Source organism: Leptodactylus fuscus, chromosome 4 (genome assembly GCF_031893055.1).
Source record: "Leptodactylus fuscus isolate aLepFus1 chromosome 4, aLepFus1.hap2, whole genome shotgun sequence".
NCBI lineage: Eukaryota > Metazoa > Chordata > Amphibia > Anura > Leptodactylidae > Leptodactylus > Leptodactylus fuscus.
Genome location: NC_134268.1, coordinates 152550165 through 152622253, shown reverse-complemented (window position 1 = coordinate 152622253; position 72089 = coordinate 152550165). Strand labels below are relative to the sequence as shown.

Genomic DNA, 72089 nt, shown 5'->3' with positions numbered 1-72089 from the left:
TAACCCCAATATATTCTTGGAATTCCCAGTCAGACAATGGCACTCTATGGCAGTGGCAGGACTTGAAGGTATTTGTAACCCCAATATATTCTTGGAATTCCCAGTCGGAAACTGGCACTATATGTCAGTGGCAGGACTTGAAGGTATTTGTAACCCCAATATATTCTTGGAATTCCCAGTCAGACAATGGCACTATATGGCAGTAGCAAGAAATGAGGGTATTTGTAACCCCAATATATTCTTGGAATTCCTAGTCAGACAATGGCACTATATGGCAGAGGCAGGACTTGAAGGTATTTGTAACCCCAATATATTCTTGGAATTCCCAGTCAGACAATGGCACTATATGGCAGTGGCAGGACTTGAAGGTATTTGTAACCCCAATATATTATTGGAATTCCCATTCAGACAATGGCACTATATGGCAGTAGCAAGAAATGAGGGTATTTGTAACCCCAATATATTATTGGAATTCCCAGTCAGACAATGGCACTATATGGCAGTAGCAAGAAATGAGGGTATTTGTAACCCCAATGTATTCTTGGAATTCCCAGTCAGAAACTGGCACTATATGGCGGTAGCAAGAAATGAGGGTATTTGTAACCGCAATATATTCTTTGAATTCCCAGTCAGAAACTGGCACTATATGTCAGTGGCAGAACTTGAAGGTATTTGTAACGCCAATATATTATTGGAATTCCCAGTCAGACAATGGCACTATATGGCAGTAGCAAGAAATGAGGGTATTTGTAACCCCAATATATTCTTGGAATTCCTAGTCAGACAATGGCACTATATGGCAGTGGCAGGACTTGAAGGTTTTTGTAACCCCAATATATTCTTGGAATTCCCAGTCAGAAACTGGCACTATATGTCAGTCTTAGAAAAATAAACACAAATGTGTCAGCTCACTCACGTGTTCTCTGATGAAAAAATCTGCGGGTGCCATGACATGCAATATCCGTGGGAAATCCTGATAAAGAAGGAAGGTGCACGGAGATTCAGCCTCCCAGCCCGAGGCACAAATGCAAAACCTCCGAATAGAATACTCCAGCATCCGAATTCCTCTCGATTAAAACTTAACCTTTATTGTGAAAGTTATTCATGAACATGGAATGTTCAAATAAAATTGTATATCTCAACAAATATCCATAATGGCAGAGTTGAATGAGCAAAACGTCCGACTGACGCGTTTCGGGGCACCTATATTCGCCCCTTTCTCATAGTCTGACGCCATAGAAAGACTGACCATCTTATATAGCTCTAAATGTCATTACTGCACCTGAGGTGCTAAGGTCAGAGACTCTACGTAATAACCAAAGGTCACAATGAAAAACATAACAAACACACAAAATAAACAAAGTAAACTAATACACCTATACAATGGATTAATACAAACACTGTCACTTGTTACATAATACAAAACAAACAGGGATAAAAAATAATTAAAAACTTACAAATTAACTTGTAAAAAGAGATAGAAACGAGATGAACCATCTACCGCGTAACATGGGCTCCCGTTCTGCCCATAATGAAGATGTCCGACTTCTAACCTATGCGCATGCGTGTTCAATCCTCCCAGTCACATGGGTGGATAGACCAATCAAGGTAAGTATATGCCGCTATGCCAATGTATGGGGTAAGACGTTGTGAACTCCGTTACTACACTGATACATTGTTCCTGAAATAAATGTATTGTGAAAACTATTGTAATTTAGCAAGTATAAACACTGCAAAACCACCCTAACTTATATTACTCTCTGGAATACAAATGACTATGAATATAACAGTTGTTGACAATCCCATGAATGCCGCTGTGTATATCTATATCCTTCAGTATCCCAACCACTATTATATAACGTTATTGATGTGTCGTGCTGTAACCTGATAATATATACTCGTGACCTATATGAATCATAAACATAAGCCTAAATAAATGTAATTGACTACAAAAATGTCAACTATGGTTATGTGGTTCTCAGTATTTATATATGTAAGAAAGATCATTTTTATAATTCATTCCTTTCGGCACTCTTGTGTCCAATTTGAGCACCCAAAATGCTTCTCTAATTCTGACCATATGCTCCCAGTTACCTCCCCTAACTGGTTTGGCAATCCGTTCGATAGCCTTGAAACTTAGGGATGATATATCCCCTCCATGTTTTTCCCGGAAGTGTCTAGTTACTCCTGTAATTTTCAAAGAATTTTTGTTAACAATACTCTGTACATGTTCCGAAACTCTAAGTTTGAGAGACCTGATGGTACTTCCTATGTATTGTAAATTGCATGTTTTACACGTAACCATATAGACCACGTGATCCGTGGTACAATTCATGAATCCATTGATGTTATAGGTTGAAGTATAAGTAGAATTTTGAAATACAGATGTTTTCTCTACATATTTACATGTTTGGCATCTGCTGTGACCACATTTGTAGAAACCCTTAATATGTAACCAGGTCTCTGATTTGATTCTATTTTCCTCCAAAAAAAGACTAGGGGATAAATAATTTGCCAATGTTTTCCCTCTTCTGGAGACAAATTTCACTCCATCAGTAAGTATGGTACACAACGTCTCATCCTGATATAATATACCCATATTTCTGCGTATTATATTCATTACTTCCTTGTAGTCTGTGCTGAATCTAGTAGAGAAATAAAGGTTAAAACCTTTTTGTGTGGTAGTTTTCGGTTTGTTTTTGTTCTTATTAGAGGATAGCAGCATTGCCCTATCAGTCCCCTCTACTATTTTCCTCGCTCTGTTTAATGACCAGCTGGAATATCCTCTTTCCTTCAAACGTTTAAAAATCTGCTCAGACTGTGACTTGTATATATCATCCCTGCTGCAAGCTCTTTTGAGTCTCATCATCTCCCCCACTGGTAATGCTCGAATAGTATGGGCTGGGTGAGAACTATCTGCATGCAACAATGTGTTACCTGATTGACTTTTGCGAAAAAGGCTAGTGTGAACTACACCCTCTTCAGCATTTCCCGAAAGGGTAACATCTAGAAAATCAATAGTGATTCTGTCAAATCTATATGTGAATTTGAGGTTAAATTGGTTCACATTTATATAATCCACGAAATCAATAATTTCTTTATCCTCCCCCTTCCAAACAAGCAATAAATCATCAATGTATCTTCCATACCAGCTAATATTGTCCCGAAAGGGATTGCTGGCATGGAAGATACATTTGCTTTCCCACCATGCCATGACAAGATTAGCCAGTGAGGGCGAGAACCTCGCCCCCATTGGCACTCCGCAGACTTGGAGATAGTACCTGTTGTTGAACATAAAATAATTATGTTGCAGTAGATAATTCACAGTCTCAACTATAAATTCACACCTTTCATTAGTAAAATCCGAAAATCTTTTCAAATGGTCCATTAACGCTAAGAGTGCTATGTCATGTGGTATTGAGGGGTATAAAGAGGAAACATCACAAGTGACCCATGCATAATCCCCCCTCCACTCAAACCCACTGAAAATCCTAAGAATTTCTTTCGAGTCCCTGACATATCCCGGTATACGGGTGACCAACGGTTGTAATATTTGGTCAATCCAATCGCAAAGATTTTCATTCAGGGACCCTATCCCAGAAACAATGGGCCTGAGTGGAGGGGGGAACACATCTTTGTGCACCTTGGGCAAACCGTGCATTATTGGAGTCACCGGATGTGTAGGGATCAAAAATTTTTCATCTTTTTCACAAAAAATACCCAATCTAATACCCTCTATAACAAGCTTACGTAGGGATAATATACTATATGTCAGTGGCAGGACTTGAAGGTATTTGTAACCCCAATATATTCTTGGAATTCCCAGTCAGACAATGGCACTATATGGCAGTAGCAAGAAATGAGGGTATTTGTAACCCCAATATATTCTTGGAATTCCCAGTCAGACATTGGCACTATATGGCAGCGGCAGGACTTGAAGGTATTTGTAACCCCAATATATTCTTGGAATTCCCAGTCAGACAATGGCACTATATGGCAGTGGCAGGACTTGAAGGTATTTGTAACCCCAATATATTCTTGGAATTCCCAGTCAGACAATGGCACTATATGGCAGTGGCAGGACTTGAAGGTATTTGTAACCCCAATATATTATTGGAATTCCCAGTCAGAAACTGGCACTATATGTCAGTGGCAGGACTTGAAGGTATTTGTAACCCCAATATATTCTTGGAATTCCCAGTCAGACAATGGCACTATATGGCAGAGGCAGGACTTGAAGGTATTTGTAACCCCAATATATTCTTGGAATTCCCAGTCAGAAACTGGCACTATATGTCAGTGGCAGGACTTGAAGGTATTTGTAACCCCAATATATTCTTGGAATTCCCAGTCAGACAATGGCACTCTATGGCAGTGGCAGGACTTGAAGGTATTTGTAACCCCAATATATTCTTGGAATTCCCAGTCGGAAACTGGCACTATATGTCAGTGGCAGGACTTGAAGGTATTTGTAACCCCAATATATTCTTGGAATTCCCAGTCAGACAATGGCACTATATGGCAGTAGCAAGAAATGAGGGTATTTGTAACCCCAATATATTCTTGGAATTCCTAGTCAGACAATGGCACTATATGGCAGAGGCAGGACTTGAAGGTATTTGTAACCCCAATATATTCTTGGAATTCCCAGTCAGACAATGGCACTATATGGCAGTGGCAGGACTTGAAGGTATTTGTAACCCCAATATATTATTGGAATTCCCATTCAGACAATGGCACTATATGGCAGTAGCAAGAAATGAGGGTATTTGTAACCCCAATATATTATTGGAATTCCCAGTCAGACAATGGCACTATATGGCAGTAGCAAGAAATGAGGGTATTTGTAACCCCAATGTATTCTTGGAATTCCCAGTCAGAAACTGGCACTATATGGCAGTAGCAAGAAATGAGGGTATTTGTAACCGCAATATATTCTTTGAATTCCCAGTCAGAAACTGGCACTATATGTCAGTGGCAGAACTTGAAGGTATTTGTAACCCCAATATATTATTGGAATTCCCAGTCAGACAATGGCACTATATGGCAGTAGCAAGAAATGAGGGTATTTGTAACCCCAATATATTCTTGGAATTCCTAGTCAGACAATGGCACTATATGGCAGTGGCAGGACTTGAAGGTTTTTGTAACCCCAATATATTCTTGGAATTCCCAGTCAGAAACTGGCACTATATGTCAGTGGCAGAACTTGAAGGTATTTGTAACGCCAATATATTATTGGAATTCCCAGTCAGACAATGGCACTATATGGCAGTAGCAAGAAATGAGGGTATTTGTAACCCCAATATATTCTTGGAATTCCTAGTCAGACAATGGCACTATATGGCAGTGGCAGGACTTGAAGGTTTTTGTAACCCCAATATATTCTTGGAATTCCCAGTCAGAAACTGGCACTATATGTCAGTCTTAGAAAAATAAACACAAATGTGTCAGCTCACTCACGTGTTCTCTGATGAAAAAATCTGCGGGTGCCATGACATGCAATATCCGTGGGAAATCCTGATAAAGAAGGAAGGTGCACGGAGATTCAGCCTCCCAGCCCGAGGCACAAATGCAAAACCTCCGAATAGAATACTCCAGCATCCAAATTCCTCTCGATTAAAACTTAACCTTTATTGTGAAAGTTATTCATGAACATGGAATGTTCAAATAAAATTGTATATCTCAACAAATATCCATAATGGCAGAGTTGAATGAGCAAAACGTCCGACTGACGCGTTTCGGGGCACCTATATTCGCCCCTTTCTCATAGTCTGACGCCATAGAAAGACTGACCATCTTATATAGCTCTAAATGTCATTACTGCACCTGAGGTGCTAAGGTCAGAGACTCTACGTAATAACCAAAGGTCACAATGAAAAACATAACAAACACACAAAATAAACAAAGTAAACTAATACACCTATACAATGGATTAATACAAACACTGTCACTTGTTACATAATACAAAACAAACAGGGATAAAAAATAATTAAAAACTTACAAATTAACTTGTAAAAAGAGATAGAAACGAGATGAACCATCTACCGCGTAACATGGGCTCCCGTTCTGCCCATAATGAAGATGTCCGACTTCTAACCTATGCGCATGCGTGTTCAATCCTCCCAGTCACATGGGTGGATAGACCAATCAAGGTAAGTATATGCCGCTACGCCAATGTATGGGGTAAGACGTTGTGAACTCCGTTACTACACTGATACATTGTTCCTGAAATAAATGTATTGTGAAAACTATTGTAATTTAGCAAGTATAAACACTGCAAAACCACCCTAACTTATATTACTCTCTGGAATACAAATGACTATGAATATAACAGTTGTTGACAATCCCATGAATGCCGCTGTGTATATCTATATCCTTCAGTATCCCAACCACTATTATATAACGTTATTGATGTGTCGTGCTGTAACCTGATAATATATACTCGTGACCTATATGAATCATAAACATAAGCCTAAATAAATGTAATTGACTACAAAAATGTCAACTATGGTTATGTGGTTCTCAGTATTTATATATGTAAGAAAGATCATTTTTATAATTCATTCCTTTCGGCACTCTTGTGTCCAATTTGAGCACCCAAAATGCTTCTCTAATTCTGACCATATGCTCCCAGTTACCTCCCCTAACTGGTTTGGCAATCCGTTCGATAGCCTTGAAACTTAGGGATGATATATCCCCTCCATGTTTTTCCCGGAAGTGTCTAGTTACTCCTGTAATTTTCAAAGAATTTTTGTTAACAATACTCTGTACATGTTCCGAAACTCTAAGTTTGAGAGACCTGATGGTACTTCCTATGTATTGTAAATTGCATGTTTTACACGTAACCATATAGACCACGTGATCCGTGGTACAATTCATGAATCCATTGATGTTATAGGTTGAAGTATAAGTAGAATTTTGAAATACAGATGTTTTCTCTACATATTTACATGTTTGGCATCTGCTGTGACCACATTTGTAGAAACCCTTAATATGTAACCAGGTCTCTGATTTGATTCTATTTTCCTCCAAAAAAAGACTAGGGGATAAATAATTTGCCAATGTTTTCCCTCTTCTGGAGACAAATTTCACTCCATCAGTAAGTATGGTACACAACGTCTCATCCTGATATAATATACCCATATTTCTGCGTATTATATTCATTACTTCCTTGTAGTCTGTGCTGAATCTAGTAGAGAAATAAAGGTTAAAACCTTTTTGTGTGGTAGTTTTCGGTTTGTTTTTGTTCTTATTAGAGGATAGCAGCATTGCCCTATCAGTCCCCTCTACTATTTTCCTCGCTCTGTTTAATGACCAGCTGGAATATCCTCTTTCCTTCAAACGTTTAAAAATCTGCTCAGACTGTGACTTGTATATATCATCCCTGCTGCAAGCTCTTTGAGTCTCATCATCTCCCCCACTGGTAATGCTCGAATAGTATGGGCTGGGTGAGAACTATCTGCATGCAACAATGTGTTACCTGATTGACTTTTGCGAAAAAGGCTAGTGTGAACTACACCCTCTTCAGCATTTCCGAAAGGGTAACATCTAGAAAATCAATAGTGATTCTGTCAAATCTATATGTGAATTTGAGGTTAAATTGGTTCACATTTATATAATCCACGAAATCAATAATTTCTCTATCCTCCCCCTTCCAAACAAGCAATAAATCATCAATGTATCTTCCATACCAGCTAATATTGTCCCGAAAGGGATTGCTGGCATGGAAGATACATTTGCTTTCCCACCATGCCATGACAAGATTAGCCAGTGAGGGCGAGAACCTCGCCCCCATTGGCACTCCGCAGACTTGGAGATAGTACCTGTTGTTGAACATAAAATAATTATGTTGCAGTAGATAATTCACAGTCTCAACTATAAAGTCACACCTTTCATTAGTAAAATCCGAAAATCTTTTCAAATGGTCCATTAACGCTAAGAGTGCTATGTCATGTGGTATTGAGGGGTATAAAGAGGAAACATCACAAGTGACCCATGCATAATCCCCCTCCACTCAAACCCACTGAAAATCCTAAGAATTTCTTTCGAGTCCCTGACATATCCCGGTATACGGGTGACCAACGGTTGTAATATTTGGTCAATCCAATCGCAAAGATTTTCATTCAGGGACCCTATCCCAGAAACAAATGGGCCTGAGTGGAGGGGGGAACACATCTTTGTGCACCTTGGGCAAACCGTGCATTATTGGAGTCACCGGATGTGTAGGGATCAAAAATTTTTCATCTTTTTCACAAAAAATACCCAATCTAATACCCTCTATAACAAGCTTACGTAGGGATAATATACTATATGTCAGTGGCAGGACTTGAAGGTATTTGTAACCCCAATATATTCTTGGAATTCCCAGTCAGACAATGGCACTATATGGCAGTGGCAGGACTTGAAGGTATTTGTAACCCCAATATATTCTTGGAATTCCCAGTCAGACAATGGCACTATATGGCAGTAGCAAGAAATGAGGGTATTTGTAACCCCAATATATTCTTGGAATTCCCAGTCAGACAATGGCACTATATGGCAGTGGCAGGACTTGAAGGTATTTGTAACCCCAATATATTCTTGGAATTCCCAGTCAGACAATGGCACTATATGGCAGTGGCAGGACTTGAAGGTATTTGTAACCCCAATATATTCTTGGAATTCCCAGTCAGACAATGGCACTATATGGCAGTGGCAGGACTTGAAGGTATTTGTAACCCCAATATATTCTTGGAATTCCCAGTCAGACAATGGCACTATATGGCAGTGGCAGGACTTGAAGGTATTTGTAACCCCAATATATTATTGGAATTCCCAGTCAGACAATGGCACTGTATGGCAGTATCAAGAAATGAGGGTATTTGTAACCCCAATATATTCTTGGAATTCCTAGTCAGACAATGGCACTATATGGCAGTGGCAGGACTTGAAGGTATTTGTAACCCCAATATATTCTTGGAATTCCCAGTCAGAAACTGGCACTATATGTCAGTGGCAGGACTTGAAGGTATTTGTAACCCCAATATATTCTTGGAATTCCCAGTCAGACAATGGCACTATATGGCAGTGGCAGGACTTGAAGGTATTTGTAACCCCAATATATTCTTGGAATTCCCAGTCAGACAATGGCACTATATGTCAGTGGCAGGACTTGAAGGTATTTGTAACCCCAATATATTATTGGAATTCCCAGTCAGACAATGGCACTATATGGCAGTAGCAAGAAATGAGGGTATTTGTAACCCCAATATATTCTTGGAATTCCCAGTCAGACAATGGCACTATATGGCAGTGGCAGGACTTGAAGGTATTTGTAACCCCAATATATTCTTGGAATTCCCAGTCAGACAATGGCACTATATGGCAGTGGCAGGACTTGAAGGTATTTGTAACCCCAATATATTCTTGGAATTCCCAGTCAGACAATGGCACTATATGGCAGTAGCAAGAAATGAGGGTATTTGTAACCCCAATATATTCTTGGAATTCCCAGTCAGACAATGGCACTATATGGCAGTGGCAGGACTTGAAGGTATTTGTAACCCCAATATATTATTGGAATTCCCAGTCAGACAATGGCACTATATGGCAGTAGCAAGAAATGAGGGTATTTGTAACCCCAATATATTCTTTGAATTCCCAGTCAGAAACTGGCACTATATGTCAGTGGCAGAACTTGAAGGTATTTGTAACCCCAATATAATGTTGGAATTCCCAGTCAGACAATGGCACTATATGGCAGTGGCAGGACTTGAAGGTATTTGTAACCCCAATATATTCTTGGAATTCCCAGTCAGACAATGGCACTATATGTCAGTGGCAGGACTTGAAGGTATTTGTAACCCCAATATATTATTGGAATTCCCAGTCAGACAATGGCACTATATGGCAGGAGCAAGAAATGAGGGTATTTGTAACCCCAATATATTCTTGGAATTCCCAGTCAGAAACTGGCACTATATGGCAGTAGCAAGAAATGAGGGTATTTGTAACCCCAATATATTCTTTGAATTTCCAGTCAGAAACTGGCACTATATGTCAGTGGCAGAACTATTGCTAGGGGACTTGCAGGGTTTTTCTGGGGTGAAGGTGGGGGGGCACACCGTTGGAACGGGGATCGGGGGTGTATATATAGGGTATACAGGAATACACTGTCAGTGTATTCCATTCAGGATCCGGGGAAAGCTGGGTTGCGGCGATTGAGCCCGTCAGTGCCACATTACACTGATAAGCTTCTCCCTGGAATTTAGCTCTTACAAGAGCTGTTGGTTGTCTTCTCCTTCCTATCCTAGCCTGTCCCTTCCTACCCAGAATCTGATCCCTAGCTAAGTGGACTGAAGCCTCCGTTCTCGGTGAATTGCAAGCTCAGAATGACGCGAACCTGGGCAGCGCTGTTCTTTTAAATTAGAGGTCACATGTTTTCGGCAGCCAATGGGTTTTTCCTACTTTTTTCAACGTCACCGGTGTCGTAGTTCCTGTCCCACCTCCCCTGCGCTGTTATTGGAGCAAAAATGGCGCTAGGGAAGGTGAGAGGGGAATTGAGTAATGGCGCACTTTACCACGCGGTGTTCGATTTGAATCGAACATGCCGAACAGCCTAATATCCGATCGAACATGAGTTCGATAGAACACTGTTCGCTCATCTCTAGTAATGAGTAGAGATGAGCGAAAAGTGTTCTATCGAACACATGTTCGATCGGATATCAGGCTGTTCGAGATGTTCGATTCCATACGGACACCACGTGGCAAACTCCAAAAAAATTCGATTCCCCTCCCACCTTCCCTGGCGCTTTTTTTGCACCAATAACAGCGCAGGGGAGGTGGGACAGGAACTACGACAACGGGGGCATTGAAAAAAATCGGAAAAAGTCATTGGCTGCCGAAATCAGGTGACCTCCATTTTAGACGAATAGTGGATTTCAAATCCGGGTCATATGAGAATATGAACTTTGTGACTATGAGACAGGGATAGCTGTACAGGCAGAGATAGCTAGGGATAACCTTTATTTATGTGGGAGTGTTATTAAAAATAACTTTTTGGGGCTCTATCGGGTGTGTAATTGTGTTTTTTGTGAGATAAACGTTTTCCCATAGGAATGCATTGAGCAGCGTTGATTGGCCGAATGAGATATAGAAGACGTGCAGAGACTCAGCAGTGTTGAGCCAGTTCTGCTCAACTACACCGTGTGCCGGTCAGCACTGCTGTGCGAGCTCGGCACACACTCAGCTCTGCATCACCGCTGGCATTGGCCAGCGTTGATTGGCCAGTATACAGAATCAGTATACAGAATCAGCAGAGCTGAGTGTGTGCTGAGCTCGCACAGCAGAGCCGACCGGCACATGGTGTAGTTGAGCAGAACTGGCTCAACACAGTAGAGGTGAGTGTGTGCACTCGCTCAGCTTGTCTGCATCACCGCATACCCATAGGAATGCATTGGCCAGTCTCCAGCCAATCAGCGCTGGCTCTGCCGGAGGAGGCGGAGTCTAAGGTCGGACCTGAATGGAGACTGGTGTGGAGCGATCTTAGACTCCGCCTCCTCCGGCAGAGCCAGCGCTGATTGGCCGAATTCTGAAGACTGGCCAATGCATTCCTATGGGAAAAAGCTTGCAAAAATCGCAAGCTGACAGGGATTTCCATGTAATAAAGTGACTTTTATGCCCCCAGGCATGCTTCCCCTGCTGTCCCAGTGTCATTCCAGGGTGTTGGTATCATTTCCTGGGGTGTCATAGTGGACTTGGTGACCCTCCTGAGACAGATTTGGGTTTCCCCCTTAACGAGTATATGTTCCCCATAGACTATAATGGGGTTCGAAACCTGTTCGAACAGTGAGCGGCTGTTCGAATCAGATTTCGAACTTCGAACATTTGGGTGTTCGCTCATCTCTAGTAATGAGATTCATTTTTGAAGGTGTGTATTGGGGTGAGGGCTTGGACAATAAGACCATTTCGGGTGTCAATCAAATTTGCTTTTTCATCACTCTAGAAATTTGAGTTTCTACACCTGTCCAAAAGGGTCGGAGCAAGTCACATGACCACCAGATGTGTAACATGCTACCCGTCTGTGTCCTACACCTCCAACGCAATTTGGACTCTGCTAGTCCATGGGCATGCAACCATTCAGGGGTTTTGTACCACCTTGCTAGGACCTTAAAGTGAGTCTCTTGCAATCTTACACACCTAGAGAAGCCATGAGAATTTTTCAGAATTAGGTCAGTCTCTGCACTTGTGAATTTTGTGTTTAATTCCTTTTCCCATGAGGAGAGATAAGTGGGTATTAGAGATGAGCGAACAGTAAAATATTCGATGTTCATTATTCGTTACGAATGGCATCTCAATATTCGACTATTCGAACGAATATCGAACCCCATTATAGTCTATGGGAGAAAATTCTTAGTTTCAGGGGATCCTACCATTCGACTCAGGAGGGTCACCAAGTCCACTATTACACCTCAGCAAATGCAAGTGCTTTTGGCTGTTGGACTGAGTAGAGCCTTTCAAATACAGTGCTTTTGGCCCTTGGCGTGAGCAGAGCCTTTAAAAACCAGTGTTTTTGGCCCTTGGAGTGAGTAGAGCCTTGCACCAGCAGTGTTTTTGGCTGTAGGAGTGAGTAGAGCCTTTCAAATACAGTGCTTTTGGCCCTTTGAGTGAGTGGAGCCTTTAAAATACAGTGCTTTTGGCTGTTGGAGTGAGTAGAGCCTTTCAAATACAGTACTTTCGGCCCTTGGCCTGAGCTTAACCTTTAAAAAGCAGTGTTTTTGGCCCTTGGAGTGAGTAGAGCCTTGCACCAGCAGTGTTTTTGGCTGTAGGAGTGAGTAGAGCCTTTCAAATACAGTGCTTTTGGCCCTTTGAGTGAGTGGAGCCTTTAAAATACAGTGCTTTTGGCTGTTGGAGTGAGTAGAGCCTTTAAAATACAGTGCTTTTGGCCCTTGGCGTGAGTAGAGCCTTTAAAAAGCAGTGCTTTTGGCTGTTGGAGTGAGTAGAGCCTTTAAAATACAGTGCTTTTGGCCCTTTGAGTGAGTGGAGCCTTTAAAATACAGTGCTTTTGGCTGTTGGAGTGAGTAGAGCCTTTCAAATACAGTGCTTTCGGCCCTTGGCCTGAGCTTAGCCTTTAAAAAGCAGTGTTTTTGGCCCTTGGAGTGCGTAGAGCCTTGCACCAGCAGTGTTTTTGGCTGTTAGAGTAAGTAGAGCCTTTAAAATACAGTGCTTTTGGCTGTTGGAGTGAGTAGAGCCTTTAAAATACAGTGCTTTTGGCTGTTGGAGTGAGTAGAGCCTTTAAAATACAGTGCTTTTGGCTGTTGGAGTGAGTAGAGCCTTTAAAATACAGTGCTTTTGGCCCTTGGCGTGAGCAAAGCCTTTAAAAAGCAGTGTTTTTGGCCATTGGAGTTAGTACAGCCTTGCACCAACAGTGCTTTTCGCCCTTGGGGTGAGCAGACCCTTTAAAAAGCAGTGATTTTGGCCCTTTGAGTGAGTGGAGCCTTTAAAATACAGTGCTTTTGGGTGTTGGAGTGAGTAGAGCTTTTAAAATACAGTGCAGTTGGGTGTTGGAGTGAGTAGAGCCTTTAAAATACAGTGCTTTTGGCCCTTGGCGTGAGCAAAGCCTATAAAAAGCAGTATTTTGGGCCCTTGGAGTTAGTAGAGCCTTGAAACAGCCGTGTTTTTGGCTGTCGGAGTGAGTAGAGCCTTTAAAGTACAATGTTTTTGGCCCTTGGAGTGAGTGGAGCCTTTAAAATACAGTGATTTTGGTTGTTGGCATGAGTAGAGCCTTTAAAGTACAGTGGTTTTGGCTGTTGGAGTGAGTAGAGCCTTTAAAATACAGTGCTTTTGGCTGTTGGAATGAGTGGAGCCTTTAAAAAGCAGTGCTTTTGGCCCTTGGAGTGAGTGGAGCCTTTAAAATACAGTGCTTTTGGCTGTTGGAGTGAGAAGAGCCTTTAAAATGCAGTGCTTTTGGCTGTTGGAGTGAGAAGAGCCTTTAAAATGCAGTGCTTTTGGCTGTTGGAGTGAGTGGAGCCATTAAAATTCAGTGCTTTTGGCTGTTGGAGTGAGTAGAGCCTTTAAAATACAGTGCTTTTGGCCCTTGGCTTGAGTAGAGCTTTTAAAAAGCAGTGATTTTGGCCCTTGGAGTGAGTGGAGCCTTTAAAATACAGTGCTTTTGGTTGTTGGAGTGAGTAGAGCCTTTAAAGTACAGTGGTTTTGGCCCTTGGAGTGAGTGGAGCCTTTAAAATACAGTGCTTTTGGCTGTTGGAGTGAGAAGAGCCTTTAAAATGCAGTGCTTTTGGCTGTTGGAGTGAGAAGAGCCATTAAAATTCAGTGCTTTTGGCTGTTGGAGTGAGTAGAGCCTTTAAAATACAGTGCTTTTGGCCCTTGGAGTGAGTAGAGCCTTTAAACTTCAGTGCTTTTGGCTGTTGGAGTGAGTAGAGCCTTTAGAATGCAGTGCTTCAGGGTGTTGGAGTGAGTGAGCCTTTAAAAAGCAGTGCTTTTTGCTGTTTGAGTGAGTAGAGCCTTTAAAATACAGTGCTTTCGGCTGTTGGAGTGAGTGGAGCCTTTAAAATACAGTGCTTTTGGTTGTTGGAGTGAGTGGAGCCTTTAAAATACAGTGCTTTTGGTTGTTGGAGTGAGTGGAGCCTTTAAAATACAGTGCTTTCGGCTGTTGGAGTGAGTGGAGCCTTTAAAATACAGTGCTTTTGGTTGTTGGAGTGAGTGGAGCCTTTAAAGTACAGTGGTTTTGGCTGTTGGAGTGAGTAGAGCCTTTAAACTTCAGTGCTTTTGGCTGTTTGAGTGAGTAGAGCCTTTAGAATGCAGTGCTTCTGGGTGTTGGAGTGAGTGAGCCTTTAAAAAGCAGTGTTTTTGGCACTTAGAGTGAGTAGAGCCTTGCAAAAGCAGTGATTTTGGCTATTGGAGTAGGTAGATCCTTAAAAATACAGTGCTGTTTGAGTGAGTAGAGCCTTTAAAATACAGTGCTTTTGGCTGTTGGAGTGAGTGGAGCCTTTAAAATGCAGTGCTTTTGGCTGTTGGAGTGAGTGGAGCCATTAAAATGCAGTGCTTTTGGCCCTTGGAGTGAGTGGAGCCTTTAAAATACAGTGCTTTTGGTTGTTGGAGTGAGTAGAGCCTTTTAAGTACAGTGGTTTTGGCTGTTGGAGTGAGTAGAGCCTTTATAATACAGTGCTTTTGGCCATTGGCGTGAGCAGAGCCTTAAAAATGCAGTGTTTTTGTCTGTTGGAGTGAGTAGAGCCTTTATAATACTGTGCTTTTGGCTGTTGGAGTGAGTAGACCCTTTAAAATACAGTGCTTTTGGTCCTTGGCTTGAGTAGAGATTTTAAAAAGCAGTGATTTTGGCCCTTGGAGTGAGTGGAGCCTTTAAAATACAGTGCTTTGGGTTGTTGGAGTGAGTGGAGCCTTTCATATGCAGTGCTTTTTGCTGTTTGAGTGAGTAGAGCCTTTAAAATAGAGTGCTTTAGGCTGTTGGATTGAGTGGAGCCATTAAACTTCAGTGCTTTTGGCTGTTGGAGTGAGTGGAGCCTTTAAAATGCAGTGCTTTTGGCTGTTGGAGTGATTGAGCCTTTAAAAAGCAGTGTTTTTGGCACTGAGAGTGAGTAGAGCCTTGCAAAAGCAGTGTTTTTGGCTGTTGGAGTCGGTAGATCCTTAAAAATACAGTGCTTTTTGCTGTTTGAGTGACTAGAGCCTTTAAAATACAGTGCATTTGGCTGTTGGAGTGAGTAGAGCCTTTAAAATGCAGTGCTGTTGGAGTGAGTAGAGCCTTTCAAATGCAGTGCTTTTTGCTGTTTGAGTGAATGAGCCTTTAAAAAGCAGTGTTTTTGGCACTTAGAGTGAGTAGAGCCTTGCAAAAGCAGTGTTTTTGGCTGTTGAAGTAGGTAGATCCTTAAAAATACAATGCTTTTTGCTGTTTGAGTGAGTAGAGCCTTTAAAATACAGTGCTTTTGGCTGTTGGAATGAGTGGAGCCTTTATAATACAATGCTTTTGGCCCTTGTCATGAGTAGAGCCTTTACAAAGCAGTGCTTTTGGCCCTTGGAGTGAGTGGAGCCATTAAAATTCAGTGCGTTTGGCCCTTGGACTGAGTGGAGCCTTTAAAACACATTGCTTTTGGTTGTTGGAGTGAGTAGAGCCTTCAAAATGCAGTGCTTTTGGCTGTTGGAGTGAGTAGAGCCTTTAAAATACAGTGCTTTTGGCTGTTGGAGTGAGTAGAGCCTTTAAAATACAGTGCTTTTGGCCCTTGGAGTGAGTAGAGCCTTTAAACTTCCGTGCTTTTGGCTGTTGGAGTGAGTAGAGCCTTTAGAATGCAGTGCTTCTGGGTGTTGGAGTGAGTGAGCCTTTAAAAAGCAGTGCTTTTTGCTGTTTGAGTGAGTAGAGCCTTTAAAATACAGTGCTTTCGGCTGTTGGAGTGAGTGGAGCCTTTAAAATACAGTGCTTTTGGTTGTTGGAGTGAGTGGAGCCATTAAAATTCAGTGCTTTTGGCTGTTGGAGTGAGTAGAGCCTTTAAAATACAGTGCTTTTGGCTGTTGGAGTGAGTAGAGCCTTTAAACTTCAGTGCTTTTGGCTGTTGTAGTGAGTAGAGCCTTTAAAATACAGTGCTTTCGGCTGTTGGAGTGAGTGGAGCCTATAAAATACAGTGCTTTTGGTTGTTGGAGTGAGTGGAGCCTTTAAAGTACAGTGGTTTTGGCTGTTGGAGTGAGTAGAGCCTTTAGAATGCAGTGCTTCTGGGTGTTGGAGTGAGTGAGCCTTTAAAAAGCAGTGTTTTTGGCACTGAGAGTGAGTAGAGCCTTGCAAAAGCAGTGATTTTGGCTGTTGGAGTTGGTAGATCCTTAAAAATACAGTGCTGTTTGAGTGAGTAGAGCCTTTAAAATACAGTGCTTTTGGCTGTTGGAGTGAGTGGAGCCTTTAAAATGCAGTGCTTTTGGCTGTTGGAGCGAGTGGAGCCATTAAAATGCAGTGCTTTTGGCCCTTGGAGTGAGTGGAACCTTTAAAATACAGTGCTTTTAGTTGTTGGAGTGAGTAGAGCCTTTTAAGTACAGTGGTTTTGGCTGTTGGAGTGAGTAGAGCCTTTATAATACAGTGCTTTTGGCCATTGGCGTGTGCAGAGCCTTTAAAATACAGTGCTTTTGGCTGTTGGAGTGAGTAGAGCCATTAAAATTCAGTGTTTTGGCTGTTGGAGTGAGTATACCCTTTCAAATGCAGTGCTTTTGGCTGTTTGATTGAGTAGAGCCTTTAGAATGCAGTGCTTCTGGGTGTTGGAGTGAGTAGAGCCTTTAAAATACAGTGCTTTTGGCTGTTGGAGTGAGAAGAGCCTTTAAAATGCAGTGCTTTTGGCTGTTGGAGTGAGAAGAGCCTTTAAAATGCAGTGCTTTTGGCTGTTGGAGTGAGTAGAGCCTTTAAAATACAGTGCTTTTGGCCCTTGGCTTGAGTAGAGCTTTTAAAAAGCAGTGATTTTGGCCCTTGGAGTGAGTGAAGCCTTTAAAATACAGTGCTTTTGGTTGTTGGAGTGAGTAGAGCCTTTAAAGTACAGTGGTTTTGGCCCTCGGAGTGAGTGGAGCCTTTAAAATACAGTGATTTTGGTTGTTGGCGTGAGTAGAGCCTTTAAAGTACTGTGGTTTTGGCTGTTGGAGTGAGTAGAGCCTTTAAAATACAGTGCTTTTGGCTGTTGGAATGAGTGGAGCCTTTAAAAAGCAGTGCTTTTGGCCCTTGGAGTGAGTGGAGCCTTTAAAAAGCAGTGCTTTTGGCCCTTGGAGTGAGTGGAGCCTTTAAAATACAGTGCTTTTGGCTGTTGGAGTGAGAAGAGCCTGTAAAATGCAGTGCTTTTGGCTGTTGGAGTGAGTGGAGCCATTAAAATTCAGTGCTTTTGGCTGTTGGAGTGAGTAGAGCCTTTAAAATACAGTGCTTTTGGCCCTTGGAGTGAGTAGAGCCTTTAGAATGCAGTGCTTCTGAGTGTTGGAGTGCGTGAGCCTTTAAAAAGCAGTGCTTTTTGCTGTTTGAGTGAGTAGAGCCTTTAAAATACAGTGCTTTCGGCTGTTGGAGTGAGTGGAGCCTACAGTGCTTTTGGTTGTTGGAGTGAGTAGAGCCTTTTAAGTACAGTGGTTGTGGCTGTTGGAGTGAGTAGAGCCTTTAAAATACAGTGCTTTTGGCCATTGGCGTGAGCAGAGCCTTAAAAATGCAGTGTTTTTGGCCGTTGGAGTGAGTAGAGCCTTTATAATACTGTGCTTTTGGCTGTTGGAGTGAGTAGACCCTTTAAAATACAGTGCTTTTGGCCCTTGGCTTGAGTAGAGCTTTTAAAAAGCAGTGCTTTTGGCCCTTGGAGTGAGTGGAGCCTTTAAAATAGAAGTGCTTTGGGCTGTTGGAGTGAGTAGACCCTTTAAAATTCAGTGCTTTTGGCTGTTGGAGTGAGTAGAGCCTTTAAAATACAGTGCTTTTGGCCCTTGGCATGAGCAAAGCCTATAAAAAGCTGTGTTTTTGGCTGTTGGAGTGAGTAGAGCCTTTAAAATACAGTGCTTTTGGCTGTTGGAGTGAGTAGACCCTTTAAAATTCAGTGCTTTTGGCTGTTGGAGTGAGTAGAGCCTTTAAAATACAGTGCTTTTGGCCAATGGCGTGAGCAGAGACTTAAAAATGCAGTGTTTTTGGCCGTTGGAGTGAGTAGAGCCTTTAAAATACAGTGCTTTTGGCTGTTGGAATGAGTAGAGCCTTTATAATACAGTGCTTTTGGCTGTTGGAGTGAGTAGACCCTTTAAAATACAGTGCTTTTGGCCCTTGGCTTGAGTAGAGCTTTTAAAAAGCAGTGCTTTTGGCCCTTGGAGTGAGTGGAGCCTTTAAAATACAGTGCTTTGGGTTGTTGGAGTGAGTAGAGCCTTTAAAGTACAGTGGTTTTGGCCCTTGGAGTGAGTGGAGCCTTTAAAATACAGTGATTTTGGATGTTGGAATGAGTGGAGCCTTTAAAAAGCAGTGCTTTTGGCCCTTGGAGTGAGTGGAGCCTTTAAAATACAGTGCTTTTGGCTGTTGGAGTGAGAAGAGCCTTTAAAATGCAGTGCTTTTGGCTGTTGGAGTGAGTAGAGCCTTAAAAATGCAGTTCTTTTGGCTGTTGGAGTAGGTAGATCCTTTAAAATACAGTGATTTTGGCCCTTGGAGTGAGTAGAGCCTTTAAACTTCAGTGCTTTTGGCTGTTGGAGTGAGTAGAGCCTTTAGAATGCAGTGCTTCTGGGTGTTGGAGTGAGTGAGCCTTTAAAAAGCAGTGCTTTTTGCTGTTGGAGTGAGTAGAGCCTTTAGAATGCAGTGCTTTTGGCTGTTGGAGTGAGTGGAGCCATTAAAATTCAGTGCTTTTGGCTGTTGGAGTGAGTAGAGCCTTTAAAATACAGTGCTTTTGGCTGTTGGAGTGAGTAGAGCCTTTAAACTTCAGTGCTTTTGGCTGTTGGAGTGAGTAGAGCCTTTAAAATACAGTGCTTTTGGTTGTTGGAGTGAGTAGAGCCTTTAAAGTACAATGTTTTTGGCCCTTGGAGTGAGTGGAGCCTTTAAAATACAGTGATTTTGGTTGTTGGCATGAGTAGAGCCTTTAAAGTACAGTGGTTTTGGCTGTTGGAGTGAGTAGAGCCTTTAAAATACAGTGCTTTTGGCTGTTGGAATGAGTGGAGCCTTTAAAAAGCAGTGCTTTTGGCCCTTGGAGTGAGTGGAGCCTTTAAAATACAGTGCTTTTGGCTGTTGGAGTGAGAAGAGCCTTTAAAATGCAGTGCTTTTGGCTGTTGGAGTGAGAAGAGCCTTTAAAATGCAGTGCTTTTGGCTGTTGGAGTGAGTGGAGCCATTAAAATTCAGTGCTTTTGGCTGTTGGAGTGAGTAGAGCCTTTAAAATACAGTGCTTTTGGCCCTTGGCTTGAGTAGAGCTTTTAAAAAGCAGTGATTTTGGCCCTTGGAGTGAGTGGAGCCTTTAAAATACAGTGCTTTTGGCTGTTGGAGTGAGAAGAGCCTTTAAAATGCAGTGCTTTTGGCTGTTGGAGTGAGAAGAGCCATTAAAATTCAGTGCTTTTGGCTGTTGGAGTGAGTAGAGCCTTTAAAATACAGTGCTTTTGGCCCTTGGAGTGAGTAGAGCCTTTAAACTTCAGTGCTTTTGGCTGTTGGAGTGAGTAGAGCCTTTAGAATGCAGTGCTTCAGGGTGTTGGAGTGAGTGAGCCTTTAAAAAGCAGTGCTTTTTGCTGTTTGAGTGAGTAGAGCCTTTAAAATACAGTGCTTTCGGCTGTTGGAGTGAGTGGAGCCTTTAAAATACAGTGCTTTTGGTTGTTGGAGTGAGTGGAGCCTTTAAAATACAGTGCTTTTGGTTGTTGGAGTGAGTGGAGCCTTTAAAATACAGTGCTTTCGGCTGTTGGAGTGAGTGGAGCCTTTAAAATACAGTGCTTTTGGTTGTTGGAGTGAGTGGAGCCTTTAAAGTACAGTGGTTTTGGCTGTTGGAGTGAGTAGAGCCTTTAAACTTCAGTGCTTTTGGCTGTTTGAGTGAGTAGAGCCTTTAGAATGCAGTGCTTCTGGGTGTTGGAGTGAGTGAGCCTTTAAAAAGCAGTGTTTTTGGCACTTAGAGTAAGTAGAGCCTTGCAAAAGCAGTGATTTTGGCTATTGGAATAGGTAGATCCTTAAAAATACAGTGCTGTTTGAGTGAGTAGAGCCTTTAAAATACAGTGCTTTTGGCTGTTGGAGTGAGTGGAGCCTTTAAAATGCAGTGCTTTTGGCTGTTGGAGTGAGTGGAGCCATTAAAATGCAGTGCTTTTGGCCCTTGGAGTGAGTGGAGCCTTTAAAATACAGTGCTTTTGGTTGTTGGAGTGAGTAGAGCCTTTTAAGTACAGTGGTTTTGGCTGTTGGAGTGAGTAGAGCCTTTATAATACTGTGCTTTTGGCTGTTGGAGTGAGTAGACCCTTTAAAATACAGTGCTTTTGGCCCTTGGCTTGAGTAGAGATTTTAAAAAGCAGTGATTTTGGCCCTTGGAGTGAGTGGAGCCTTTAAAATACAGTGCTTTGGGTTGTTGGAGTGAGTGGAGCCTTTCATATGCAGTGCTTTTTGCTGTTTGAGTGAGTAGAGCCTTTAAAATAGAGTGCTTTAGGCTGTTGGATTGAGTGGAGCCATTAAACTTCAGTGCTTTTGGCTGTTGGAGTGAGTGGAGCCTTTAAAATGCAGTGCTTTTGGCTGTTGGAGTGATTGAGCCTTTAAAAAGCAGTGTTTTTGGCACTGAGAGTGAGTAGAGCCTTGCAAAAGCAGTGTTTTTGGCTGTTGGAGTCGGTAGATCCTTAAAAATACAGTGCTTTTTGCTGTTTGAGTGACTAGAGCCTTTAAAATACAGTGCATTTGGCTGTTGGAGTGAGTAGAGCCTTTAAAATGCAGTGCTGTTGGAGTGAGTAGAGCCTTTCAAATGCAGTGCTTTTTGCTGTTTGAGTGAATGAGCCTTTAAAAAGCAGTGTTTTTGGCACTTAGAGTGAGTAGAGCCTTGCAAAAGCAGTGTTTTTGGCTGTTGAAGTAGGTAGATCCTTAAAAATACAATGCTTTTTGCTGTTTGAGTGAGTAGAGCCTTTAAAATACAGTGCTTTTGGCTGTTGGAATGAGTGGAGCCTTTATAATACAATGCTTTTGGCCCTTGTCGTGAGTAGAGCCTTTACAAAGCAGTGCTTTTGGCCCTTGGAGTGAGTGGAGCCATTAAAATTCAGTGCGTTTGGCTGTTGGAATGAGTGGAGCCTTTATAATACAATGCTTTTGGCCCTTGTCATGAGTAGAGCCTTTACAAAGCAGTGCTTTTGGCCCTTGGAGTGAGTGGAGCCATTAAAATTCAGTGCGTTTGGCCCTTGGACTGAGTGGAGCCTTTAAAACACATTGCTTTTGGTTGTTGGAGTTAGTAGAGCCTTTAAAATGCAGTGCTTTTGGCTGTTGGAGTGAGTAGAGCCTTTAAAATACAGTGCTTTTGGCTGTTGGAGTGAGTAGAGCCTTTAAAATACAGTGCTTTTGGCCCTTGGAGTGAGTAGAGCCTTTAAACTTCAGTGCTTTTGGCTGTTGGAGTGAGTAGAGCCTTTAGAATGCAGTGCTTCTGGGTGTTGGAGTGAGTAGAGCCTTTAAAATACAGTGCTTTCGGCTGTTGGAGTGAGTGGAGCCTTTAAAATACAGTGCTTTTGGTTGTTGGAGTGAGTGGAGCCATTTAAATTCAGTGCTTTTGGCTGTTGGAGTGAGTAGAGCCTTTAAAATACAGTGCTTTTGGCTGTTGGAGTGAGTAGAGCCTTTAAACTTCAGTGCTTTTGGCTGTTGTAGTGAGTAGAGCCTTTAAAATACAGTGCTTTCGGCTGTTGGAGTGAGTGGAGCCTTTAAAATACAGTGGTTTTGGCTGTTGGAGTGAGTAGAGCCTTTAGAATGCAGTGCTTCTGGGTGTTGGAGTGAGTGAGCCTTTAAAAAGCAGTGTTTTTGGCACTGAGAGTGAGTAGAGCCTTGCAAAAGCAGTGATTTTGGCTGTTGGAGTTGGTAGATCCTTAAAAATACAGTGCTGTTTGAGTGAGTAGAGCCTTTAAAATACAGTGCTTTTGGCTGTTGGAGTGAGTGGAGCCTTTAAAATGCAGTGCTTTTGGCTGTTGGAGCGAGTGGAGCCATTAAAATGCAGTGCTTTTGGCCCTTGGAGTGAGTGGAACCTTTAAAATACAGTGCTTTTGGTTGTTGGAGAGAGTAGAGCCTTTATAATACAGTGCTTTTGGCCATTGGCGTGTGCAGAGCCTTTAAAATACAGTGCTTTTGGCTGTTGGAGTGAGTAGAGCCATTAAAATTCAGTGTTTTGGCTGTTGGAGTGAGTATACCCTTTCAAATGCAGTGCTTTTTGCTGTTTGAGTGAGTAGAGCCTTTAAAATACAGTGTTTTCGGCTGTTGGATTGAGTGGAGCCATTAAACTTCAGTGCTTTTGGCTGTTGGAGTGAGTGGAGCCTTTAAAATGCAGTGCTTTTGGCTGTTGGAGTGAGTGAGCCTTTAAAAAGCAGTGTTTTTGGCACTGAGAGTGAGTAGAGCCTTGCAAAAGCAGTGTTTTTGGCTGTTGGAGTCGGTAGATCCTTAAAAATACAGTGCTTTTTGCTGTTTGAGTGAGTAGAGCTTTTAAAATACAGTGCTTTTGGCTGTTGGAATGAGTGGAGCCTTTATAATACAATGCTTTTGGCCCTTGTCGTGAGTAGAGCCTTTACAAAGCAGTGCTTTTGGCCCTTGGAGTGAGTGGAGCCATTAAAATTCAGTGCTTTTGGCTGTTGGAGTGAGTGGAGACATTAAAATTCAGTGCTTTTGGCTGTTGGAGTGAGCGGAGCCTTTAAAATACAGTGCTTTTGGCCCTTGGAATGAGTAGAGCCTTTAAAATACAGTGCTTTTGGCCCTTGGAATGAGTAGAGCCTTTAAAATACAGTGCTTTTGGTCCTTGGGGTGACTGCTGCTGCATGGCTCTCGTTTTTAATTTTTTGGCCCTTGGGGTGACTAGAGCCATGCAGCAGCAGCATTTCATTTTTTGGCCCTTGGGGTGACTAGAGCCATGCAGCAGCAGTTTTTCATTTTTTGACCCTTGGGGCGACCTCTAAAAAATTAGATTTCAGGCCCTTGGGGTGAGCCCTAAAACATTAATTTGCAGGCTCTTTGGGGGAGCCCTAAAAAATTGTTTTGCAGGCCCTTGGAGGGGAGCCCTAAAAGATTTTGCACGCTCCTGTGGGGGTATGCATGAAAAATGTTTTTTTAATTAAAAAAAAAAAACAGAAAATATTACTATATTCAGTAGTAGGGGCTGTGGTTGTAGGAGGAGAATGAGAAGGATGTGGAAGAGTAAATTGGTTGCTGGCAGCCTCTCTCCAGTACCTGGACTCTGGACTGGATATACAGCTGGGTATCCACGTCCCCTGGTGCTGGCGAGGGGCACTGCTGACAGCCTCTTTCCAGTACATGGATTCTGGAGTGGATACCCAGCTTGATATCCACGTCCACGTGCTCGCCCACGTACCATGGTGCTGGCGAGGGGCACTGCTGGCAGCCCCTCTCCAGTACCTGGACTTTGGAGTGGACATCCCGCTGGGTATCCACTTCCACGCCCATGTCCCCTTGGGACCGGTGGGGGACGCAGCTGTCAGACCCACACCGATCAGATATTTGTCGCCTATCCTGTGAACAGATAAATACTTTTCATGGCATAATCCTATTTACAGGGTTTTATTTTAAGCTTAGTACCTATTACAGCGGCCATTCCCCACAGCTCTGACACTAATCTATCCTGACCACTAGGACCCCCCACCATCATCAAAACAAGGGTCCTACATTTGTACTACTGCGCCATTCATCCCTATGGGACTGCTGAAAAGAAATAGAGATCAGAATTATCTCTGGCTGTCTCAAAGAAATGAACGAATCAGCAGCGCACATTGTGGATCATATAGGGCAGAAACAGGACATGTGATCAGTGGGGGTCCCAAAGGACAGATCCCCAGTGATCTACTTTTTATTCCTAGAGGGAATAGCTTGTTGTCTCTGGTGCTGGAAGCCGACATCTGTGTCCCTGGTATAGCGGTGGTGCCGGAGCACTACAGCCCTGCCCCCAATAACTAGGAACACAGCTGCAGTATTCACCCCCGCCTATATACAGTGAACAGAGCTGCAGTATTCACTCCCACCTATATACAGTGAACAGAGCTGCAGTATTAACCACCGCCTATATACAGTGAACAGAGCTGTAGTATTCTACCCCGCTTATATACAATGAACAGAGCTGTAGTATTAACCACCACCTATATACAGTGAACAGAGCTGTAGTATTCTACCCTGCTTATATACAGTGAACAGAGCTGTAGTATTAACCACCGCCAACATACAGTCTACAGAGCCTTCTAGGTTCTAGCACTGGAGACTGGCTGGAAGTGCTGAGTCCCACTGATCCAATATTGGTGACCCTATCCTAAGGGGGAGGGGGGGCCATCAGCCTAGAAAACCTGTTTGATGAAAGTTTTTTATAGACCACAGAGAAAACGAAAATGAAAACAGGACAATGAATATTTTTAGTTAAAAATTGATTTTTAATTTCATATTTAGTATCAAAAAGATAATAATAATTTAAGGTAAAAAAATGTAAAACCTTACAAAAGAAAGACCAAGGAGGAGGGGAAGACCCAAATAAGCAAGGAATGGGAATAGGAAGGGGAGAGGCGGGGGAACGGAATTCTAGACCACATCATGTTAAAAGATTATATAGTATATACTTAATAATGGACATCTGATGGGGCCGGGGTAACAGCTAGTGTCAGATCCTGAGGGGTCGTGCCTACACTGCACTGGGATTCGTTGTTACTAGCAATAGGTGGATTAACACCTGCAATATTTCCATTGGGGGAAAGCAGCACTTTTCTCTCTGCATGATTCGTGCGGAAAATACACAGACCCCATTATAGCCTGTGGGTCCGTGTGGTTTCATTGCTCATCGCTTTTTAATGCGTTCAATATTCCGTTCAGAGGGCATCTCCAAGCGGACTCTCCAAATGGAATACCGAACACAGATGTGAAGCAGCCTTAGCTAATGCATCATGGTACGTGTACGCTGACTTGCACTACCTCCCCCTCCGTCTCTCTAGCTATCCTGACCACTACTAGACCTTCTCAACTAAGGCTTGGTTCACACATCAGTATGCAATCAGTATGTGCATCAATCCGTTTTAAGTCTCAAACTGAATTCAAACGGACGGATGGCATACTGATGTGTGAACCAAGCATAATAAGCCCACCGCCCCCGCCCCATCATACTTGCCTCTCTCTTACTTCCAGACTTCCTCCAGTAAGACAGCTCCTCCCTCTTTTCTGACTCTGCCGCAGTACGCAATAGTCCAGCCGTTGCTCTTTGCTCTGCAGTCGGAAAGCCACCTCTACAACGCAGGCATGGGAGGCTATTGTTGTTTTAATGGCATTTACTCTGTAGCCAAAAATGACATGTCACCTGTATTCTATGTTTTGGTACAATTCCAGGGAAAACAAATTTATATGGTTTTATTTACATTTTAACCCCGTAACAAAAACCCAAAACTGTGCCAATATTATGACACCCATAACTTTTTTTCTAATTCCGTGTATGGGGGTGCATAGGGCATTTTTTTTTTTGCAGACCCAGGTATACCCCCCAGGGGGCCTTATCCCTAATGTAATGCATTACAAAATATTGGCACTTCTACTGCAGGCTGCATACATGTAGAGGCAGAGTAAGGGCCATTATATAACATGCTGCTCGCTGTGGGGCCATTATATTACATGTGGGCAGTGAAGGGGACATTCTCCTGAGTGTGGGGGCACTGAGGGGACCATCAAATAACTTTTACTGAAGGCTCCAAACAAAGCCTTATAAAGGTTTATAAAATAAGTGTTGCCTATTTGGAGGAGTCCGGTTGAGACATTTGATCACTAGGGGGCACATCGCTTGGTCTAGAGCACTGGCACCTAATGATCTTGTAGTGGAGTCTTCACACCATTGAGATCTCACATAAACCTAGAAACAAACAAAAACCTAGTTAAACATTGTTTTGAGGTTTATTTTTAGTCAAATGTATAAAAAAAAAAAAAAAAAAAAAGGGACATTCCGGAATTTGATGTGACAGCAGAGACATAAGCCCCATGTAAAACAATAAATCCCCCCCCCCATATGTTATTTAAGTGTTCCCTTCATGAGACTGACCCATTTGTCACACATTCTGCACCTCTCCCACCTCACACAACCTGAACCCCTCTATCATGCTCACACACAGCCTGAACGGTTGTGACTAAATACTAGATGCCCAGTGGCGTAACTAGGAATGGCGGGGCTCCGTGGCGAACTTTTGACATGCCCCCCCCCCCCGAACGACACCGACGTCGAAGACCTCGACCGGCCCCCTCCTCCGCACTCTATTATGTCCCTTACTGCCCCCTGCACACAGAATTATGTCCCTTAGTGGCCCCTGCACACAGTAGTGGACACCCATAAACAATTATTATACTCTGGGGTCTGAAAAGACCCCAGAGTATAATAATCGGAGACCCAGGAGAATAAAAACATAAAAAATTACTGTTTCTTACCTGTCCCCGGCTCCTACGCTGTCTTCTCCGCTGCCGTTCTTCTGAAATGACGTCAGACATCACATGACCCGGGACGCAGGCCGGGTTCATGTGACGTCAGAGACGTCAGAAAGGAGGCCTGGCAGGATCGTGGAGAGGTAAGTAACAGTGTTTTTTATGTTTATTACCTCTCCCGGTCCGTTGATCATTATACTCGGGGGTCTGCAAAGACCCCCGAGTATAATGATGGTATTTGTGGGGCCCGCAGTGTCACTTACCGATCCCAGCCCAGCCAGAATCGGCAAGTGAATAGGGTCCCTAACAGCCTATAAAGAAAAAAAAAAAAAAATGCAGCGGTAGCGGCTGTCACCGGGCCCCCTAATGGCCCAGGCCCTGTGGCAGCTGCCTCTATGGTAGTTACGCCCCTGTAGACGCTGTAGGGACCTGGTCCTTACCAGGTCTAGTATTTAGCCGGCTCAGTGTGAGTTGTCTATTTCCCCTTACTGGTAAGGACCTTTTTCCCGCCTGGTGGTCGGGTCCTTAACCGAGATAGTATTTAGCCAGCTCACAGTGAATTGGCTAAATCCCGTACTCCAGAGGGACCAGGTCCTCACCAGTGATAGTATTTAGCCAACTCTATGTGAGCCGTCTATTTCCCATCATTTGTAGGGACCATTTTTGCCCCCTATAACACGGCGTATACGTTCCTAACTCCCATTGAAATGAATGGGATCTTTTTCAGAGCGCAATCTGCTCACACGTGTATACGTGCCAGATTGCACTCCACGTTACATCGTGTGAACGCACCCTCACAGTGAATTGGCTAAACCCCGCTCTCTGTAAGGACCTTTATAATAGCTGGGCTCCGGCTTCAGTAATGTTTGTAAATCTCACAATAAAGGGACAAGATTAGATCATAAGAATTATAAGATAAAGATAATATGTGTCTTATTATTATTATTCCAACAATTGTTTGGAAATCAACAATAAAAGCGGTAAAAATATTTTCCAGCAAAAAGTGTGAGGGAGTTTTCCTTTTCCATGTTTCCTATACATACAAGGTTTCATACCGGTGAGGTCCTTCCAGTGATAGTATTTAGCCGTCTCACACTGACCTGGCAATTTACTATACTCCGTAAGGACCTTTTCCATCTTTCCTATGCTTACAAGGTTTCATACCGGTGAGGTCCTTCCAGTGATAGTATTTAGCCGTCTCACACTGTATCCATGTATCATATACTGTACTTAGAAGGTTTCAGATGGTATAAGATAGAGTCAGTGTATGAAGAGATCTGTGGAGAAAGAGAACATGTTGCATTGTTTGACGGTCCGTGACCCGGCTATGTGAATAGCCTCATTGAATGTAAGGCTGCCATGTGATGACATGACCATTATTCAGTGTAGTGTGAATGTAGGCTTATAATATGAGTCCTGTATACTGTTTATATATAGTAGATAACCGCTGTATTACCCAGAAGCCGCACGGCTTGTAACATCGGCAGCAGTTTTGTGAGTGAAGCCACTCTTTTCTGGTAATATCTAGAGATGAGCGGACGCCGTTCGATCGAATAGGTATTCGATCGAATATCTTGGCGTTCGATGTATTCGTTCCCAATCAAATACAAGGCCGCATACGCAGTAAAAATTCGTATCCCCTCCCACCTTCCCTGGTGTGTTTTTTGCACCAATAACTGTGCAGGGCAGGTGGGACAGGAACTACGACAACGGAGGCAGTGAAAAAAATGTAAAAAAAACCCATTGGCTGCCGAAAACAGGTGATCTCCCAATTCATAAGAACAGTGTCGGCCATCTTCGTCTCATTCTCGTGTTGGAGTGATAGAGTGTGGCGTCAGACTGTCAGTGCGATACAGTGCTTTGTTAGGGCTCATTCACACGGAGTAACGCCGGGCGTGTATCACAGCCGTACACACCGGCGTTACGGCAGACTGCCGAAAACTTCCCATTCACTTCAATGGGAGCGCTCCCATTGAAGTGAACGGGAAGTGTTTGGCAGTCTGCCGTAATGCCGGCGTGTACGGCTGTGATACACGCCCGGCGTTACTCCATGTCAATGAGCCCTTAGGCAGGAATTGAGAATAATAACAGCTCTTTTCAGAGCTCAATTAATAGCTAGCTAGCAAATCATGCAGCATAGCAGCAGGGGACGTGGAACTAGATACCCAGCTGGGTATCAGCTCCACATTATACGTACTAGAAAGGGGCTACCAGCAGTGCCCCTCGCCAGCACCAGGGTACGTGGGAGAGGAGGTGGATACCCAGCTGGGTATCAGCTCCAGAGTCCAGGTACTGGAGAGGGGCTGGCAGCAGTGCCCCTCGCCAGCACCGGGTTACGTTGGTGAGCACGTGGAACTGTATACCCAGCTGGGTATCAGCTCCACATTATACGTACTAGAGAGGGGCTACCAGCAGTGCCCCTCGCCAGCACCAGGGTACGTGGGAGAGGAGGTGGATACCCAGCTGGGTATCAGCTCCAGAGTCTAGGTACTGGAGAGAGGCTGCCAGCAGCAGCAGGAGACGTGGGTGAGGATGTAGATATCCAGCTGGGTATCCACTCCATAGCCCAGGTACTGGAGAGATTCAGTCAGGAACCAATTTACTCTTCCTCATCCTTCTCATCCTCCTACAACCCCAGCCCCTACTACTGAATGTTTGAAAAAAATTTATTTTTTTTAATTGAAATAATTTTTCTCATGCATACCCCCCACAGGGGCCTGCAAATTAATGTTTTAGGGCTCCCCCCACAGGCGCCTGCAAATTAATGTTTTAGGGTTCCCCCAAGGGCCAAAAAATAAAACCCTGCTGCTAAAAGGCTCTAGTCAGCCAAAGGGCCCAAAGCACTGCTTTTTAAAGGCTCAACTCACCCAAAGGACCAACAAATCTCTGCTGCTGCAAGGCTGAACTAAGTTCAAGGGCCTAAAACTCTGCAGGTAAAAGGCTGAAGTAACCTGAAGGGCCTCAATTTCTGCTGGTAGCTCAGCTTAAGGGTGTGTAACTTAATTTGGAAGCGCTCATGTTAAGGGCCTTAAAAGTGAATTTTGGAAGGTCTTACCACATCACACACATCCACAACGACAGTTCGGGGTGGGGACTAAAGGATTTCCCATTGCCTATTCCATCTGTGGTTGTCATGGAGAACGTGGTTTAAAAGGGGTGCTTTTTATTGTTTGTTGAGCTTGAATTGGGGTTTGTGTCCATCCATTTGGGGAGTAAAGAAGGTTTCCAGGTATTTTCCCACTTTGATAGAGGTTTTTTGGAATGTGAAAGTGTGTAGTTGTTAGGCTGTGATAGTGGGGTAATACAGTGACTTGGGCTTGTTAGATGCCCCCCAGACATGCTTCCCCTGCTGTCCCAGTTGCATTGCAGAGGTGTTGGCATCATTTGCTGAGGTGTAATAGTGGACTTGGTGACTCTCCTGAGTCGAATGGTAGGATCCTCTGAAACAAAGCATTTTCTCCCATAGACTATAATGGGGTTCGATAGTCGAATATTGAGATGCTATTCGTAACGAATAACGAACATAGAATATTTTACTGTTCGCTCATCTCTAGTAATATCCAGCATTCACTATACAATTGTATAGTAAAGTGTGCTGAATGTATCTTAGGGCGGGTTTACACCTGCGCCCAGTCTCCGCTTTGCAGGTTTCCGTCTTCTTTGTTTGCGAGAAACTGGACAGGAGACAAAAACTGGCAGTCACTTTTCATTTGAATGGGTTTGCAAAGTGTCCGCCCGTGAGCGTCTTCTGGCATCCGCGGCGAAACCTTTTTTTTTTTTTTTCCCCAGACACAAAGTCCTGCATGTCCAACTTTGTGTCCAGTTAAAAAAAAACAAAACAGTTTCGCCGCAGAGATTTGAAGACGCTCACGGCCACTCACAAGCGGACACTGGCTGCCGGGTTTCCATCAGGGTTTCTCGGGCACAAGATGGAAACTCACAAAGCAGAGACCGGGCGCAAGTGTGGACCCGCCCTTAGATCAGTCCTATTTTGTGAGGTCTCAGCCTAGAGTTACATGAAGGTATAAATTAAAGGGATTATTGGGACTATGATATTGATTGCTGTGGTCTCTTCTCTACTTACCAAGCACAGTGGCATACACTGTATAGAGGCCGTGCTTAGTATTACAGCTCATCCCCATTCATTTCAATTAGATTGAACTGCAGCATGGCCGTGTGACGTACAGATTCTAACTGAGTAGAAGTGGAGCTCAACAGCATATTCCTAGAATACTCCTTTAGGCCGGGGCCCCACGTTGCGGAAACACAGCTTTACTTGTTGCAGTTTTTTGACTCAAAGCCAGAAGTGGATTGTGCAAAAGATATAGGAAGTTCTTATACTTCTACATTTCCCATTCCTCTTGTAGCTATTCTTGGCTTTGCCTCCAAAAACTGCAACAAAATAAGCAGCGTTTCCGCAACGTGGGGCCTCACATATTAGTAACCCTTAGGCCGGCTTCACACGGACATTACAGTATGGAACGCTGAAGCTGCGAGGAAGCCGGAACTCCTAGCATCATAAACAACTATACTGCTGGGAGTCCAGGTCCTGGTCTGGGAACCACAGCTGACAACCAAATGTGTCCATGTGAAGCCGGCCTTAGGGTGCCATTACACATGTGATCTTTATTCACATTAGCGCATGTGCTGTTGTTTCTACTCTGATCAAAAACACACCTGTGTAATAGCAGCCCTAGGGCGGGTTCAGGCTACCCTTGTTAAAGGGGCTCTATCAGCAAAATTTTGCTGTATGAGCCCCACATATGCGTGAATAGCCTTTAAAAAGGCTATTCAGGCACCGCTAACCTTATTTTAAACCCCCGTCCCGTTTTAAAATAAAACTATAAAAACATATAGGTAAATCATACTTGAACATCCACGGGGGGCGGTCGCGCACGATACGACATCTTCTAGCACACCTACCTCTTCTTTCGGCGACGCCCTCCGGTCCTGGGTCTTCCCGGCTTCATCTTTATCTACTTCCAGTGGTTCAAATCCAATTGGTTGAAGTCCGGCGCATGCGCAGTAATGCTCCCTCTGGAGCTACTGCACATACTCTGGCACCATTTTTCTCAATGGCAGTGCCGCCGGAGTGTGCGCAGTAGCTCCGGAGGGAGCTCTACTGCACACACGCCGGATTTCAACCAATTGGATTTGAACCGATGGAAGAAGATGAAGCCGGGGAAGAGACAGGACCGGTGGGCGTCGCCGAAAGAAGAGGTAGGCGTGGCAGAAGATGACGTCGGATCGTGCATCACCGCCCAGTGTGCAAGTTCAAGTATGATTTACATATATGTTTTTATAGTTTTATTTTAAAACAGGACGGGGGATTAAAATGAGATTAGCGGTGCCTGAATAGCCTTTTTTTTAAAGGCTATTCACGCATATGTGGGGCTCATACAACAAAATTTTGCTGAAAGAGCCCCTTTAATGTCCGTTGATGGTTGACCGCAACGGACATTAACTGCAGCAGAGAAATGGACAGAGACAGTCAGTGTCCATTCAAGTTAACACTAATGTAGACAACACGATGGCTGCTGTCTCCTGTCTGTCCTCAGTCTCCCATCTGTCCTCAGTCTCCCATCATTTAAGTTTAGTTTTGTGACTGAAGAATAAGTTGTGCGCACCGGACATTTTCCTTCCTTTACAAAAATAAACAAAAATTACGGAAAAAACACAAGAGACAGAAAAAAGGAGACAGAAGACGGCGTCCTTAATGGGTTTTTTTTTCTTAATATTCTAGTCAATGGGAACAGACGCAGGAGGATGAGGAGACTCCATCTATGTCTGTTGCTCTCATCCTATGACAGGTAACAGTAACGGACGTGCATAACAGTAGTGTGAACGTAACCTTACTCCATCATGTTCTAGGTCTTCCACTACTGTATGCAGAGATCCTGTTGTGCCTTGATGAGTCAGAGTCGCTTTGGTGACACAAGAGGTGGGGATGGGGTAAGTTATAGCGAATTGGTGGATTTCTTACTATTAAAGTTATGACATTCAGAAAACACTATTTACACATCTATTTTTTTAATTTTTTTGCCCAAAAAATAAAATTTGTTAAAAATAAAAAAAAGTCAAAACAAAATAATAGCAAAACATGAACAAACTCAGAATCCCTTTAAAAAGTGACCGCTATCATTCAAACGCATTGTTTTATGACTAACACGGCAGAATAGCCTTAAGAAAGGCTATTTGTCTCCTACTTTTATCAGTCGTCTCCGGCCCGCCGTTCGGTAGAAATACCGGGTTTTTACCGGTATGCAAATGAGTTTTCACAGCACTGGGGGCTTCCCCAATGCTGCCAGAGAAGTCTCTCCAGCAATGCCTCCATCTTCAACAGCAACCACCTCTTCTGCGTCTTCTCTGGGGTCACACTCCGGCACCTGCACAGTCTGCTCTGCCATTGGGACGCAGACAAAAGCCAAGTGCACAGGCTGGCGGCCATTTTTTTGGAGGCCGCTACGCTCGCATGCACAGTAAGCTCCTGTAGTTGTATGGAGAACAGGAGCGTACTGCACATGCACGCGTAACGGCCTCCAAAAAAATGGCCGCCGGCCTGTCCACTCGGCTCTTGCCTGCATCCCGAAGGCAGAACCGACTGCGCAAGCGCCGGAGTGTGACCCCAGAGAAGACGCAGAAGAGGCGGTTGCTGTTGAAGATGGAGGCGTCGCTGGAGAAAGTTCTCTGGCAGCATCGGGGATGCCGCAAGTGCTGTCTGAGCGCTTCCCCCCACCCCACCAGTGCTGCAGAAGAACTCATTTGCATACCAGTAAAAACCGGTCTTTCTACCGAACGGCGGACCGGAGACGACGGATAAAGACGAATAGCCTGCACGTGTCAGCTATTCCGACGTGTCAGCTAGGAAAAAAAAAAAAAAAAGTGTTTAAATGATAGGATCCCTTTAAATAATTGTATCCCTTCCCGACATCTGTAATAGTACATGCCGGACCTTTAAAGATGGCGGCCATCATAGCCACTGGGTCTTCACAGTATTGGAGACCCGATACTAACGAGTGCAGCTATAACTACATCCAGGTATATCCCACTATCCCCCATGTCCCTCCGGTGTACCCCCACATTACTAACAAGCACTGCACTATCCCCCCCATTACTTTTTGTACATTGCAGCACATGGAAACTATATGTATATCTAAAGTAGAAAGTCCGCAGAGGAAAACTGCACATTTTACGTGAAAGGCCTTGTAGGAAAATCGCAATGTGTTTCCACAGAGGTTTTTCCTGCAGAGCTTTTTGGCTGTGGCCCCCTATGTGGGGCTTTAACCTAAAGCACATTGTCAATCACCTCTGCACCGCCAATGGAGGAGTTTCTTTGTGCCTCTTATGCAATCCTTAGGCCGGGTTCACACGGGGTATTTTGGATCGGAACCTGAGGCTGCCTCAGGTTCCGGTCCCAAAATACAGGTGGCTGTGACTGGATACCAGTGCACTGCACCAGCATCCAGTTGCGCACTCCGCTCCGGATTAGGTCCAAATGAATGGGCCTAGTTGGGAGGAGGGAGTGTCTTCAGGCGGATGTCGTGAGGTGTCTGAAGAATGAACATGTCCGTTCTTTTTTCTAGGAGCTGGAACAAACGGCTCCCAGAAAAAAACTGAGCAAAAAAAAAAAACCTGTGTGAACTTACCCTAAATCCACCAAGCATCAACCATAGCTTGCCATCCATTAAAGTAACACAGCTCTAAATCCCCCCCCCCAATTCACCAGGCACCCCACAGTTTGCCATGCACCCATCTCTCCGCCACAGTGAATTGTGTACCCCACATCCACCCTGCACAGGGTCGGACTGGGGTGTTTAGGGCCCACCAGTGGAATTGTTTTTAGGGGCCCACCGCCAGGACCCCTGTAGATGAGTTGTACAGAGACAGGATGGCTAAAGGTAATATCAGGAGCCGGCTGCTCGCCTGCCATACGATGTGTACCACTGCACTACCTAAACCCACTGCTACATCCTGTATGGCAAGAGAGCAGCGTGGCTCCTAGAATTGTCACCATTACCTGTAGCCGCACTGTAATGAAAAAGCTCATCTGCAGAGGTCCTGGCTGTCAGATTCCCACAGATGTAATATTGATGGCTTATCCTGAGGACAGGCCATAAATATTAGAAACATGGATAAATCCTTTAAAGATATTGTCCAGGAATTGGAGCAACTCATGTGCCGGGCTGGAGGTTTAAAATAAAAGAGCATACTCACCTGTCCTCAGCAACCCGTTGTCCTCGGCCAGTGTCCATTCAGTCTCGTGCTGGCACCTTCTTGCTTGGAGTCCTGCACATCATGTGACCGCTAAGAGGAATTGGGTACAGAATTTCCAGAAATGAGGTGTTGCCATCAGACCGAACAGACAGAGGCGGAGGACAACAGGGTGCTGGGGACAGGCGAGTGTGTGTTTTTTTTTGTTTTTTTTTTACACCTCCGTGGCTGAGGTGTAATAATGAGGGATGAATCAGCTGTTTGAGTGAATCGTGACATCTGTGCAAGCGCCGTGACCCCTTCTCTGTTTACACAGTATCGTACATCTCACAGTGGCCATGTCATGTAACTACAGCCTCGTCCTATAAGCGTCTATGTGACAAGGCTGTAATTGCACCACACGGTCACTATAAACAGACAGCGTGTGATATAAACAGGCACCATGGCCCCTTCATACAACTGATCAGGGGGTCACTTATCTCTTATTGATGATTTATTCTGAGGATAGATCATCAATATAAATAGGCTTAAGGAGTTTTCCAGTACAAGGCCCCACGTGGTGTCCTGCAGCAAAAAAGCGCTGCGGGAAAAACCGCGTCCATGACGCATCACGTTTCTTGCCGCAGCCCTTTGCACAGAAAGTTTGCAGCGCTTTCCTCTCTATTTTCTGCTTCAATTATATTGAAACCGCCAGAATTTCCATAGGCATGCTGCAATGTCTAACTCTAAAACCAAGACTGCTTTGGAAATTACAGCATGTATCTTATTTTACCGCAAAGTGTGGATGGGGCTTCATATGGCGAAAACACCACGGGAAAAGCCGACAGTTCCTGCAATGTGAATGGGATTCTAGCAAATCCCATCCACACGTTGTGGAAAATTATGGGCAGTGAACATGCTGCGATTTCCAAAACCGTTGGGGTTTTGGAAATCGCTGGAATATCACTTATACCTACGAAAACACTGATGGTTTCCCTATAGGTGTAATGGAAGCAGAAAATGAAAAGCGCTGCGGGAAAAAAAACACAATGCGTTGCTGCTGCGGTTTTTTCTGCAGCGCTATTTTGTTGCAGTTTGCAACGTGAGGCCTTAGTCTTAATAAAGCCCAAGTGCCACTTTCATTAAATTAATTGCCCCCTCATAGTATGCCCCTAATTCCCCCTGACATAAATACTGCACCCCTAATATCAATGACTACCCCCTTATGTTCATAATGCCTCCTAATATAGCCTCCCCTTGTATTCGTAATGTCCCCTAATAACCCCTATAAAAATGACCCCCCTTATGTTCATAATGCCCCCTCCTTATAATTATAATTTCCCACTCCAAACAACCCCTTGTACTATTAAAATACCCAAAACTAAGCTTTAAAAAAAAAAAATAAAAATAATACTCACCTACCTGCGATCCTGATGAACGGAGGTGGCCACTTTACATCCAAGTGCAGGACGTCTGTGTATCAGCACAGTCGATCTAGTTAAAAATAAGGTATATTAATGGCGGTGCCTGGACCCAGAGCAGCGCCATTGGTGTAACTAATGTTTTGTGGGCCTGGGTACAAACTTTTGTCCGTGGTCCCCTATCCCCATAACTAGAGTGAATTCTTGATAGTGGCGGTTATGGGCGCTAAAGCAATATCTCAGATACCTGAAAGAGATACAGCTTTAGTACCCACAACTGCAGCTATCAAGAATACGGTGAGAAAGCAGCGCAACGCCCCACATGTAAGCAATACTGGGACAGCATAACGTGCTCCACAGGGGCCCCCAAACAGTATGATGTGCACCACAGTGGCCCCCAAACAGTATTACGTGCTCCATAGTGACCCCCATACAGTATGATGTGCACCACAGAGGCCCCCAAACAGTATTATGTGCACCACAGAGGCCCCTAAACAGAATTAGGTACTCCATAGTGACCCCCAAACATTATTATGTGCACCACAGTGGCCCCCAAAACAGAATTATGTGCTCACCAGTGACACCCCCCACAGTATTATATGCTCACAGGGTCGTGACTAGAGTGGAGTTGCTCCTGGTAGGTATGATGTCACAGGAAGGGGCGTGGCCTCTCAGAGGAGGGCAGAGTTTCGGCCATCACTGCTCTGTGTTGTATAGAGGAAGCCGGAGCCGAGCTCATGAAGCTGGAGAACAGAAAGCAGAGAGGATTGTCTTGTGGTAATGGAGGATGGAAGAGAAGAGACAGGTTTGTTTTACATGAGACGACATGTTGGATGAGGCTGAGGGGAGAGAGTGATGTAGTTACATGGGACTGCACATTAGATGAGGCTGAGGAGAGAGAGTGATGTAGTTACATGGGACTGCATGTTGGATGAGGCTGAGGAGAGAGAGTGATGTAGTTACATGGGACTGCATGTTGGATGAGGCTGAGGAGAGAGAGTGATGTAGTTACATGGGACTGCACATTAGATGAGGCTGAGGAGAGAGAGTGATGTAGTTACATGGGACTGCATGTTGGATGAGGCTGAGGAGAGAGAGTGATGTAGTTACATGGGACTGCATGTTGGATGAGGCTGAGGAGAGAGAGTGATGTAGTTACATGGGACAGCATGTTCCATGAGGCTGAGGGAAGAGATTGATGTAGTTACATTGGACTGCACATTGGATGAGGCTGAAGAGAGAGAGTGATATAATTACATGGGACTGCACATTGGATGAGGCTGAGGAGAGAGAGTGATGTAGTTACTTGGGACTGCACGTTGGATTAGGCTGAGGGGAGCGAGTTTTTTATGGGACTGTATCCCGGAGGGTCTGGTGGATTGGATTGATGTTTAGGGTGGTATAGGAGTCGTTGGCATAGAGGGAGACGGGGTCCTTTAGGTGTTTCTGGCATTTAAGGGGGCACAGGAGATCTTTGGGGGTACTGCTGCATCTAAGAGGGGAGGCAGTGGCGTGCACAGTATTACATGCCCAGCAGTGTCCCCCATTCAGTATTACATACCCAGCAGCCCCCCCCCCCCATATACAATATTACATGTCAAGCAGTGCCCCCCCCCCAACACACACATTATATCTCCAGCAATGCCTCCCCCCCCCCCCCCCCCAGTATTATATGCTCCCAACAGCCCCCTCCAGTGATATTATTCTACACTGTGGTCTCCTCAGACCCCAGAGTATAATAATCGGTGGCCCAGGGTAGGTGAATAAAAATAACAAACCCTAATACTCGCCTCGCCTTTCCTGGGTATCCTGGCTCCGGCTGTCTTCAGCATCTTCCTGACGTCTCTGTTGAGTCCTGTGATTGGTCCTCAGCAGTCACATGAGGGGTCACTGACATCATTACGCCGCTGCGCTCCATCTGACTGCTGGGGCCTAATCTCAGGCCTCAATCACATGATGGAAGACGCCGGAGAGGACGCAGAGAGGTGAGTATATCTATTTATTTTAAGTCACCTCTCCTGGGCCAGTGTCTATTGAAAAAGGGCCTGGCAATATGCCGGTGCCCCTTTTCATTTACAATATATATAGTGGTCGGGGAACCAGGCTTTCCCCTGCTGCTGTCACATAGTGGTACTGGACCCCGACTATCTCTAGCTGGCTACTGGCCCCGTGTCTCACCGGGCCAGGTCACGATCGTTACACCCCTGGCAGTGGGTCTTTGAAGTACTGCTGGTATCTAATGGTGGGCACTGGGTCTTTGGGATACTGCTGGCATCTGGGGGGGGGGGGGGGGGGGGGAGGGGGTCTTTGGGGTACTACTGGCATCTAAGAAGGGGCAGGGGCCTATGGGGTGCTGCTGGCAACTAAAAGAGAAGGACAGGGATCTTTGGTGTGCTTCGAAGGGGGGGGGGGTGCAGTTGGCATCTGAAGGAGTGCATGAGTCCCTTGGATGCTGCTAGCATCTAAGTGGGCAGGGGTCTTTGGGATGCTGGCATCTGAAGAAAGGTAGAGGTCCTCGAGGTGCTTCTGACATAAAGGGGGAGGTCCTTGGGGTGCTATTAGCATCTATGGTGTATGCTGTTGGCATGGATAGGGGCAAGGTGTCCCTGGCGTACTTCTGGCAACTAAAAGGGGCAGAGACCCTGGGGTGCCATCGACATCTAATTATGTTGGCATGCATCCTTGGTGTGCTTGGGCATCTACAGGGGGGCGATGTCCTTGGGGTGCTGCTGACATCTAATGGATGAGCAAACATCCCTGGGGTGCTGCTTGCATGTAATGGTGGGGAGGGTCCCCAGGGGGGCCTGCTGCATGCGTTTGTGTGGGTTCCCAGGGGTATTGAATTTGTGTGTTGGGGTCCTGGGGTACTGCTTGTATGTGAGAGGGAGTTCTGTCCCAGGGTGCTGCGACCTGTGTCCTTGTTTGGAGGCCCCTGGGATGCTACCTGTGTGTGTGTGAGGTGGTTTTGGTGATGGCCCCTTGGGTACTTCCACCTGTGGGCATGTGGCGGAGGTTCCAGGGTACTGCTTTGTTGTGTTTAGGTCATTTGGGTGCTGCCTTCATGTAAATGGGGGATTCCTGCAGTGCTGTTTGTATGTGGGTGGGGGTTGTTCTTGGGCCCTGAGATGTTACCACCTGTGTGTGTTTGGGGATGCTGCCTGTGTGTTGGAGGGGTCCGGCACCTTGGATGTTGCCACCTATGTGTTAGGGTGCTCCTGCTGTATACTGAGGGGGACTGCCATCTGTAGCCTGAGAGGGGCAAGGGGGGCTGCCATCTGTATGATAGGGGAGATCCAGGACCTGGGGGCTGCCTCCTGTGTGAGCTGTAGGTATAAATATTCTGCACTGCTCACTCTCCAACCCTGCAGTGATCACTAGCACCAAACTGATGGTCATTGCTGTATAAAGAGGTTACTCACAATGCAGGAACTCCTTTAGAGCAGAAAGAGTCCCTTCACTAGATGGGGGCAAATCTTAAGACATTACTTTTCTGTGTGTCATAACTGAGTGTAAACCCTTGACTGTGACTCTTGCACTTGGGGTTAGTCGTGGTCAGGTTATGACTGCAATTAACTCTTTCTAGTGCATGAGTTAGCAATTCTAACAAATGTCATGGTCACTTTACTCTCCCTGTACAGCAGGTGCAACCCTAAGGAAGATTAGGGCAGCTATACTTTATTTCAGGGGTCAGCAACCTTCGGCTCTCCAGCTGCTGTGAAACTACAACTCCCAACATGCTCCATTCACTTCCATGGGAGTTCCAAGAACAGCAGAGCAAGTATACATGCTGGGAGTTGTAGTTTTACAACAGCTGGTGTGCTGAAGGTTGCCGACCCCTGCTTTATTTGTATAGCAGGCTGCCTGTGTTCTCCCCCCCATATATTCATTAATACAACGTGCCCCCCGAAGACCACCAAGTGTGCCTGGTGAGCTGTATTCACCACTGACTCCCCCAACCTCCTGCAGTCAGTGATTCCATCTAAGTGATTGAATTGCTGATTACCCAAGAAGGGGTTCATCACAAGCTTGACATGACTGTGGTTAAGGCCCCACGTAGCACCTGTAGCAAAAAAAAAAACACTGTTGGAAAAACAGCAACACATCAGGGTTCTTCCTGTAGCGCTTTGTACAGGTTTCCTCTGTGGACTTTCTGCTTTAACTATACCAATAGGGAAGCCGCCGCCGGTGTGTCCTGGGGTATAACTGGCATGCTCCAATTTCCAAAACCATGACAGTGCAGCGTATCCGCTGCATCTATTTTACCGTAAAATGGGGATGGGATTGGTTTTTTTTTTTCTGCCACGTTTCTTCCACGGTGTTTAAGTGGTGTGGGGAGCCAGCCTCATGGAGTTATCCACTTTCTCAGGGTAGGCCATCAATATTAGACCTGAAGGGGAACCCCAACACGTAAAACCCCTGCATATCTCCGGTACAGAGATTGTAATGGCGCATCGCTGCAGTACCTACACTCACCACTACAGTTTGTACAACACCAGAGATCTGCAGGGGCCCCCACACATCTAATACTGATGGCCTATCCTGAGGTACTATCCTTTCAGTAGGAGGCGGCCTCACATTCTGGTTCTCCATTAATTAAAAAAGAAGGTCACTGGACTAAATTTGTGGTTAGATTCACATCGGCCGCAGAAATCGACAGAGAGAAAAGTCCTGCACGGAGGATTGTTCTCTCTGCCCGTTTCACTATAGAAACGGCTGACCCCATTAAGTCAATGGAGTCCACTGGTGTCCATGAGTAACCGATGTTTTAGCGATCTGGCTTTTCATCATTCAGGTCACATGACAGATTTAAAGAGGACCTTTCACCTCCTGGGGCACATGCAGTGTAATACACCGCTAGAAAGCCGAAAGTCGTACTGTGAGAGTGGTGAGGAACGCTTCCTCCCCTCCTGATAGTACTCGTCCATAGAAGTAATCGTTGGAAATAAGCAATGCCCCTCAGTCTCACAATACAGCGCAATAGATGCTACTGTGAAGAAAGGCGTTCCTGACTGTCTGTTAGAAACTCCCTTCTGACAGTGAAGAACTACGGTACCGGCACAGAAAGGGAAAGCCGATAGTGCGCTGAATTCAGCACACTGTTGGTTTTCTAGTGGTGTATTACACCGCATGTGCCCCAGGAAGTGAAAGGTCCTCTTTAAACAACATAGAACCTGGCGCACATGTGATCCTGTCTTTACTCTAGTAACCCCACCACATGAGACGACAACGGCTGATTTATTCCATGAAAGCAGGTAATACTAGACCAGGACAGGTAAGTTGGTAGAAGGGAGGGGGTTGATGGACTACGTTGGTAACTAGTGGAGGTGGTTTTTTGTTTAGTTTTGGGTTTTTTTTAAATATGGATAATGAGGATTGTGCGGATGGTTTTATTTCAATAAAATATAAATTTTTAAAATGTGTGTTTTATTAATATTACTGTAAGCGGAGCTTATAAGATATAGGTCCTATACTGAATAACCTATGGAGAATATACCGATACCATGAACCTACCTGCAGCAACTCCATTCTAGTCAGTTCTGTATTGAGACAGCTAGAATGGAGTTGCTGCAAGGAGGACCTACCTATAGCAACTACAGAATATACCCAGACCATGAACCTACCTGCAGCAACTCCATTCTAGTCAGTTCCGTAGTGAGACAGCTAGAATGGAGTTGCTGCAAGGAGGACCTACCTATAGCAACTACAGAATATGCCGAGACCATCATGAGCCTACCTGCAGTAACTATATACTGATAAATCAGGCGCACAGCGATACGTCAGAATTTAGCTCTATATCAGTTATTAAATTGCCATATATTTCCATTATCACTTACAATAAGTGGCGCAAGTTATAATAAACACGTAAGGCTGCGGCGTCACCGCCCTGTACACAGCATATGGCAAATATATATTTATATAGGTATATTTTATGTAATTATATCAGTGCCAAATGTATACATGTCCAGGAATGTGTTTTTCCTATATTTTTATTGATATTATATACATATACAATGTCTCTCTTGGCCAGTTACGGATCCTCCCTATAGACACTCCACTCTAGCTGCTCCTGTAGCGAAGTGACTAGATTGGAGTTTCTGGCGGTAGCTCCTCGAAGCAACTCCATTCTAGTCACCTCAGTACTGAACAGTCTACATTGGAGTTGATTCTAGCAGGTCCTCCCTCCAGCAACTCCAATCTAGACCGTTCACTAGTGAGGTGACTAGATTGGAGTTGCTGGAGGGAGGACCTACCAGGAGCAACTCCAATCTAGACGCAACCATGCTCACAGTGCCCATCCCCCCAGAGCCTGAACCCCCCATTCCCCCCTTCTTGCTCACACAGCCTGCACCTCCATGTCTCCCCTCTTGCTCACACAGCCTGCACCTCCATGTCTCCCCTCTTGCTCACACAGCCTGCACCTCCATGTCTCCCCTCTTGCTCACACAGCCTGCACCTCCATGTCTCCCCTCTTGCTCACACAGCCTGAACCCCCCATTCCCCCCTTCTTGCTCACACAGCCTGCACCTCCATGTCTCCCCTCTTGCTCACACAGCCTGCACCTCCATGTCTCCCCTCTTGCTCACACAGCCTGAACCCCCCATTCCCCCCTTCTTGCTCACACAGCCTGCACCTCCATGTCTCCCCTCTTGCTCACACAGCCTGAACCCCCCATTCCCCCCTTCTTGCTCACACAGCCTGCACCTCCATGTCTCCCCTCTTGCTCACACAGCCTGCACCTCCATGTCTCCCCTCTTGCTCACACAGCCTGCACCTCCATGTCTCCCCTCTTGCTCACACAGCCTGCACCTCCATGTCTCCCCTCTTGCTCACACAGCCTGCACCTCCATGTCTCCCCTCTTGCTCACACAGCCTGCACCTCCATGTCTCCCCTCTTGCTCACACAGCCTGCACCTCCATGTCTCCCCTCTTGCTCACACAGCCTGCACCTCCATGTCTCCCCTCTTGCTCACACAGCCTGCACCTCCATGTCTCCCCTCTTGCTCACACAGCCTGCACCTCCATGTCTCCCCTCTTGCTCACACAGCCTGCACCTCCATGTCTCCCCTCTTGCTCACACAGCCTGCACCTCCATGTCTCCCCTCTTGCTCACACAGCCTGCACCTCCATGTCTCCCCTCTTGCTCACACAGCCTGCACCTCCATGTCTCCCCTCTTGCTCACACAGCCTGCACCTCCATGTCTCCCCTCTTGCTCACACAGCCTGCACCTCCATGTCTCCCCTCTTGCTCACACAGCCTACACCTCCATGTCTCCCCTCTTGCTCACACAGCCTACACCTCCATGTCTCCCCTCTTGCTCACACAGCCTACACCTCCATGTCTCCCCTCTTGCTCACACAGCCTACACCTCCATGTCTCCCCTCTTGCTCACACAGCCTGCCCCCCATGTCTCCCCTCTTGCTCACACAGCCTACACCTCCATGTCTCCCCTCTTGCTCACACAGCCTGCACCTCCATGTCTTCCCTCTTGCTCACACAGCCTACACCTCCATGTCTCCCCTCTTGCTCACACAGCCTGCACCTCCATGTCTCCCCTCTTGCTCACACAGCCTGGCCCCCATGTCTCCGCTCTTGCTCACACAGTCTGCCCCCCCATGTCTCCCCTATTACTCACACATGCTGTCTCTTCAGCACGGAGTCTCTCTCCCTTCATACTTCACAGTGACTTGCCCGGGTGCTGACACCCGCCCTGGGCAGACGCCTTACCGAACCTCCACTGTCTACTAAAAACAAAAGGCAGTGGAGGTCCGGTAGGAACCCATAATGAGGGTCTTAATAGTCCAGGCTGGGGCCTACGGGGGATTCCCCGGTCTCCCGGCGGGCCAGTCCGACCCTGCACATCTCTCCCCCTCTACACTACTCCCTGCAGTCCACCTACTGTATCTTCCCCCCCTTCACTAAATCGTGCACCTCGCAGCTCTCCATGTTGCTCCACTACACAGGATACTGTGGAAGGTCCTGCTTACAAGTAAAGACACGCCTATCCGGTCATGTGACCTTGTAACGGCAGACGGTCCTTACGGAGTCTAGTATTTAGCCTTTACCCAGCCAAACTCCTCTATCATGCTCACACACAGCCTGACCCCCCTCCCCCAGCCCTTTCCACCCCTCTTGCTTACACATGCTGTCTCTTACCTCCTTCCAGTCTCCATTCACTGCAACTTCCTTTTCCTGTGTAACTCGGCACTGTCCTGAATAGCTCCGCCCACGCCAGTCTGATCACATGATCTCGTCGTCACCGGAAGTCCTTTAGCCCACTAGGTTTTCGCGTCTACCATCTTTAATACTGGTACTGTCAGCACAGTCATATAAACTTTAGAAAGCTTTAGAAACATATTGCTTTAGACAGTCTGCTGTTTGCCTGCTATGTGAATTTATTCCAGCCACACCCACTTTCACTTGTTTGGCACGTGCTACAACAGCTGTGTAGAAACCTTCCCAATTAGTTGGCCACGCCCCCTCAGAAACACGTGAGGGGGCGTGGCAAGCATGTGATGCCTTAAATACAGCTGTTGTAGTACACGGAGACTAGTTGTGCAGAAGGAGGACGGCGTGGACTGGTGTGCTGCAGAGACGTGGAGACTGGCTGGTTTGACACGGTAGCGTTTCCCCATTTTATTTGCTCTTAGCTTTGCCTGTGGAACTCTGTGGGAGCTCTGAAGGTGACCGTTCTTATAGAGCGAGCTGTGCTTGGCAGTTCTTATAGAGACAGCGCCCGGTGGTTCTTAACAGATCTATGCCTTGGCGGGTCTTATAGAGAGCTATGCCTGCCAGTTCTACTTGAGAGCAGATCCTGACGGGTTTAGCCGTCTGTCATTGTATTTCTGTGATATTTCGGCCGGTTATTGCATTAATGCATTTGATGGAACTGGCCTCCCTTATTCCTAATGGCATTAATAGGTGTAGCCCTAGTCTGGCGGTTTTGGCTGCTTTTGTCATTGTGTTACTGTGATAGTTGGGCGAGTTATTGCTTTAATGCTCTGATGAGAACGCCGCCGCCTAGTGGCATTAGTATGCCTAGACTAATAAAACAACCTGGCAGCTCACCATACAACTGCATGGTGAGGCCATAGGCCCATCCCTACTCCTAGCTAGATAGGGTGCCGGAGCATGACCCGTTGCATTGATATTGGAGGGGATATTGATGTAACACCGTGTGAAGGCTAGTAATTAAATTAAGAAAAGAAAAAAAACTTTGCAATTGATGCTCTGCATTTCTTGCTTCACCATGCCATCAGAGTAACTTTCTGCTTTGGCTAGTCTCTGCCCTAGGCCCCCTGAGTTGTAGTAGGTTTTTCCCTCTAATACCATGATAGAAATGAGTCTAATCCTAATGGCATTAGTATGCCTAGACTAATATAAGCTGTAGGGAAATGGCAGCTCACCATACTACTGTATGGAGACTGTTGGCCCAGCCCTAGCTCAACCTACTATAGAGAATGCATGTATTACTACTTTTTTTTGGCTGTCCCCAGTCCTAATGGTAAATCTAGACGAGTTTTTTCCAGGGTCTTATACTGACTGCCGTACTGGAGTCGGGAAGGAATTTTTTCCCATAACATGGGGTTATTGGCATCGGCCTCATGGGGTTTTTTGCCTTCCTCTGGATCAACTCTGTAGGGCTGTACTTTATGTATGTTTCTCTTTATGCAACCTTATCTAATGTGTATATGAATGTTATAAAATGACACACTGTGGATATTATATTTCAATATTCCCTACTGTATGAGGGTTTTACACTTGTTAGAATAGTTGATCCTGGGTCTTGTACTGACTGCCAGTTTTCACCTTCCTCTGGATCAACTCTGTCGGGGTTATAGGTTGTATTTGCTGGCCTTGTCTTCCTCCACCTTCCTCTGTGTATATAATATTAGACACACTACCCTTATTACTGTCTCTGGCAACTCTTGGGTAACTGGTCACTAAAAAATCTTGGTCATTATTGTCACTGTATCATTGTGATAATGGAGGGGTTATCACTTTAATACTTTGATCAGAATGACTCCGCCCCCCCCCCCACACTTCCCACCCCTCCATCCCCTCCATCCCCTTCTTACTTTAGCACCATAGTTTAGTATGTCTGTTCACCGTACAATGCTATTGTGATAATGTGATTTATGTTTGTTCTGCTGAGAAGATCAGGGTAAGTACGGTAAGTGTTACTGTATTGAATGTTCTGCTCACTATATAACTCTATGATGCATAAGTTCTACCCTTTGTCTGAATATTGTTGGATTTCTTAAATTCGACATCAATCTCCTGCAGTTTCTGAATCGACACTAAAACGTTTTTTAAGTGTCGTGTTTTCCTCTTTTGTAGCTGTGAAAGCTGGATCTACTACTAGAAGAACATCACCTTGCCATCTGCAAGATTGTAGGTAAGTTCCATTTGGCCTTTTTTTTGGGTATTTTGCAGCTGCTGTGAGCAAGGATCAATATAAAACTGGTGCCTAAAGCTATCCTCTTCATTGTTATGTCGGAGGTCTATGGATCATAAGTCCCTCATTATGAATTCAAGCCTTCGTGTGGTGATGGCAGGGGTGGTGGAGGGCACTAGCGGTAGATTACTATGTGCTCTTTAGGGTTTGCCTGTGTCCTTGAGAACTGACCTCTAATCTAGGTTTATAAAGCTTGTATCCTACTGTGTGGTTAGTTGTTAGAAAGATAATGCGTTGTAGAGTCATGAAGGGGCAAGTAGATGTAGACTAGGTGTGGATGGCTGTCATGACTTGTCAAATCCTGCATCCGGCTAGCACTGAGGGGACATGTCACAAGCTGCGTGGGATTTGTGATTCCCGCACTGTGATGCTGTATGATCTGAGCAGTGTAGGTGCTGAACTAAACCCCACCAAGTGGAGATTGTGGGTAACAGTTGGAGTCCAACTCAGGAGCTCCCTGAAGACGATGGTGGTGACTTCTGTGACCTGTAGGAACGGGCAGCACATGTGCCGGAGATCATGTGCTGTTTGCTCCTGCTCATTACGGAAATGGCTGCTTTCGTTCTCAGGAGTTGGCATTCCTGTTCTGTGCCAGATCTCTGAGGGGTCCTGTCGGTGCATGCTATGTTTAGGTTGTGCGATGTTGCAGTGTGTCAGTGTTCTTGTAAGATGGGGCAGGTTATTGATGGTTGTCCATATGTGGTTTGCATTTGTGAGTCTCTTCAAAGCTCAGTGGCACATTATCCTTATAGTCTGTAGTTCCCAAAACTGCCTTTACCATTGTTGCGTCTGAGGTAATGGTTCATAAACCCCTCCTTATGAATCTGAGCCTTCATGTGGTGATGGAGAGGGTGGTGGAGGATGTGGGTAGACTGCTATATTTAGTACGTCTACTTGTAGTATCAACTTTTAGCATGGGGTCTATTTAATGGGATGAAGGCAAAACCTCTCTTGGTACTCAAAACTCTTTTCATACAGTACAGGCAGTTTGCTGTGGGGTTAACGCTAAGGGTTGTGGTGAACCGAGTCATGGGTAGGCGCCTAAAGTCCAGATGGGCTTTCTGGCAACTGGTATCAAACGCTGGCCAGTGTAGCTGTGTTCTTTCTGCGGTGCTGTGTGGTCTGAGTGGAGTAGCTGCTTCAGTGAAGCCCTTAAGCGGGCGTCTGGCTGGATGAGGCCTGGAGTCTCAACTCAGGGAGCTCCCTGTGGAAGGTGGCGGTGACTTCTGTGATATGTAGGCACAGGCAGCACATGGGTTTTTGGTGCTTGTTGGGCACTGTGCTACAAGTGGTGGTGTTGCTTGTACTATAGCGCATGGTGGCCACGCTTTCGGCCGGAGCGTATTCCTATGCTTGTCTATATTTTGGTAACATCACCGCGAGTGGTATGGGGCTTAGCAGGGGCTGGAGATCATGTGCTATTTGGGCCTGCAAGTTACAGGAATCCCTGCTTTCTTTTACAGGGAGCTTCAAGAGTTGGTATTTTAGGCCTTATCCATATCAGATTTCCAATTGAGGACTTCACTTTAGTAGCTGCGCTGCTTAGCTTATACAGCATCGTGGCGGGAGTGTAGCTGCATTGACCAGCATCTGACACCAGTCGCCAGAAAACCCTCTGGTCTAAAGGTGGCTGCTCAGGCTTTGTTTGCTGCATCCTGCAGTCTTGGTTTTGCAGCAGGTTGTCAGTGTTGTGTGGACGGATGACGGTGTGCTAAGAGTTTTTCTTTGTTTGCAATGGCGGTAAAATGTTCATTCCAAAAGTATGTAGTGGAGCGTTTTTGTCGGTCGGTTGTCGTATCTTATAGCATTCCAAATTTATTTTGTCATATCCGGTTTCCAATTTTTCTGTAAAATGACATGAACTTACTTTCTCTTCTAGACTTGTGCTTGCTTCAGGAGTGGAGAACATGTGACATGGACACCTGGCTGGACCTTCATCTCGAGTATCAACTATTAGTTCTATGAAATGTTTCAATTTGTCTTTTTGCTGTAAAGTTTCCTATGAACATAACTAGCTATATATAAAAAAAAAAAACTTGAATCTTCAGAAGTGGATACATTTATTTTAATGTCTAAGGGGGCGTTCACACTACAATCTGTGTCCGCTGCTAATGTCCATTCAAAATCTTGTGCGGACATTAGCAGCGGACACCGACGATTGTGTGAACGCCCCCTTACTAATGACAGATTACAAGCTTTTGATGCTCTCTGCTTCTTCCTCAGGTATATTTCGAAAACTCTTAATCTGTCATTGGTAGTGGATCCTTTATTAAAGACTCGTTTTTGTTTTTTATTGATTTCATATCCACTGGCTAATGCAGTACAAAAAATGTTTTTCTTAACCAGCTAGCAATTCTGACAGATCTTAGAAAGTTCTTGCAATTATGGTCTAGACTCCAAAAAGTCACAATTCTTATTGAATTGTATATTTGTTTCTGAAATGTCTCCAGAATAATAAAGTGAAATTTCCCATTGTAATGGTTGTCTTCACATGATATCTTTATTCTACTGTGTGGTTTACAAACAAAGGTGGAATTTCTTCTTTGCTGCAGGTCCACAAACTGCCAGCAATACTAAGGGTAAGTTCAGATGGCGTTTTTTGGTCCGAAACCTGAGGCGGAGGCTGCCTCAGGTTCAGGACCTAAAGCCAGGTAACTGCGACTGAAAGCTGGTGCACTACCCCGGCATCCAGCTGCGCACTGAGGCAAAACAGCCTGAATGAGCAGCTCTCCTCTCTTCCAGAAGAAACTGCTCCTGGAAAAAAGACCGGAGTGGATCTCATTGACTTCAATGAGAGCCATCTTTTTGGTCAGGATTTTGAGACTGTATCTGGCTATGGCCTCAAAATCCTGACCAAAAAACTGAACTTGGCCTCTGTGCCAGGATTTTTTTTTTTTTGTAGGTCCTGCAAAAAAACCTTGTCAGTTATGTAAAGGCTCCACACAAGTGTGACCGGTCACAGTAGCCTTATGCAAGGTAGAAGCTGTACAGGACTGCGCTAAAGGGGGACAGGGGGAGGCTGCTGTAGTAGAGCTGTGGGAGAGAATAAACTGGAAACAGAGCTGTGTGTAAAGTAACAATATGTAGTGTGTGTGTGTATATATAGTGTATATATATTTTCTAGCAGGAAGACCTGGCTTTGCACAGGTATATTTAATCTTTTGTTTGTGTAGTGGCCCCATACGAATAGAGTAGCTGCTATGGAAAGCTGTGTGTATGTGAACACTAAAGACCCTGTGAGTTTCTATTGGTCCACAAGCATCATGTATCAGTATGGATATCATTGAAAAACCTGCCATCAGTTGTTACCGCAAGTAAGGCTCTGCTACATTTTCATATATGCACCACCTACCAAGCTCTTCTACATCTGCCAATTTGGATTAAAGGGGGTTTTCTCATCTGTGGCAGCAGCTTCTGCAGATCAGATAATATGCAGCTGCTTGTACTGAAGCCACTGAGTACTATCTGTGTGTTTACATAGAGATAACAGAGCTGGCTATCAGCAAAACTGCAAATAGCTGAAATTTCCTGCATTTTCATATCTATATATTTTATATATCTCCAAATCTGTAGTAGTCTGCTCTATACAAATCCACAGTTCTTGCCTGATTTGAGTGAAATTTAGCACACACCCCTCTCCACCCACAGGAGCAGAGTACTGCGCACGTTACATCTTGCTAGCGCCCCCCCCTCGTCATGAGATTTGGGTCCCTGAAGTTAGGCCCTATTCATAGAATTGGGAAATGTGAAAGCGCTGAAGGGAAAACGGTTGTGACTGACAGGGACGGATTATAGCGACTGCACAAAAGGGTCACCACTAAAGGGGCCACAACACGTATTTCACCCAAACCATATAAACATCACACATACACCAACCCACAAGCACAACACAAAAACCAGACCTCTCTAGATACATACAACACAAACACTACCCCCATAAATACCACATGCACACCATACACACGCACGGGGAACACACTTGGATGGATGCACACTATATACGTGGACGAACAGAGTGCACACACAACTACTGCACACATGGACACTTGCATTGCACACGCACAAACTCATGGATTACACATATATGGATGACATATGTGCATGCGCGCACGGATACATACTCGTGGATCACACACGTGCACACATACATGAATGCACTGACAAAACATGTCTGGTATCCTTAGTGGCTGTTTGCACGCTACAGTATTTTTTTACGGGCCTCCGTGCCATGGATTCGGTGGTTCCATAGACGACTTTGTGCACAAAGCTGTGACTTTTGCAGCTCTATAGAAGTTTATGGAGATGTAGTATCCATAGCCCAGGGAGCCATGAAAAATCCTTTAGTGTGCAAGCAGCCTTACTGAGCAGCAATATTGGTCAGGTGAAAACTGCCTCATAGTGTCATTATTGCTTACTATGCAGGAGCTTTCATCACTGGAGCTGCTGAGGTAAAGTGAAAGCTGAGCTCTGGCTGCTATGGGCAACTTCACCAGTCTGCCGGTGAGGCGGTTTTCATTACCGAGATGTCAGTTCAGGTCATAGTATGGGTCCATTCACACAGAGGAAAATGGCGCTGTATTTTCAGCTAGCGGAAAATTACATGAGTGAGAAAAAATAAATAAAAAGCTAGCAGAGCCCATTGAAATCAATGGGAGGTGCTTTTTTTTTTTTTTTCCCAGCTCTGAAAATTCAGTGCCAAATACAGCGTCATTTTCCTCCGTGTGAACGGACCCTAATACTGTGGGAGGGCTGCTCTGTATTTACTATTCCAAGCCAGGTCATTCATCTCTTCAGTGTCAGGTGTTGCTACCAAGCGACATGCCTTTCAATTTTAAGCGTCTGCGGTTCCCAATCCATCTCGCATTTGCTACGACTTTTAAGCACGGGCCGGAAGCACAGCGCTAAAGCGCTGCGGGAACAACTGTGGCGTGAACGCATCGCTGTTCTTCCTGCAGCTCTTTGAACAGAAAGTTCATGGAGTTTTCCTCCGCTAACTACTTTCTGTAACAGAAATTATATCTACAGGGAATTCGCCAGCGTTTCCGTAGATATAATTGTCCGCGCTGCGATTTTTTTTTTTTTTTCTTTCCTCTGCCATTTTCAATGGGCTCCGTCTGCCACAGATGTGAACCGGACCTAAAAGGCACCATTTGCGGTCTGGAGCAGGTGTTCGGCTTTCACTCCCCCCTCGAGAGCTTTGTGATACATTTCCCTTTACAGAGGACCTTTCACCGCCTGGGGCTCATGCGGTTTTGTATACCGCTAGAATTCCGCCTTCTGGCGGTGAAGAGCTACGGGACCAGCACAGATCGAGAAAGCAGACAGTACGCTGAATTTTTTTTTTTTTTCTAGAGGGCGGAAGCTCCTTGTTATAGAAACGCTTTAGTTTTACAGTATCTTTTATAGTGACTGAGTGTGTGACAAATTTTGGAAAGTCTGAACATGTCCATTATACCTGGGGAAATGCTGATGTTTCCAATATAAGTATAATAAGCGAAGAAAGGCCACCGAGGTAAATTCTGCAAAACAATAATGAAAAAAGATGAATCGACTGCGCTGCATTATGGTACGTGTGGCCTTAGCCTAAGTGTAAGCTTTGGCTAAGGCCTACTGCACACGAGTGTAGTAGTTTTTACTGTCCGTGAATACTAATCCTTAACAAAAATAAACACATTTTCGTGTGTTATCCGCAGCTCTGGATCTGTATAAAGACTTGTTGGATCTCCTACAGTAGGATATGCTTCATAATTTCTGTTCCTGGTATAGGGCATGGACACAAAATCTACAGCCTTGTTTATGGACCCATAGAAATGAAGTGTGTGAATAAAAACTAGGCTGACTGTAACGGGTTTATTTTGCTGCTTTTTTATAGAACAGGTGAAAGGAGAATGCCCACGAATAAAATAGTCAAAGGCACCTGAGAATTGTAGGAGTTAGTTGCCCCTTTCAAACTTTTCTGTGACATTACCTTTTATTGCCTAGGACTGTACTAATGTAAGAGACAATAATCTCCCTGGTTCTGCCTGCTTAATGGTGCAGTCCAAAGGAAGTGACGTGGAGCAGGAAGCTGAGAGCAGCCAGTTTGGGCCCAGATTCTGTGCTGTGAGGACCTGTTAGTCAGCCATAGCCTCTAAGAGCATAGTGCAAGGCCCGAAGCACTGCAGAGGCTTACAGGAAAAAGCAGCAGTGTTGTTGAGAGTCTTAGTAGAGACTAAAGGCCGGTTGAGAGACTTGCTATGGATGGCTGAAGCTCAACCAAATATTCATAGACTGTTTTCTGGAGGTGCCATCATTAGACTGCCATCACTGTGGTCAGACCTTCACCCAAGACAGAGTTTGCTGAGTTCCTGGACCCAGGCCTGCACCGAGGGAGCACCACAGAGAGCTAAGAGACTGTATAAATCCGGTACCGTACAATTACCTCAGGGTCAGATAGGGCCAGTTTATATAGTGCGTTATACTCATCTCTTCTCTCTATCTTATAAAAATGAATTCTTGTCTGTCTGTTCTTTATGCGCGACCAAACGAATGGACCGATCTTCACCAAATTCGGTACAGAGATACTTCAGGTATCCGGGAAGGTTTAAGACGAGACTCCAACTCGCTCGGAAGTACCATTGCTGAGATACAGCATTCCCAACACAATGCTCCCTCCCTCCCCTCCCTGCCTTAGCCAATACAAACCTGCAAGTTTTTCACTCATATTCCAACTGCAATACACATGGTCACTCCACATGCACAATCCTACACAGATATCCAAACTGAGATACACGCGTTTACACACAGTTCCACACGCTGTAGGATAAGATATGCGCCTCTTTACACAATACCACACAGCGGAGGATTACATACGTGCATCTGCACACAATACCACATGCCAGTGGAATAGATACATGCGTCAGCATACAGTACGGAGGATTAGATACACGGCTCTGCACAGAGTACCACAGTTTTACTCCAGGTTTCCATAGCAACCCAGCCATTTTCCTTCACTACGTTATGTCAGCCTTAAAGGGGCAGGGCGCTGTGGATGACACTGTTACACAAGGTCATATACACACATATTTACTCAAGGTCTCCATAACAACTGATCACAGGTTTTTCACTGATATTCGAAATGAGATACACATGATCACATGATGCTTATGGACACACACAAACGATATACAAAATACACCAGTGCAAAACTGGACAATTCTTATGGGGCCACTACACAAACAAAAAATGAAATATACCCGTGCGAACCCGGGTCCTCCTGCTAGTTTAGTATATTTTTGAAGATGTCCCATTTAGTTTGTGTTCCCGTCACGTTGAGGACATTGTCCCAGTTTATGCTGCTAAGCTCCTCTCTCAGCTGGTTAAAATTGGCCTTCCTGAAGTTTAGTGTTTTTGTACCCCCTCTAATGAACATCTTCTTAATGTGTACAAGAAAACTTATTATGTTATGCTTACTATTACCCAGATGTCCACCAACCTCCACTTTTGACAGTGTGTCAGGTTCATTTATTAAAATTAGGTCTAAAAGTGCCTCTCCGGGGGGCGTGGCCTGGCTATGGAGAAGTAGAGACGCACGTCGCCTGAGCTCCTTCCCCGGCCTCCGATATAGCCTGCTGTTCCGACCGACCGGCTTCTCTACAGCCCTTCCGACATGGGCAAATCTCGCAGGGGGACACAGCGATCCTCTTCAACCCCTCCTGGGGCATCCTACGACCTCTCCATCGAGCGGTTTCTCCGGGGACCGCGTTTCGAAGCAGCCTGCATCCACACAGGATCCAAGATGGCGCCCGCCACCGCTTCTCCTCCACGCGGCTCATCTCCCGGCTCCCCTGCTAAGGACCCGGCCAGCCTGCGTTCCTCCCCGGAGGCCTCCGGTCATCGTGGACACAGGGCAGCCATCATCAGTGCTCCCCTCCCCTCCTGGATGGGGGACTGGATACCACATGGCCTTCCCTGCCGCCATCGCCTGCGCCTGCACGCTTGTAGTATGGACATTTGCATATAAGGTAAAGCGTTTCCTCCCCCTTCATTCCTTCTATATATTACCAGAGCCAGCACACAGGGAGTCTATTAATGCGCCATCTTGTGGATGTTTTTGTGAACTACTCCTGCCTATACTTTGCCATTGTAATTTGAGTTGCCAGTGTAAAGGGGTGTCCAGTATAATCAGGTGACCTTCAGGACCAATCAAGCTCCCTTGACTGGCCTGGAGGAGGAGGAGTTACAGCCCCCTCTAGGGGGGTTGGGGACCTTTTGTCTGAGTTCTTTGTGTGGAGCTAGCGGTAGACAAGACATGTAGACACAGACACATGGAAAGCTGAAAATGGCAGCCAACCCTCAGAGCACTGCAAGCAGAGATGTCTCTTCCTCTGTACTCAAGATTCTCCTCAGAGAGTGTTTTCCTCTGAAGCTCCAAGCTTACAAGCATTAAAGCTTACGGACCTGCCTATCCATACATCTGGGACCTCACACGTATCTCTCTATTCAAGTAAGTCTTTGGGACAAATCTATATTTAAGAAGCCCATAGCTAGTCTGGCAGAAATTGAGGGTCTCCCGCTGCTGGCACATTCTAGTTCCTCTTCTACATACGTGTACCCAGTTTGTTGAGGACTAACCCCCTGGATACAGGCCATCTTTACAAGTATATACAAGTTTAACTACCCAAGCAACTACTAGTTAAACTATCCAAAGCATTCCTGCTCCAAGCTCCATCACCTGCTCAATTGGGCACTACCTACAAAGATCGCTGTATTGTATGTGAAGGATTACTCCATATGTACATTTGTATTACTTTGTCCTGCTAGTAAAAGAGCAACGGCTAGCCCCGAGACCTGGTTGTCTGTTGTCATTATCAGATATCAGAGTGGGGGTGGGTAGTCGGGGACATCAAAAAGGAGATTTTGTGCACATTTGGGACCCAGGGACCCCCTAAAAGCCGGCCACATCTGATATATTACCCGTGATGCCAGCCCTGGCCCTCCTGAGTGTTACACGACCCTCACTCATGGACTTGGTAAGTAGAATTTGATCGAATGTTGCGTACCCCTGAAACGAGCATTTCCCCCCATAGATTATAATGGGGTTCGAAACCCGTTCGAACAGTGTGCGGCTGTTCGAATCGGATTTCGAACCCCGAACATTTTAGTGTTCGCTCATCTCTAGAGATGAGCGAACACCGTTCGATCGAATAGGTATTCGATCGAATATCATGGCGTTCGATGTATTCGTTCACAATCGAATACCAGGCTGCATACGCATTAAAATTCGTATCACTTTCCCTGGTGCGTTTTTAGCACCAATAACTGTGCAGGGGAGGTGGGACAGGAACTACGACAACGGAGGCAGTGAAAAAAAAATTGAAAAAACCCATTGGCTGCCGAAATCAGGTGACCTCCCATTTATAAGAATAGTCCAGCCCAATATTCGTCATTTGCCGGTGAGAGACAGGGAGAGATAGACATCTGCTGAGGGCTAGATAGCGATTAGCTTCAGATAGGCAGGTAAGAACTAAAGAAGAAAAGCAACAGCTCTTCTCAGAGCTATACACTGTAGGGACATCAGTCCAGCTTTCCCCGGATGGTGGAAAACAGGGATACAGAACAGTTACAACTTCATATATAGCGGAGAAACAGCTTTCATTTTTGGCTGTCCGCACACAGAATAGCCGGAATCCACAGCAGTGACTAGTTCATATAGAGCTGAAAAAAGCCTTGAATTTTGGGGGGGTCCTGAAAAATAGCAGCAATCCACAGCAAATTGAATGAAGTTCTACTGTTGAACTCTATGAACAACTTAAGTCATGACTTTTTGATTGGGTAGAACCAGTCATGTGACCTGTCATAATATACTAATGAAGCCCTATCTGTGTTCCAAATTGTTATTTATTATATTTTATTTTTTATCTAATAATATGTGGAACATCTAGATAAAATTGGAAGACATATTACAGAGTATGAAGTGGCCAACATAGAGGTCATATCGCACCCATTTTTTGGATGTCTGGGACACCATTCCTTTCCTGTTTGAGTGTTAGGTGCTGGTTTGTCGAATGTAGGTCACATGGGGGTCCACTACTGGACTTCATGAATGACTTGTTTTGTCATTCCCTGATTGGGTAGAACGAGTCATGCAAATTAGAGCGCTTATTATTTTTTCAACTAGAAATGTATAAATCTTCATCTATAACGATCTGACATGGTAACATATAGTGAGTTATATATCACTCTTTAATATCATCTATGCTGTCCCATTTTGAATGGAGCAGCTTGGAGGTTGTTGTTGTACCGTTGACCATGCGTCATCTTGTTGAATATATGTGTGATAACATTTAACATTATATTTCTATGTCATCAAATACATGTTTTATGTAGCTTTTCAATACAAATTGGATCATATTCTTGTATGTGAATATATGAAGAAAAGTTTATTAACAAATGTGCTGTAGGACAAAGGGTGTTATTCGAAAGTGGGAAACCTCACCTGTATTCATTTAGTATTGATTAACCGGAACTGGTACCTTAGGCTTGGGGAAGCCACACTATATAAAGGGTGAAGTCAATGATTGTTACACATGCCTTGAAAAAAGAACGTCATGTTCTGAAACGTGTAGGCGTTTTCTTAGGGGGATTTTTTCTGTTTTTGTTTATTTTTTGTTCCCTCTTTTGTTAATTTTATGATTTGTTATTAAAAGTTAAATTTTATTGTACTTTCCCTTCGGATGAGTTGCCGGCTTTTTTTTTTTTTTTTTTTTCCATTTCTGCATTCAAGACATCCTTTGTCCGTGATGTGCCGTGCATCCTGAAGAATGAACAAGACCGCTGCCTAGACATAGATAAATTGGGTGAGCTCTAAAATCTTTTTTCTTGATTTGTGCACCAGATGCCCAAACACTGGAGCTTCCTCCATCTCCTTTTGATTTTGTGGCGGTTGACCAGCAACCCACCCTCAGTGACAATGACAAGACACAGTTGCCATCAGAGCAGCCTGTTGCCATGTGCGGTGTGCAGGAGGAGGAGGCGGCGAGAGAAAAATTGGAAGAGGAGGTGATGGACGACGAGGACACTGACCCGACCTGGACAGGGGGGATGTCAAGCAAGGAGAAAGCAGTGTCGATGTGGAGGGAGGTGCAGCACCAAAGAGGGTAGCTAGAGGCAGAGGCATGTCCAGCGGCAGAGGTTAGCTGCTTCGCCGAAGCCAGGCCACACCCAGAATGGCCCAAGATGTTCCCTATCACAGCCAGCCCAGAAAAAACTCCCCCATCGAGGGCACGTTCCTCGATGGTGTGGAGATTTTTCAAGGAATGCGCGGAGGACAAATATAATGCGATTTGCACAATTTGCCACTCGAAGCTGAGTAGGGGCTCTGAAAAGAGCAACCTTTCGACCACTTCCATGCGCCGTCATTTGGAATGCAAGCACTGAACTCAATGGGAGAGAGCAAACGCAGGACAATCGTCGTCCGGCGTTGCCGCCACTGCCTCTCCCACTGTTGCCAGTGCTGGCGCTGCAGTCCAGAGCACCAGCCAGGACACCACAACATCTGGCTCCACCACTTTGGGGACTTCTCCCTCATCCTCCCCTGTTCCTGTCTCAGCTCCTTCTCCTGCACCATCATGCGCCTCCTCCCAGCAACCCACCATCTCTCAGACATTTGATTGCAGATAAAAGTACAGCGCTACCCACCCACATGCACAAGCTTTAAACGCGCACATCTCCAAACTCCTGGCCCAGGAGATGTTGCCGTTCCGGCTTGTGGAAACTCTGGCCTTCCGTGACCTGATGGCAAGTGCGTCCCTAGCTGTCACTACTTCTCCCGTTGTGCCGTCCCCACCTTGCATCAGAACGCGTCACGCAACATCAGGCGGGCCCTAAGTTCCGTGCTTTGCGCAAAGGTCCACTTGACCACCGACACGTGGACAAGTGCATGCGGACAGGGATGCTACATTTCACTGACTGCACACTGCGTGAATGTAGTTGAGGCTGGGACTGGGTCACAAACTGGGCCGGTGTACCTCGTCTCCCCGCCAATCATTCCTGGCAGGGACTCTGAAACAACACCCTCCTCCTCCGCCGCCGTTAAATTGACCCCAGCTACGAGCTGGAAATGTTGCAGCAGTGGCGTGGATAGACGTCAGCAGGCTGTGCTGAAGCTCATCAGCTTGGGGGACAGACAGCACACTGCCTCCGAGGTGAGGGATGCCCTCCTCGATGAGACGGCAATATGGTTTGAGCCGCTGTACCTGGGCCCAGGCATGGTCGTGTTTGATAACGGCAGGAACCTGGTAGCAGCTCTGGAGCTTGCCAGCCTCCAACATGTTCCATGCCTGGCCCACATCTTTAACCTAGTGGTGCCCGCTTGTGCGCCCACTTTCGCAAGTCTACAGTAGACGCTGCTAGCCTCAAAACACTCCAGCAACGCCTACATCTGCTCGAACAACGGCTGTTGTGCGAAGTCCCCACACGCTGGAACTCAACATATCATATGTTGAGCAGAGTGGTTGAGAAGCAGAGACCTTTGATGGAGTACCATCTCCAAAACCCTAGGGTGCCACAAAGTCAGCTCCCTCAGTTTCTCAACCATGAGTGGCCATGGATGGGAGACCTATGTGAAATCCTACGGGTGTTTGAGGAGTCCACCAAGAGGGTCAGCTGTGACGACGCACTAGTGAGCGTAACAATCCCGCTCTTGTGTGTGATGCGAGAATCCCCCATTGCCATCAGGGATAACGCAGATCACACTAAGGAGTCAGGGATAGCAGCAGAACCGTCACAGCACGAGAGTAGGTCCACACACCTGTCCGTTTCACGGCGTTTTGGCTGACTTCATGTTGGGGTGCTTTTCAAGTGACAAGCGCGTAGTCAAAATAACGGAGAGCAACCAATACTGGATATTTGCAATCCTTGACCCCCGGTATAAAAATAACATTGCGTCTTTTATTTCGGTAGAGGGGAGGGCCAATCGCATTAATGATTGCCACAAGCAATTGGTGCAGAACATGATGGAGATGTTTCCATCAAGTGTCGTTGGCGGCAGAGAGGACAGTTCCTCCATGAGGCGAACAAGTGCCGCCCGGTCCACACCCACAAGGGGCACATTGTCTAAGCTCTGGGACACGTTAATGGCACCCCCTCGCCAAACTCTCGCCACTAAGGGGCCTAGTGTCACCAGGCGGGAAAAGTATAGGTGCATGTTGCGGGAATACCTGTCCGACCACAGCCCTGTCCTCTCCGATCCTTCTGCGCCCTACACGTATTGGGTGTCGAAGTTGGACCTGTGGCTTGAACTTGCCCTAAACGCCTTGGAGGTGCTGTCCTGTCCTGCCGCCAACGTGCTATCTGAAAGGATCTTCAGCGCAGCCGGTGGCATCATCACGGATAAGCGCAGCCGGCTGTCAGCTGAGAGTGCCGACCGGCTGACGTTCATCAAAATAAACTGCCACTGGATAGACCCATCATTTTCGTGCCCACCAGTGTCAAGCACCCCAACATGAATTGTCATGTCTGCGCTCAACCTCTACAATTCCAACTCATACTCCTCCACCATCTGCGTTGCACAATTCTCATTCTTCTAGGCTCAATTCACCCTGATTCCCCCAAACTCTGCTGGTTAGAGCCTCAATCCACCGTGATTTTCCCAAACTCTGCTGGTTAGAGGCTGAATCCACATGATTTCACCAAAATCTGCTGGTTAGAGGCTCAATCCACTCTGATTTCCCCAAACTCTGCTGTTTAGAGGCTGAATCCACCCTGATTTCCCCAAACTGTGCTGGTTAGAGGCTGAATCCTCCCTGATTTCCTCAAATTCTGCTGGTTAGAGGCTGAATCCACCGTGATTTTTCCAAACTCTGCTGGTTAGAAGCTGAATCCACCTGATTTCCCCAAACTCTGCTGGTTAGAGGCTGAATCTACCTGATTTCCCCAAACTCTGCCGGTTAGAGGCTAAATCCACCCTGATTTCCCCAAATTCTGATGGTTAGAGGATGAATCCACCGTGATTTTCCTAAATTCTGCTGGTTAGAGGCTCAATCCACTCTGATTTCCCGCAACTCTGCTGGTTAGAGGCTTAATCCACCCTGATTCCCCAAACTCTGCTGGTTAGAGGCTGAATCCACCGTGATTTTCCCAAACTCTGCTGGTTAGAAGCTGAATCCACCCTGATTCCCCCAAACTCTGCTGGTTAGAGGCTCAATCCACCTTGATTTTTCCAAACTCTGCTGGTTAAAGGCTGAATCCACCGTGATTTTCCCAAACTCTGCTGGTTAGAAGCTGAATCCACCTGATTTTCCCAAACTCTGCTGGTTAGAGGCTGAATCCACCTGATTCCCCCAAACTCTGCTGGTTAGAGGCTCAATCCACTCTGATTTCCCCAAACTCTGCTGGATAGAGGCTGAATCCACCTGATTTCCCCAAAATCTGCTGGTTAGAGGCTCAATCCACTCTGATTTCCCCAAACTCTGCTGTTTAGAAGCTGAATCCACCCTGATTTCCCCAAACTCTGCTGGTTAGAGGCTCAATTCACCTGATTTCCCCAAACTCTGCTGGTTAGAGGCTCAATCCACCCTGATTTCCCCAAACTCTGCTGGTTAGAGGCTGAATCTACCGTGATTTCCCGAAACTCTGCTGGTTAGAGGCTGAATCCACCCTGATTTCCCCAAACTCTGCTGGTTAGAGGCTGAATCTACCGTGATTTCCCGAAACTCTGCTGGTTAGAGGCTGAATCCACCCTGATTCCCCCAAACTCCGCTGGTCAGAGGCTCAATACACTCTGATTTTCCCAAACTCTGCTGGTTAGAGGCTGAATCCTCCCTTATTTCCCCAAATTCTGCTGGTTAGAGGCTCAATCCACCCTGATTTTTCAAAACTCTGCTGGTTAAAGGCTCAATCCACCCTGATTCCCCCAAACTGTGCTGGTTAGAGGCTGAATCCACCATGATTTTCCCAAACTATGCTGGATAGAGGCTCAATCCACCCTGATTTCCCGAAACTCTGCTGGTTAGAGGCTCAATCCACCCTGATTTCCCCAAACTCTGCTGGTTAGAGGCTCAATCCACCCTTATTCCCCCAAACTCTGCTGGTTAGAGGCTCAATCCACCCTGATTTTCCCAAACTCTGCTGGTTAGAGGCTGAATCCACTCTGATTTTCCAAAACTCTGCTGGTTAGAGGCTGAATCCACCTGATTTCCCCAAAATCTGCTGGTAAGAGGCTCAATCCACCCTGATTTCCCCAAACTCTGCTGGTTAGAGGCTCAATCCACCCTTATTCCCCCAAACTCTGCTGGTTAGAGGCTGAATCAACCTGATTTCCCCAAAATCTGCTGGTAAGAGGCTGAATCCACCCTGATTTCCCCAAACTCTGCTGGTTAGAGGCTGAATCTACCGTGATTTCCCGAAACTTTGCTGGTTAGAGGCTTAATCCACCCTGATTTCCCCAAATCTGCTGGTTAGAGGACGAATCCACTGTGATTTTCCCAAACTCTGCTGGTTAGAGGCTGAATCCACCTGATTTCCCCAAAATCTGCTGGTTAGAGGCTCAATCCACTCTGATTTCCCCAAACTCTGCTGTTTAGAGGCTGAATCCACCCTGATTTCCCCAAACTGTGCTGGTTAGAGGCTCAATTCACCTGATTTCCCCAAACTCTGCTGGTTAGAGGCTGAATCTACCGTGATTTCCCCAAACTCTGCTGGTTAGAGGCTGAATCTACCGTGATTTCCCCAAACTCTGCTGGTTAGAGGCTGAATCCTCCCTGATTTCCTCAAATTCTGCTGGTTAGTGGCTGAATCCACCGTGATTTTCCCAAACTCTGCTGTTTAAAAGCTGAATCCACCTGTTTTCCCCAAACTCTGCTGGTTAGAGGCTGAATCCACCCTGATTTTCCTAAACTCTGCTGGTTAGAGGCTGAATCCACTCTGATTTCCCCAAACTCTGCTGGATAGAGGCACAATCCACTCTGATTTCCCGCAACTCTGCTGGTTAGAAGCTTAATCCACCCTGATTCCCCCAATCTCTGCTGGTTAGAGGCTGAATCCACCGTGATTTTCCCAAACTCTGCTGGTTGAAGGCTGAATCCACCGTGATTTTCCCAAACTCTGCTGGTTAGAAGCTGAATCCACCTGATTTCCCCAAACTCTGCTGGTTAGAGGCTCAATTCACCCTGATTCCCCCAAACTCTGCTGGTTAGAGGCTCAATACACTCTGATTTTCCCAAACTCTGCCGGTTAGAGGCTGAATCCACCTGATTTCCCCAAAATCTGCTGGTTAGAAGCTCAATCCACTCTGATTTCCCCAAACTCTGCTGTTTAGAGGCTGAATCCACCCTGATTTCCCCAAACTCTGCTGGTTAGAGGCTCAATTCACCTGATTTCCCCAAACTCTGCTAGTTAGAGGCTCAATCCACCCTGATTTCCCCAAACTCTGCTGGTTAGAGGCTGAATCTACCGTGATTTCCCGAAACTCTGCTGGTTAGAGGCTGAATCCACCCTGATTCCCCCAAACTCTGCTGGTTAGAGGCTCAATCCACCCTGATTTTCCCAAACTCTGCTGGTTAGAGGCTGAATCCACTCTGATTTCCCCAAAATCTGCTGGTTAGAGGCTGAATTTACTCTGATTTTCCCAAACTCTGCTGGATAGAGGCTCAATCCTCCCTGATTTCCTCAAATTCTGCTGGTTAGAGGCTGAATCCACCGTGATTTTCCCAAACTCTGCTGGTTAGAGGATCAATCCACTCTGATTTGCCAAACTCTGCTGGTTAGAGGATGAATCCACCCTGATTTTCCTAAACTCTGCTGGTTAGAGGCTGAATCCACTCTGATTTCCCCAAACTCTGCTGGTTAGAGGCTCAATCCACTCTGATTTCCCCAAACTTTGCTGGTTAGAGGCTGAATCCTCCCTGATTTCCTCAAATTCTGCTGGTTAGAGGCTGAATCCACCGTGATTTTCCCAAACTCTGCTGGTTAGAGGATCAATCCACTCTGATTTACCAAACTCTGCTGGTTAGAGGATGAATCCACCCTGATTTTCCTAAACTCTGCTGGTTAGAGGCTGAATCCACTCTGATTTCCCCAAACTCTGCTGGATAGAGGCTCAATCCACTCTGATTTCCCGCAACTCTGCTGGTTAGAAGCTTAATCCACCCTGATTCCCCCAATCTCTACTGGTTAGAGGCTGAATCCACCGTGATTTTCCCAAACTCTGCTGGTTAGAGGCTCAATCCTCCGTGATTTTCCCAAACTCTGATGGTTAGAGGCTGAATCCACCATGATTTTCCCAAACTCTGCTGGTTAGAAGCTGAATCCACCTGATTTCCCCAAACTCTGCTGGTTAGAGGCTCAATCCACCCTGATTTCCCCAAACTCTGCTGGTTAGAGGCTCAATCCACCCTGATTTCCCCAAACTCTGCTGGTTGGAGGCTGAATCCACCCTGATTTCCCCAAACTCTGCTGGTTAGAGGCTGAATCTACCGTGATTTCCCAAACTCTTCTGGTTAGAGGATGAATCCACTGTGATTTTCCCAAACTTTGCTGGTTAGAGGCTGAATCCTCCCTGATTTCCTCAAATTCTGCTGGTTAGAGGATGAATCCACCATGATTTTCCCAAACTCTGCTGGTTAGAAGCTGAATCCACCTGATTTCCCCAAACTCTGCTGGTTAGAGGCTGAATCTACCTGATTTCCCCAAATTCTGCTGGTTAGAGGCTCAATCCACCCTGAATCCCCCAAACTCTGCTGGTTAGAGGCTGAATCCACCTGATTTCCCCAAAATCTGCTGGTTAGAGGCTGAATCCACCCTGATTCCCCCAAACTCTGCTGGTTAGAGGCTCAATCCACCCTGATTTCCCCAAAGTCTGCTGGTTAGAGGCTGAATCTACCGTGATTTCCCGAAACTCTGCTGGTTAGAGGCTGAATTCACCCTGATTTCCCCAAATTCTGCTGGTTAGAGGATGAATCCACCATGATTTTCCCAAACTCTGCTGGTTAGAGGCTAAATCCACTCTGATTTCCCCAAACTCTGCTGGTTAGAGGGTGAATCAACCCTGATTTTCCCAAACTCTTCTGGTTAGAGGCTGAATCTACCGTGATTTCCCGAAACTCTGCTGGTTAGAGGCTGAATCCACCCTGATTTCCCCAAACTCTGCTGGTTAGAGGGTGAATCAACCCTGATTTCCCCAAACTCTGCTGGTTAGAGGCTGAATCTACCGTGATTTCCCAAAACTTTGCTGGTTAGAGGCTGAATCCACCTGATTTCCCCAAACTCTGCTGGTTAGAGGCTGAATCTACCCTGATTTCCCAAAACTCTGCTGGTTAGAGGCTGAATGAGATAAGATAAGATATTCCTTTAATAGTCCCACAATGGGGAAATTTCAGTGATACAGTTTCATAGATGGTACAGTAGTATATAACGGGAGAGAAACACATACAACCTCATGGCAGATAGAGAAATCCTAGGAATCAGAGCAACTAAAAAAAGAAAGAAACACAGACACATTGCAGGATCATTTAGTTCTCTGTGCGGATTGATGTTAATAATAATAATAATAATAATAATAATAATACAGCCGACTTGGTTGTAGGACACGAGGAGGGGGTCACAGCATGTAGATATAACAAGCAGAAAATTTTGCAGAGGTGGGGGACATAGTCAGCTATTATGATAACATGTGGTAGTTCTTGGTAGGTAGTGAGATCTCCTGCTCACAGCTGATAGTTCGGTATCTTGTATCAGCACTATTGTCCTTTTAACCACAAAAAAAAATGCCCCAAATGTCCTTCATCACAAGCCCTCCTCCTCCTCCTTCCTTCTTACCACAGTGTTCTACTGCCCCAAGGAAGTCAGAGACCATCCAGGTATACATGGTGCTGCTCTCTTGCCAAGCTTCCATAACTCCTGGGGTAGGTGGGTGATGGTAGGTTCCCAGGCTGTAGCAGAGTCCCATGTGTCCACAGTAATAAAAAGAAAGAAATACCAGTCAGCTGTAGGCATCCTCACACATCAGCAATTGACGCCAAAAATCATCTCCTTGAAGAAGAAGTCCACACTTCCATGTAGGTTTTCCTCCATGCCGCATGGTGAGCCATGCTGTCCTAGCTGGGGGGATGGTAACAGGCACATGTGGAAACCAGCTGAACCAGGTCTTGTCATTGTCCATGCTTTTCAATGGAAAACAAAAGGAACAAAATACTCCACAGGGTCTTCCATTCGATTTATAGTTGCTAATTCATAGTGCTAGATTGCTTAGTTACCGGATTCTTGAAGATACAGAGAAAAAAGTGAAAAAGGAAAGAAAAGTTTGCTCCCAGCTTGGAGCACTGCATCAAGGCAGCCAAGCCCCTCAGGGGGGCGGCGCCAAAAATAAAAAATAAAAATCCACCCTGATTTTCCCAAACTCTGCTGGTTAGAGGCTTAATCCACCCTGATTTCCCCAAATTCTGCTGGTTAGAGGATGAATCCACCGTGATTTTCCCAAATTCTGCTGGTTAGAGTCTGAATCAACTCTAATTTCCCCAAACTCTGCTGGTTAGAGTCTGAATCCACCCTGATTTCCCCAAGCTCTGCTGGTTAGAGGCTCAATCCACCCTGATTTCCCCAAACTCTGCTGGTTAGAGGCTGAATGCACCCTGATTTCCCCAAACTCTGCTGGTTAGAGACTCAATCCACCCTGATTTCCCCCAACTCTGCTGGTTAGAGGCTCAATCCACCCTGATTTTAACAAACGGCTGGTTTGTTGTTTGCTGGTTAGAGGTAATACAGGGACTTTGGCGTGTTAGATGCGGTCCTGAGTCAAATATTGGTTTCCTCCTAAACGAGGATATTCGTTCGAACAGTCGAGTTTTGAGGGGCTACTCAAATTGAATATCGAAATTCGAACATTTCACTGTTCGCTCATCTCTAGTTGCGCTCTAACGAGGACAGGCATATTCAGCTTGGGATGACCACTGACAGAAAATAATGCATTTCAATGCTTTTTATAGAACAGGTGAAAGGAGAACGCCTACATGCCCAGGAACAAGATAGTCAACAGCACCTGGGATTCCCAGTCAGTCTCCCACGCTGGTTCTTGCTAGGCCTTAAGCTGCTTGGCGGCTGCGATCCGATGAGGGCAGGCATATACGACTTACTATGACCAATGACGGAAAGTAACGTATTTCAATGTTCTTTATAGAATAGGTGGAAGGGGAACACCTAAATGCCTAGGAATAAAATAGTCAACGGCACCTGGGCTTCCCAGCCAGTCTCCCGCGCTTGTACTTGCCAGGCCTTAAGCTGCATGGCAGCTGCGATTTGACAAGGGCAGGCTTTTTCAGTTTAGGATAGCCGCTGACAAAAAATGATGTAATTCAGAGGGGGCGGAGCTTGACCGCCGAGTACAGCGGACGCATGAGCCTGTAGCTCCGTTGTATCTGAGGCTAAAAGGAACGATAGAGCAGCAGTACCAAGACAAGAATGGTCAAGATCGGCAAGGAGAATCCTGGGGATTCCCCTTCTACCCCCAAAACGAGCCGTTCGCAGCTGGACCTGCGGAAATTTGCCAGGACAGCCCACATAACAAACAAGGAGAAGCCAAGAGGGTGCTGGAGATCGCGAAGCATAGGCCCGATCCCCATGTAGCGGCAGACATGGAGAGCGAGGGAGAAAAAAGTGCCTGTGAACTTAACACTTCATGTATTTCGAAATCATTCTTTAGGCAGGCACCTTCACAAGCGCTCCATCCAGTTCTGTCAGATCTAGCAGAACTTAAAGCCGAAATCCCATACTTACGTCAGAGAGTAGAAGTGGTTGAAGACGCATGCGCAGAGCTAACGACTCACTCATCCGCCATTGTGGACCTGCTTACGATACAGAAAGCTCAGCTAGACAACGCCCTGACCCTCCTGGAGGACCAGGAGAATAGGGGCCGATGCCGGAATGTACGCATAAAAGGCCTAGCAGAGTCTTACGCTCCGACTGTCCTAAAGGAGACTGTAAGTGACGTTTTTTCTATATTATTGGGCCCGGATAGAGCTAGCTCCCTAGCTATTGAGAGCACGCATACAGCCCTTAGGCCTAAGCCAAAAGAGGGAGACCCTCCCAGAGACGCTATTTGTAGTCTTCTTTCATATGTAGACAGGCAGGATATTCTTTCACTAGGTTGGTCTAAGGGAAAGGGATGGCTTATGGGGAAGACAAACTTACCTTCTATCAAGATTTGTCACCTTCAACACTTGCCAAGAGAAGGACACTCCGTCCATTACTTGAAACTTTAAGAGGCCACAACATGTTCACACTCTGGCAGACCTTCTGGCCTTGTGGGATCAGCTCGATATCACCCCAGTGGACATTCCCTCATGGCTCCCAACTCCAGATATCGCCACTCTTCCTCCGCTACCTGATTTCTCCTCCTGGCAGAAACCACTGAGAACCAAATCGCTTAAGACAAAGAGGTCACTACACCGCTATCAAGATGATACCTGAGGAATGAAGATCTGGCTCATCTCTACATGCTCTACATTTGCTGGTAACAGTAAAACAGGTTCTAATGCTTATATTTTCTGTTCTTTTTTCCCCAGTTATAGCTCTTCACATAGATACTAGGGATATGGCCAAAATACCCCTATTGAGTCACCTTAAAGTTCACATGTTATCTGTGCACACTATTTTTGATTTTTGGATTATTTACTGCTACAGTACTGCGCCCTCCAAAGTATATCTCTAAATGTGATTTTTCTTTCTACCAACCCAGAAAAGAGTTTCTCTAAGATTTTAGAAATTATTGAAAATTATGGCCATATTTCCCACTACAAAGTCAACTTGGATAAATGTGAAATTTTAAATATTTCTGTATCCGACCCATCAGCTATAGCTTTTATGAAAACCCTCCCATTTAAGTGGGCACCCTCTAGCATTAAATATTTGGGAGTTAAAATTCCAGGTCACATTAGAGATATTTACTTGCGAAATTTTGAGGAATTGCTTTTGGAAATTGATAGATTACTACGCCAATATGATATCCCATTTATTTCTTGGTTTGGTTGGCGGAACTTGATCCAGATGTATGTTCTCCCGAAGATCCTATATTTTCTGAGAATGCTTCCCATTAAGCTTGACTTCAGATTCTTTTCTGCCATCACCAAATTGTTCTCGAAGTTTTTGTGGAAAAGCAAAAGACCTCCACTAACTTATCGCTTGCTTCAACGACATAAACTAGAGGGCGGCATAAGTCTTCCAAACGTAAAACAGTACTAGGATGCAATCCAACTTCAACTCTGGGCAGAACTCTCAACACCTACAGGTACTTCCTCGGTCAAGAAATTGCTACTGGCGCTATATGGTCCAAATCTTCTTAAGGCCCTCTGGTTGACCACACCCTCGCAATCTGCGACTGATCTTAATTGCTGGAGAAACAATATCCGTTTAAGAGGGGCAGTAGACACGTGGAAAAAATACAGTGCAGACTTACCACCTTATGCCTTCTCGCTGCTTACCTTTGGGACTTATGCCACACGTCACACCAGGTTTTAGGAGACCACTAGAAGACTTTTGGAGACTCCTTCTCCAGATCTCTTTAGATCAATTGATCTCAGAAGGGTCTTTACAAAATGCAGACTTCTTGCAGACACATCTGGGAGCTGCAACCCAGAATTCCATTACCTTTTTGCATAAGGCTCATTTTGAAGCGTGCAGAGACAAATTTAAAACCTCCATGAATTGGCAGAGATCCCACACCGAGTTCGAAAAAGCTGGTCTGAATCATACGCCTTCTTCTACACGTATCACACATTTCTTCACAGATTTATTGCGCCAACTGCTCTGCCCAAACCAAAATTCATTACCAAATTGGAAAGAGATTTACACCTGCAACTTAGCCCAATAGATTTAGAGCTAGCCCTTGAAAGATCCCATGGACTCTCTACATGTGTTCACCTGCAGGAGATGCATTCTAAGTTATTCTCCAGATGGTATCGCACTCCCAAGTGGCTCTTTGAACGAGGACTCATTGATTCCCCCAGATGCTGAAGGTGCCTTGCAGATGAAGGCACGATGCTTCATTTATGGTGGTCATGCCCCAAAATGACCTCTTATTGTTGGGTCGCTATTGAGGACCAAATCAAAAGACTAGGTCTACCTAGGTTCAAGATCACATCTGACCTCCTGATATTCTTTCTCCCAATTTCCGAGACCAAGGCGGCGACGCAAAAGCTGATTTACCATCTTCTGTTAGCAGCTAAGTCACTGATCCCTCTCTACTGGAAACAAACTGCTCCACCTCACGTAGACAGATGGATTGCGAAAGCAAACCAAGTTGCCAGATTTGAAGAAATGTTAGCATGGGCTAGAAGAACTCACCCAAAGTACCTTGAAGTGTGGACACCTTGGCTAGAGAACAGACTTGTACCCTATGCCACCCCAATGCCTAACGACGATGATACCTGATTCTACCAGACTGGGTAAACCAGAAGACTGCGTAACTTCAGACCTGGCCTCGACAGCTCAACACCTCAAACCTCCTGACCTTCTACTTCCTTTAACTTCTAGGCTTTTCTTCTCTACTCCCTTCTTCTCTCCCCCTGGTTCTCTTTCCCTCCTCCTTCCCTCTCCCTTTCCTCCCTACCTCGATTTTCCCTCTCTCTATTCTTATACTTAACCCACCCTCCTCTCCCCTCTTATATGACGGCTTTAATATGGTTACAATGGTTTCCTAATTTGTATTTCATGAAAATGGAAAATCTGTTATTATAAAAGTGTTATTGACTAGAGATGAGCGAGTAGTGTTCGATCGAGTAGGTGTTCGATCGAATACTACGGTATTCGAGATACTCGTACTCGATCAAACACTACTAGCTGTTCGAAGTTTAAGGTTCGATGCAGAATCAGCGTTGATTGGCAGAATGCTATACATTCTGCCAATCAACGCTGGTTCTTCTCTTACCTTTCCAAAGTCTTCTCCTCGCTGCGTCCCCGCGTCTTCTTCCGGGTGGAATTCACTCTGCCTAGGCATCCGGCTTAGGCAGAGCCGACTGCGCATGCGCGGGCATGCCCTCGCATGCACAGTCGGCTCTGCTCAGGCGTCGGGCCGGGCAAAGCCGACCGCGCATGCGCAGTCGGCTCTGCCTAGGCCCCGATGCCTAGGCAGAGTGAATTCCAGCCGGAAGACGCCGCGCCGGGAGAAGACTTAAAGGGGAATGCAGCCCGACCGTCACTCGTGGACTTGGTAAGTATAATTGTATCGAATTTTGCCTACCCCTGAAACGAGCATTTCCCCCCATAGACTATAATGGGGTTCGAACAGCCGAACAGTGTGCGGCTGTTCGAATCAGATTTCGAACCTCGGACATTTTAGTGTTCGCTCATCTCTATTATTGACCTATCTCACTTCAATTGTGTATGGAAGGGGTTTGCGCAGTCCCTTCATTTTGTTAAACGAGATTATAATTGTTGCTCACCTCTGTTTTCTATGTCAAACTGGTCAATAAACATTAAATTTAAAAAAAAAAAAAAAAAAAAAAAGAAAATGATATAATTCGATGCTTTTTATAGAAAAGGAGGAAGAAGATCGCATAAATTTCCAGGAATAAAATTGTCAACGGCACCTGGAATTCCCAGCCAGTCTCCCACGCTCGTACTTGCCAGGCCTTAAGCTGCTTAGCTGTTGCAATCTGACAAGGGCAGCCATATTCAGCTTAAAACGACCACTGACATAAAAGAATGTAATTCAATGCTTTTTGTAGAACAGGTGGAAAGAGCACGCCTAAATGCCCAGAAACAAAATAGTCAACGGCACCTGGAATTCCCAATCAGTCTCCCACTTGCCAGGCCTTAAGCTGCTTAGCAGCTGCGATCTGACGAGGTCAGGAATATTCAGCTTAGGATGCCCGCTGGCAGAAAATGATGTAATTTTATGCTTTTTGCAGAAAAGGTGGAAGGAGAACGATTAAATGCCCAGGAATAAAATAGTCAACGGCACCTGGGATTCCCAGCCAGTCTCCCACGCTGGTACTTGCCAAA

General features: G+C 45.5%; 1 long non-coding RNA gene across 1 annotated transcript; it reads right to left on the bottom strand.

Moving 5' to 3' along the window:
• Positions 1–25746: 25746 nt before the first annotated feature.
• Positions 25747–40722, bottom strand: LOC142201395 (uncharacterized). Its single transcript, XR_012715515.1, has 3 exons — positions 40664–40722; positions 37268–37403; positions 25747–26489 (listed from the first exon to the last, which is right to left on the bottom strand). It is a non-coding gene; the product is annotated as an uncharacterized LOC142201395 (long non-coding RNA).
• Between the last annotated feature and the right edge of the window lie 31367 nt (positions 40723–72089).